The sequence below is a fragment of the Adiantum capillus-veneris genome, chromosome 6 (assembly GCF_014529385.1).
Source record: "Adiantum capillus-veneris isolate H3 chromosome 6, ASM1452938v2, whole genome shotgun sequence".
Classification (NCBI taxonomy): Eukaryota; Viridiplantae; Streptophyta; class Polypodiopsida; order Polypodiales; family Pteridaceae; genus Adiantum; species Adiantum capillus-veneris.
In genome coordinates, this window is record NC_140936.1 from 155,903,384 (window position 1) to 155,975,472 (window position 72,089).

The 72,089-nt window shown below is 42.4% G+C and overlaps 1 protein-coding gene and 2 pseudogenes across 2 annotated transcripts; 2 read left to right on the forward strand and 1 right to left on the reverse strand.

Moving 5' to 3' along the window:
* Window positions 1–24,027: 24,027 nt before the first annotated feature.
* On the reverse strand, window positions 24,028–25,146 carry LOC147456549 (uncharacterized). Of its 2 annotated transcripts, XM_086515501.1 has the most exons (3): window positions 24,875–24,949; window positions 24,759–24,795; window positions 24,028–24,623 (listed from the first exon to the last, which is right to left on the reverse strand). In XM_086515501.1, the coding sequence occupies exons 1-3, from the start codon at window positions 24,932–24,934 to the stop codon at window positions 24,346–24,348; spliced, it is 375 nt and encodes a 124-aa protein (XP_086371627.1). In that variant the 5' UTR covers window positions 24,935–24,949; the 3' UTR covers window positions 24,028–24,345. The 2 variants fall into 2 exon arrangements, 1 of the variants encoding a protein (XP_086371627.1); XR_015188520.1 differs by lacking the exons at window positions 24,759–24,795; window positions 24,875–24,949 and adding an exon at window positions 25,015–25,146 and having other exon boundaries at window positions 24,487–24,623.
* An 11,189-nt stretch (window positions 25,147–36,335) lies between these two features.
* LOC147456550 (sm-like protein LSM1A pseudogene) lies at window positions 36,336–42,234 on the forward strand (annotated as a pseudogene).
* Window positions 42,235–63,279: 21,045 nt separating this feature from the next.
* On the forward strand, window positions 63,280–65,861 carry LOC147456551 (pentatricopeptide repeat-containing protein At2g13600-like; annotated as a pseudogene).
* Window positions 65,862–72,089: the final 6,228 nt, after the last annotated feature.

The window sequence follows — 72,089 nt, forward strand, 5'->3', positions numbered from 1 at the left end:
AAAGCCCATTGCCAATGAGCCAAAGGTATTTGAGACATTCTTGACAGACCTCACCAAGGCAATCCAAGAGTCTCTTAAGGATAATCGACCCCCTCAAAATAGTCACATGTATCCAAGAAGGGAGCAACAATGGTGTTCCATTTGCTTAGGTCCACATAGCACTAGTGAGTGCCCTACGTTTAGAGTAAAATTTAATGGAACTTGCAACGCATGTGGTAGGTATGGTCACCAAGCTAAGGATTGTTTAATGATCAAACGTATGATGACAAATAGACCACATGTAGCCTGGACGGATGCACCTCGAGCTCCTGTATTGATGCCTACTCCACCTGTTGAGCAACTACCGCAACACATGGTCCCTAGATCTCAAAATGTTGTACAAGCTACACCGTTACCACCTCCTATGCTAGGACCGCAGCCCCCACATCCAAGAGTCGCCCCTATGAACCAAGTGGGTTGCGAGCCATCAAATGCTTATCCAGATAGCTGTGAGGAGGAAATAGACACTAGTATTGCCTACGGTCTTGATACATTGGAAGAATGTCCTATATACTACATGGAAGATTGTTGGGGACAAGTCAAGCCGGTTTATCAAGCTGCTGCTCTCGCATCCATAGGTCAAAATATCAACACCCAGGCTAGGAGGCCACCTCTTCAATGCTACGAGTGTGGTGGACCACATCGAGTAGCGGAGTGCCCTATTATGCTGCAAAAGAATGCTGCACAGATGCAAGTGAATCAAGGGAGCACGTCTACAATGCCAATACTCACATGTAATCGTTGTGGCATAGATCACTTGATTGCCCAATGCCCATATAACCCAAATGCGCCTAAAATCACACCCCTGAATTTAGTCGAAATTGCTAGTGTGACATCGCCAATACCACCCGTCGCACCCACTTATGCGATTACACGGTCCATGCTTCAAGGGCCAGGACATATCCTCGAAGAGAGAGATACCGCGTCAATTATCCAAGCAAAGAAAAAGAAGACACGAAGGAAGAAGTCGCAGAATACGGAAAATTCAAAGCCAAGTTCCAAAACAAACATAGGAACAGGAGATGACCCCGTGTATATGAATGACCTCGAGGATGATTCAGATTCAGTCGAGACAATGGAGACTAGAACCAATACCACAAAGGGAAAGACCGACAAAGAAAACCGTAACATGGAACCAAATGAAAACCGAATAAGAGAAAACCATAAAGAGCCTCTGAAAACACCACAAGTGTTTCCAAATCCAATCCACGACCCCCAAGATAAACCGCAGGGGCAAAAAGGGAAGAATCGTAAAAAGAAGATTGGGACGTACCCAAACCCTGTAGACGAGATTAAGCAGGTGAAACATCTAAGAGGTTTAGTGGAGGAGACTCAAAGGAAACTAGAACCAGAACCCATGCATATCAAAATTCATGACACAGTGTTTCCCACGCAAGTTCATCCACCCCACATGAACCATACACCGTTAGCCATATCTAGTATCATCCAAGAAGGGAGTGAGGACAGGACAGCAGAAAGTGAGCATACACCCTTCTTGTTGGAAAGGATGTTTAACGAAGGAATACCTGATCCCATTGAGGAATATGAGATTCCATCCTCACCAGTTCCTAGTCAAGGACCTACACCCTGCAAAACGCCAATGAATGTTGCCAAACTAGTGGACTTCATGTCTTCTGAGGTCCGAACCACGATCATAGCAAAGCTATATGGAGATCCTGAGTTATTCCTTGCACTTCGAGCATTCCTTAACGGAGAGCTACGAACGGGATTACCGCAGTTTGCGCAACCAAATAGGCCTGACTCGATTATGATTGATGAGGAAAATCATGTGCAATCACTTGACTTAGATGGACACGAGTCTGTGATCGAGGTACCCATTAACGAATTAGGGCAGTATTTTGAAGGCGACGAGTCTAATGCGACCCTACCCATCACTACCAAGGGATTAACTATAAAGGGAATTCTTGATGGTGGTGCGGGAGTTAGCATCGTTACAAAAGATTGTTGGGAATCCATGGGAAAACCCCGCCTCAGTGTTACTAACATTGTGGTAAAGATGGCAAATGGTACCATAGCCAAACCTATGGGGATGCTCAAGGATCTTAAGATCAAAGTTCTAGGACACAAGGTACGACATACGTTCATTGTAATGGATTTCTCTAAACACCTTATGTCATATGAAATGATTTTAGGACGACCATTCATGAGGGAAGCACAAATGGTTCACGATTGGTCTAAAAATCATGTCTATTTGCAATTCCAAGACTCTGTCCTTAGAGTGGATTTGGTGACTGGTAAGGTACACCCCTTAGGGAGTAAAACCATTATTGATCATCGCTCTGACACCACAGTTCACTCGGCCCCACTACAATATTGTTACACTTGTAAGAAGGATACAGACATTGGCCAAGATTCTCCTTACATGGATGTGTTACCGGGTATGACGGAATCAGACAATGTGGATTGGGTCCACCTAGCATCAACCATAGACACTTGGGGAAATAGGGGGACGACCTGGGTAACACCTGAGGGGGATGAAATGCCTATACCCTTAAATATGCTACAAGCAATGCATATCGCTTCCAACAAGACTCATCCTAATGTAACGAAGAAAACATACAAGTGGGTCCCTAAAGCTTCTTTAGTGACCATAGCTAGTGCTAAAAAACAGAAGCCTTGTAAGAAACGTACCACTCGCTCCAAGAAAAGTAAGAAAATGTTGCGATGGATCCCTAAACGACTATTGGAAGCCCAAGGCTACTATCAAGGAAATGATCAAATCTGGGTGCCAAAACGTAGATTGTACTCTTACCTATCACCTGACCCAAGTGAGCCCAATCCCGTAGCTCCAAAACGAATCAATGAGCGTGGAAAGAAAAAGATCACAGAATGCTACACACCCGCTCCCGAGCTAGTTTGGGTACCAAAGAAAGAACGATTTGTTCCACCTAGCTCAGGAAGGGGGGAGTCCCATGAAGATTCTAGCTCATCATGTAATACATCCATAGAGGTAAAAGCTTCTACACAACCTCCATCTATAGTAGTGGACCTCCATGAAGCTACAAAAGAATCCACACCTCCCAGTGTTCAAGAATCACCTGATGAACCACTTCAAGTTCAATCCTGGGAGAGTACCTTACCACCGTTGCAGCTTGACAAGGCACCTAGGGTAATAGAAAACTACTGGCAAAAATCCTCACCTATTACCAACTGGAACAATTGGTTTCAAAGGGTGACAAGCTCATTTCAAATGGTATGATCTACCCAAGGAAGGGGGGAGTGTTTGCTGACAATCATCATTCATTTGTTTCCCTCTCAACCTTTTTCCCTGACCTCTCAATCTCCGATCTTAGGGAATGTATATATATAGCCTTATACTCACAAAAAAAAACAAAAATAGTAAAGAGCAAGAGCGCCTAGCAATGAGAGAGCACCCTATCAGATCTTGCATATAAGTCCAAATTCACCGTGTCAATTCAAGCAACACACAAAAACAACTCTTATGTTTTAAAGGCCTAACCAAATCTATCTGTCTTGTCAGAAATGGCTACTTCACCAGAGGCATGCACTTCTATTTTTGATGAAAGGTACCCCTTGTCTTTTCAACAAGTGTTCTACGTATGCTACCCTATACTTTCTTGCGAATGGGATTTGATAGAGAGCCTTGCATGTGAGAGAAATTTTGAGGAGTTAGAATGGCTGATACGTCTATGGCTAACTAGTGATCCCTACCCAGTAGCGAATGTGTCTCCAATGGCACATGCTTATTCTTTTGCACAAGATGAGTATCCACGCATCACGAGGTTCTTGATTAGCATGCTTGCACAAGAGGATGATGAAGAGGAACTAATAGAGACCGAGGAAGACTATGGCCTCACGGACAACGATTTTATTTATCTAGATGATGAGGATAGAGGCCTAGCCTTAGGGTGGCCACCCGGTTTATATAATATCCTCTTTCCTTGATTCTAAAAGGGGTGACAGATAGGTAGGTTAGGGGTCTAGATTGTGTTTTGAGTTTGTTTTTTAGGAGTTTTAATTTTTCCCACTGATGTGCCTCCTGGAGGTATTCCTTTTGTTTCCTAGTGTGTACAGGAGCGTGTTGCTATTGATAGGATTTGGACCTTCATGGAACCTTTCTCTCGTTCACACTTCAAATCAAGCGCGACCATCAACACAAACAGGTGTTTCTTATCCATTAGCATTGCCCTTATCTTTTTTGCATCCATGTTTGTCTGCTTTGATTGTGATTGGTAGCATAATATTCAGCGCATTGGCTTAGTATCAAACATTTAATTCAATGTAATGTTTTGTCATAATCACTTGTTTAGGTGTAAAAATCAAGCAGTCCGACTAAGTTAGTTTGACCAAGCTAGGTATTAGAGATCTTCTCTTAATACCATGGGGAATGCCTTCCTAATAATCAATGGTTACTTAAGTTCTTAATCCGATTTAGGCAGCATTGTATGAAATGTACTAGGGCTTTCTAGTGGGCTTAACCCTATTGACCTTTAGCTTAAGTATTATAAAGGGAGTTTACTAATGTGATGAGCCTGGGGAATGTAACAGTGTTATATGACCTCCCAAAGTTACAAAATTAAAATGCTGAAAATGAACAAACAAAAAATCAAAGTGCCACAATGTAAAATTTTAAGCTGGAAGAGAAATCTCAGCTTGATTTGGTACTTCACTCACATGTATCGCCTATGGTACTAGAGCCCTAGAGGTTCCCAGTGTGGGCGCTTTTCCTTGAAAAGCAAAAAACCCAAGGCATACAAAATAAGCACACACATCATAATTGAATCAATGTGAAAAGACCTTGGGGGGTCAAAGAAAAAGTAATCAGTCAGGCGATGATTTCATGAGAAATTCCTTTTATGGTAGCTTAACTACAAGGTTTTCTAGATATAGCCTCTAGTCAGCCCTTGAACATGAATACTTGGCTCTCGCGATTAAACAACTTAATTGACCACAGAAAGTTAAGAAGCTTACCCATGGTATTAATATTCGATCTCTAGTGCTTTTCGACCGTCAAATTAGCGACCCCAGACTTGTTTAATTTTTTACCTTTACATCTGTTTATGCATTTGATTACATTGCAATTTAATGTTCATTGCTAACAAATTGTTTGAAATTCTTTTACCAATCAATGTGTCTACCTAAAACTGCATATGCTTTTTAAGAGAATGCAATTACTGTGCCAATGTTGTTTGATTTTGCAGTGACTGAAGAAGGCTAAGGACATTCATCTCAAATGCTCTTCCACCTCGACGACCCAGCTTCAACTCAATAGCTTCCGAGGACGGAATCTACATCAGGAAGGGGGGCATGTTAACCCTCACGGCACACGGACACCCATCACCTACGACGGACGTGTATTATGTATTTGGTAGAGTCAGGTACCGGGCTTGTCGGACCAATAGGGAAAGGTAGAGTGATCGCCGATGAGAGGCGCACTTTAACTTGGACATTCAAGGGATTAGTTGGTTAAGCATGGGCGCCCAAGTGTGAATGGGGTGAGCTCCTATAAAAGCCAACTAAACCTAATTTTTACTCATTCTCTCATTTGTGCAATTGAAGAGTGCTCTTGCTCCATCTCCATCTTCTTCTTCTTCACCTCCTTGTGTGTGTGTGAGAGAGAGAGAGAGAGAGGGAGAGTGTGTGTGCGATCGAGCATTACGAAGGCACGACGGCGGCGAAGCGGTTGAGCGCGGCACGACTGCAGCTTCTTCTTCATCGCGGCGAGGAATCCACCACGAAGGCGGGCGTAGAGCGGTGAGTGACACACCCTTTGTTTTCTTGAGCTTGCTAGTTTAGGCTTGTTGTGTGCTTGGAGCCGTTTGTGGCTCGCATACGGTGTATTGGCAAGTCCCTTGCTTCGACATGTTAACCCTCACGGCACACGGACACCCATCACCTACGACGGACGTGTATTATGTATTTGGTAGAGTCAGGTATCGGGCTTGTCGGACCAATAGGGAAAGGTAGAGTGATCGCCGATGAGAGGCGCACTTTAACTTGGACATTCAAGGGATTAGTTGGTTAAGCATGGGCGCCCAAGTGTGAATGGGGTGAGCTCCTATAAAAGCCAACTAAACCTAATTTTTACTCATTCTCTCATTTGTGCAATTGAAGAGTGCTCTTGCTCCATCTCCATCTTCTTCTTCTTCACCTCCTTGTGTGTGTGTGTGAGAGAGAGAGAGAGGGAGAGTGTGTGTGCGATCGAGCATTACGAAGGCACGACGGCGGCGAAGCGGTTGAGCGCGGCACGACTGCAGCTTCTTCTTCATCGCGGCGAGGAATCCACCACGAAGGCGGGCGTAGAGCGGTGAGTGACACACCCTTTGTTTTCTTGAGCTTGCTAGTTTAGGCTTGTTGTGTGCTTGGAGCCGTTTGTGGCTCGCATACGGTGTATTGGCAAGTCCCTTGCTTCGACAGTGCGGCAAGGAGCGCACATTTTTGGCGCCGCTGCACCTAAATCCCCACTTCTACAAATTTTCACTCCTTGCCGCACTAGCACCTAAATCCCCACTTCTACAAATTTTCATGACCATCGCAATCTGTCTCGTAGCTCTACTGTGGCACAATTGCCAGTTTTTGACAATTGGGCCCTTAGCGAAGCCAAAACAAAAAAATTGGCGATTCTGTCACCCTAGACCGACGAGACGTGATGGCCATAAAACTTTGCAAAGGCAAGAAAAGCACCTAAATCTTTGACGTTGAAAAGTTTCATGGACATCAAAATTCGTCTCGACGGTCTATGGTGGCACAATCGCCAGTTTTTGACCATTGGGCCCTTAACGAAGCCAAAACGAGAAAATTGGCGATTGTACCACCCTAGTTCGAAGAGATGGGAGCGGATGGCCATGAAACATTGCAGGGCTAGAAAAGTTTCTAAATTGTAGCCGCTGTAAAGTTTCATGGCCATCGAAATCCATCTCGACGGTCTACGGTGGCACAATCACCAGATTTTTACCATTGGGCCCTTAGCAAAGCCAAAACAAAAAAAATGGTGTTTTTTCCACCTTAGACCAAAGAGACGGGAGCGGATGGCCATGAAAACTTTGCAGAGGCAAGAAAAGCACCTAAATCCCCACCCTTGCAAAGTTTCATGGACAACACAATCCGTCTTGGCGGTCTACTGTGGCACAATCATCGCCAGTTTTTGACCATTTGGCCCTTACGGAAGCCAAAAAAAAAAAAAAGGTGATTGTGCCACCTGAGACCGACAAGACGGAAGTTGATAGCCATGAAACTTTGCAGGGGTGGGGAAAGCACCTAAATACCCACCTTGCAAAGTTTCATGGCCATCACAATCTGTTTCGAGGTGCTATGGTGGCACAATCACCAGTTGTTGACCATCGGGCCCTTAGCGAAGCCAAAACGAAAAATTTGGCAATTGTGCAAGCCTAGTCCGAAGAGACGAGAGCGGAGCGGATGGCCATCAAACTTTGCAGGGGCAAGAAAAACACCTAAATCCTCACCCCTACAAAGATTCATGGCCATCAAAATCTGTCTAGAAGGTCTACGGTTGGCACATTCGCCAGTTTTTGACAATTGGGCCCTTAGCGAAGACAAAACAAAAAAAAAATGTTTTTTATGCCACCATAGACCGACGTGACGGGAGCAAATGGCCATGAAACTTTCTAGAGGTTGGGAAAGAACCTAAATCTCCATCCCTGCAAACTTTCATGGCCATCGCAATCTATTTCGAGGGTCTAGACTGGCACAATCGCCAGTTTTTGACCATTGGGCCCTTGGCAAGTGATTGTGCCACCCTAGACCGACAAGACGGGAGCGGATGGCTATGAAACTTTGCAAGGGTAGGGAAAGCACACAAACCCCTACCTCTACAAAGTTTCATGGGCAATGCAATCCATCTCAACAGTCTACTGTGGCACAATCACCAGTTTTTGACGATTGGTGCCCTTAGCGAGGCCATAACGATAAAATTGGCGATTGTGCCACTCTAGACCAAAGAGACGGGATCGGATGGCCATGAAACTTTGTAGGAGTAGGGAAAGCAATTAAATCCTTTCCAATGCAAAGTTTCATCAGCAACGCAATCCGTCTCGACATTCTACTGCGGCACAATCGTGAGTTTCTGACCATTGGGCCCTTAGCGAAGCCAAAACGAAAAAATTGGCGATTGTGCCACCCTAGACCAACAAGATGTGAGCGGATGGCCATGAAACTTTGCAGGGGTGGGGAAAGCACCTAAATCCTTGCCCCTAAAACTTTCATGGCCATTGTAATCTGTTTCGACGTGCTATGATGGCACAATCGCCAATTTTTTACAATGGGCCCCATAGCAAAGCAAAAATGAAAAAATTGGCACAAGTGCCACACTAGACCGACAAAACGGGAGTGGATGGACATGAAACTTTGCAAGGGTGGGGAAAGCACCTAAATACCCGTTGTTGCAAAGTTTCATGGCCATCGAAATTCGTCTCAGCGGTTTACTGTGGCACAATACACAATTTTTGACGATTGGGCCCTTAGCAAAGCCAAAGGAAAAAAATTGGCGATTGTGCCATCCTAGACCGACGAGATGGGGGTGAATGGCCATGAAACTTTATAAACGCAAGGAAGGCACCTAAATCCCTACCCTTGCAAAGTTTCGTGGGTATCAAAATCCGTCTCGAAGGTCTACGGTGGCACAATCGCATGTTATTGACCATTGGGCCCTTAGCGAAGCCAAAACGTGAAAATTGGTGATTGTGTCACCCTAGTCCGAACAGATGGGAGCGGATGGCCATGAAACTTTGCACGGGCTGGAAAAGTTTCTAAATCCTTGCCCCTGCAATGTTTCATGGCCATTGAAATCCATCTCGACGGTCTACGGTGGCACAATCACCAGTTTTTGACCATTGGGCCCTTAACGAGGCCAAAACAAAAAAATTGGCGTTTGCACCACCCTAAACCAAAGAGACGGGAGCGAATGGCCATGAAACTTTGCAGAGGTAGGGAAAGCACCTACCTGTGAAAAGTTTTATACAACAAAACCCATCTCGACGGTCTACAGTGGCACAATCACTAGTTTTTTACCATTGGGTCCTTAGCGAAGCCAAACAAAAAAAATGGCGATTGTGCCATCCTAGACAGACAAAACGGGAGCAAATGGCCATGAAACTTTGCAAGGGTGGGAAAAGCACCTAAATCCCCACCCGCACAAAGTTTCATGGCCATCACAATCTGTTTCGAGGAGCTACGATGGAACAATCGCTAGTTGTTTACCATTGGGCCTTTAGCGAAGCCAAAACAAAAAAATTGGCACAAGTGTTATCCTAGATCGACGAGACATGAGTTGATGGCCATGACCCGTTGCAGGGGTGGGGAAAGCACCTAAATCCCCACCCTTGCAAATTTTAATGACCATTGCAATCCGTTTCATTGCTTTACTGTGGCACAATCGCCAGTTTTTGGCGATTGGACCCTTAGCGAAGCCAAAACGAAAAAATTGGCAATTGTGCCACCTTAGACCGACGAGACGGGAGCGTATGGCCATGAACCTTTGCAAGGGAAAAAAAACCACCTAAATCCATGCCCCTACAATGTTTCATGGCCATCGCAATCTGTTTCGACGGTCTAGGGTGGCACAATTGCCAGTTTTTGACAATTGGTTCCTTAGCGAAGCCAAAACAAAAAAAATGGCGATTGTGCCATCCTAAACCGACAAGATAGGAGTGGATGGCTATGAAACTTTGCAAGGGCAGGAAAAGCACACAAATCCCCAACCCCTGCAAAGTTTCATGAGCAACGCAATCCATCTCGATGGTCTACTATGGCACAATCGTCAGTTTTTGACAAGCGAGCCAAAACGAAAAATTGATGTTTGTGCCACCCTTGACCAAAGAGATGGGAGCGGATGGCCATGAAACTTTGCAAGGGTAGGTAAAGTATCTAAATTCATTCCCCTCCAAAGTTTCATGTGCAATGCCATCCGTCTCGACGGTCTACTGTGGCACAATCGCCAGTTTTTTACCATTGGACCCTTAACGAAGCCAAAACGAAAAATTGGCGATTATGCCACCCTAGACTGACAAGACGAGAGCGGATGGCCATGAAACTTTGTGGGGGTGTGGAAAGCACCTAAATCCCTGGCCTTGCAAAGCATCATGGCCATCACAAGATGTTTCGACAGAGATGGTGGCACAATCGCGAGTTTTGTACCATTGGGCCTTTAGCGAAGCCCAAACGAAAAAATTGGCACAAGTGCGACGAGACAGGAGCGGATGTCCATGAAACTTTACAAGGGTGGGAAAAGAACCTAAATTCCTACCCTTACAAAGTTTCATGGCCATCGCAATCCGTCTGGACGGTCTATTGTGGCACAATCGCTAGTTTTCGATGATTGGGCACTTAGCGAAGCCAAAAGGAAAAAATTGGCGATTGTGGCACCCTAGAGTGATGAGACGGGAGCAGATGGCCATGAAACTTTGGAGGGGCAGGGAAAGCACCTAGATCTCGGCCCTTGCAAAAAAATCCGTCTCAACAGTCTACGGTGGTACAATCGCCAATTGTTGTTGACCATTGGGTCCTTAGCAAAGCCAAAATGAAAAAATTGGTGATTGTGCCACCCTAGTCCGAAAAGACGGGAGCAGAGCGGATGGCCATGAAACCTTGCAAGGGCAGGAGAAGCACCAAGATCGCCACCCCTGCAAAGATTCATGGCCATCAAAATCCGTCTCAAAGGTCTACGGTTGGCACAATCGGCAGTTTTTGACAATTGGGTTAGCGAAGCCAAAATGAAAAAATTGGCTATTGTGTCACCCTAGACCGACGAGACGGGAGTGGATGGCCATGAAACATTGCAAGGGCAAGGACAACATTTAAATCCTCACCCCTGCAAAGTTTCATGGCCATTGCAATCTATTTCGACGGTCTAGGATGGAACAATTGCCAGTTTTAGACCATTGGGCCCTTAGCGAGTGATTGTTCACCCTAGACCGACAAGGCGGTAGCGTATGGCTATGAAACTTTGTAAGGGTAGGGAAAGCACACAAATACCTACCCCAACAAAGTTTTATGGGCAACGCAATCTGTCTCGACGGTCTACTGTGGCACAATCACCAGTTTTTGACGATTGGTGCCCTTAGCGAGGCCATAAGGAAAAAATTGGCGACTGTGCCACTCTAGACCAAAGAGACGGGATTGGATGGCCATCAAACCTTGTAGAGGTATGGAAAGCACCTAAATCCCTGCTCGTGCAAAGTTTCATCGGCAACACAATCCGTCTCGACGGTCTACTGTGGCACAATCGTTAGTTTTTTACGAGTGGGTCTTTAGTGAAGCCAAAACAAAAACATTGCCGATTGTGGCACCCTAGACCGACAAGATGTGAGCAGATGGCCATGAAACTTTGCAGAGGTAGGGAAAGCACCTAAATCCCCGCCCCTAAAAGTTTCATGGCCATTGCAATCTATTTCGACGGGCTACGGTGTCACAATCGCCAATTTTTTACCAAGGGGCCCTTAGCGAGGCAAAAACGAGAAAAGTGGCACAAGTGCCACCCTAGACTGACGAGACGGGAGCGGATGGCCATGAAACTTTGCAAGGGTGAAAAGAGCACCTAAATACTTGCCCTTGCAATTTTTCATCATAATTTGTTTCGACGGTTTACTGTGGCACAATCCCCAGTTTTTGACGATTGGGTCCTTAGCGAAGGCAAAACAAAAAAATTGATGATTGTGCCACTTTAGACCGACGAGACGGGAGCGGATAGCCATGAAACTTTGCAAAGGTAGGAAAAGCACCTAAATTCTTGTCCCTACAAAATTTCATGGGTATCAAAATCCGTCTCAGTGGTCTACGGTGGCACAATCGCCAGTTTTTTACCATTGGACCCTTAACGAAGCCAAAATGAAAAAATTGGCAATTGTGCCACCGTAATCAGAAGAGATGGGAGCGGATGGCCATGAAACTTTACATGGGTTGGAAAAGTTGTTAAATCCCTGCCCCTGCAAAGTCTCATGGCCATCGAAATCCATTTCGACGGTCTACGGTGGCACAATCGCCAGTTTTTGACCATTGGGCCCTTAGCGAAGCCAAATAAAAAAAATTGGCAATTATACCAACCTAGACCAAAGAAACGGGAGCGGATGGCCATAAAACTTTGTAGGGGCAGAAAAAGCACCTAAATCCCCACCCCTGCAAAGTTTCATGGGCAACACAATGCGTCTTGATGGTCTATTGTGGCACAATTTTAACCATTGGGCCCTTAGCGAAGCCAAAACAAAAAAATTGGTGAGTGTGCCACCCAAGACCAAGAAGACAGAAGCAGATGGCCATGAAACTTTACAGGGGTACAGAAAGCACCTAAATACCCACCCTTGCAAAGTTTCATGGCCATTGCAATCTGTTTCGACGGGCTACGGTGGCACAATCGCTAGTTTTTTTACCATTGGGCCCTTAGCTAAGCCAAAAACAAACAGAACGGTACAAAATAAAGTCGCAACAAAAGACGAAAACAACACTCTGGAAGCATAGAAAATTGGAGAATGAAATGCTTTTGGCTATCTCACTGACAACCCTCTTTACTTCTCAAGAATAGATCTAGCAAGTCCTCGACTTCTAGACTCTACCAAGCACTTAACCCTGTGTCTAGTTGCTTCACTGATAACGTGTAAATGGAATGGAAGACAAATCTCTGAAAAAGAACGCTCTAAATACGCACGAGGTCACTCACCATCTAAGGATCATATCTTCACAGCGACGCCAATGTTAGTAGCAGGTCGCCACGAGGATGTCTATAGCATAGCGATCTGGCACTAACATAATGTCAATACTCAGGAAAGTGACTCAGATGGTGCACGGAGACTCTTTGAGATCGTCAAGCTCAAGAAGTGAACCTTAAGAATCAACACAACAACTTTACAAGCAAACCAACACTCAAAGATCAGGGAAATCTGCCTATGTCCTTTCTCACAGCTCTAGGTCATCACGTCATTTCGGCACTCGAACGGACTCGAAATGCAACGAAACTTTGGGAGGAGGTCTAGGACACCTAGGGGCGCTATCCTACCAACTCTAGTTGCAATCCAACAAGGTACCAAAATCACGATCCATCATGAAAAAGGTCCTAAAAGCTGCAACAGATCAGCCTACAAAGGTCGCCCTACGGTCTAAGAACACTCTCCTATGGTCAAAACAACTGAAAACAGTGATTTTAAGCACTCAAATCTACAATTAAGGCTCATAGACACATAGTCGCGAACCACATCAAAACTGACAATGCTTACACTTAAATGAAAGAGCAAATAGAGACGAACACAATGCTAGTTTTAAAACTGAAAATGGATTACCCAATCAATAGTTGCGATGATTACAAGTTGGAGCTGCTTTGTAGCTTGAGCGTACGTACATTAGAGCTATTTCTTCTAAAAAAATAAGCCTTCTTTCACATTAAGGTTATTGACCTTTATACCTAGGGATTTCTAAATGGCTAGTGGCTGGCCCACATGGACTTTTACAAATGTCAGGGCAGCATTACAACTCATGGAATTGACCTGCTACTACTGTGGAATTAGGATATACACAGAGTATCACTACACTAGCTTGGAAAACTAATAGAGTACAAATGTGGTGTCCGACTACGTGTCCGGCCAGGTGGGCGTCTGTTCGATCTGTTTCTTAACACCTCTCTTGAAGCTATGTAGCGTCTGGAATGTATCAATCTCTTTCAACTTGAATAATATCTGTTTATAGTCCAAGGTGTACTAAGTTAGGGACTTCGTCTCCATTAAGCATGTGTCCCATAACTCCCAATTTCTCTTTCCTTCCTTGCTTGACAAGAACTCCTTTCAAATCATCGTTTTGAACTCCGCCCAAGTGGAAAACCAACTAGTCAAACTCATCCACCACTAGTACGCATTGCCAGTCAACAAGAAGCTAGCCTCTATGGGATTCACACAACTAGGTCGGTTTTGTAGTGCATGAATGTCCGACCACTTCGCTAGGAACATATATACGGAATCCTTGTGCCACTCTCTTTCCTCACCTCCAATGCTAGGCAATTTAAAATCTTTGAGTAGGGATGAGGTATCTCTACGGAGCTCTCCTACTACGAGGAAGAGGAGCTCCTACCAAAGTAGTTGTCAACACATCCATGTGTGAAGATGCTCTGTAACATCGTGACTACATCAGCCTAGACCTTCTTTAAGGTGGTCAATTTTACGTTAAAGTATTTAAACATCCTGCTAGAGAGCTCCATCTTTGTTAGGACATCGCCAAGGTTCTTTAGGTCATAGTCATCATCCCGCTAGTATTTAAACATCCCCCTAGAGAGCTTCATCTTTGTCAGGACATCGACAAGGTCATCTAGGTCATAGTCATCATCCTCGTCATCCATGAGGTCCTCATCGTCCCCTCGATGACATAAGTATCCATAAGGTCTAGCTCCTCGGCCAGAATTTCTTCTCCCTTTCTTTCTTTCTCATCTTCTCTTCTTCCTCCTCTTCTTCTCCTCTTCCTCCCTCCCTCCTTCAACAAGCTCCTCTCAGAGCGGCTTCTTCAACATGCTCTTAGCGGAACTGCTTCTTCGACAAGCTTCTATTGCTTGGAGCATCGGTGGGGTGGCGAGGAGAGAGAGAGAGAGAGAGAGAGAGAGAGAGAGAGAGAGAGAGAGAGAGAGAGAGAGAGTACATGTGTGTGTGTGTGTGAAGCTTTGTGTGTTTGTGTCTTCTTCCTCTCCAAGATCACCCTCTGCTTTCACCTTCTCCTCACTTGTCACAAAGATAAGATTACCTTATCTTAAAAAAACATTAAAAATTTCTTGACTAAGGTTCATCAAGCCTGCTTCACGCTCTCCGTGACGCCCAATCACCTCTGATACTACCATTAGAATGTTGTAATGCCACTACGGGCGTACCTGCTTAGGAAGGATAGGTAGTTAGCTCTCCACCCAGTCATTGAGAGAATGAGAAGTGCTCCTCATTCCTAGACTTTATGGTCTCCCCATCAACCCGATCCTCACGGCTCTATGGACGGATAGCACTACAAGAGGCTATTCATATTAGCGACGCTCACATAGCGACGCTCAAAAAAAAAAAATCCCGACGTCGCTATGAGCGTCGCAAATTTACAAGTAAATTTGCGATGCTCATAGCGACGCCGGCTGGGCTAAAAAAAATAACAGAGAGCACCCAAAAACTCAGATCTCAGATCTGAGTTTTTCGGCGCCCTCAAGCAAGGAGCAGGTAACACTCTCCCCCTCTCTCTCTCTCTCTCTCTCTCTCTCTCTTTCTTCTACACACACACACACACACACACACACACACACACACGAGGAGAGGAAGGAGAGCCAGGTATGCTCCTTCCCTCTCCTCACTCTCATGTTCCCTTCCCCTCTTTCTCTCTCCTTCTCTCTCTCTCTCTCTCTCTCTCTCTCTCTCACACACACACACACACACACACACACACACATAGTGTTTTTGAGAGAGAGAGAGAGAGAGAGAGAGAGAGAGAGAGAGAGAGAAAGAGTACAAACATAAACAAAAACGCACACACACATACATAAACAAAGAATGCACACACACATTGAGAGAGGAAAAGAGAGAGAGAGCATGCATAAACAAAAAACGCACACATTGAGAGAGGAAAAGAGAGAGAGAACATGCATATACAAAAAACGCACACATTGAGAGAGGAAAAGAGAGAGAAAACATGTATAAACAAAAAAAATGCACACACATTGAGAGAGAAAGAGAGAGAAACTAATTTAACGTCGTAGGAAACTAATTAAAATTAAAAGACCTAAAGATCTAGCCGACGAGGAGTTGAACTCAAGACCTATTATTCAAGAGGGAAATGGCATAACCAATCTATCATACTTGGCATGGGTGATAGAAAGGTTATACCATTTATCTCTTTTTATTGGCACACACATCCACACACGCGCACACACATAAGAAGAAGAGAGTTATAACGTCGTAGGAAACTATCCTAAAAGACGTTAAAGATTAGGTTAGATGTAGACTTACGTTAAATTAGATTTAGGTTTATTTAAGTTAAATTAAATTAGATTTATGTTTATTTTTAGTTAGATTTACGTTTATTTACGCTAGATTTAGATTTACGTTATATTAGATTAGATTTAGGTCTCCATAGACTTCGATGCCTGCATGAAGCGGGTGAAGAAAGCCCTCAATGGAATATAGGGTATTGCTGCCTTCACTCATGGTGGGCTCCGTCTATCCAAAAGTACTGGTGAAATGTCTTCAGAAGATAGGGAAGAAGGTGGATCTTCTGGGCGGCAAGAGTCACTACATCCCCGACAATGACCATCTAGACAACCTCTAGTCATTCAACACCAACTTCAAAGTTAGTAACAAGAGCAAGAACGGTCCAAAGGGCCAATTGCTGTCGTCAGATGTGGATGGAGATGAGGCAGCGTCACTGCCGGAAGTTAACTCTCACATCTTTAGTGATGAGAATGCCAACTCTTGCCGAGTTATGTGAAAAATTATGTGTTAAATCAGTTTTAAGGTTCTTATAATCCCTGTTAGTTTAGTTCTTTGTTTTTAATATAACATAATTTACGTTAGATTTAGATTTATGTTATATTAGATTAGACTTAGGTTTATTTAGGTTTACCCACACACACACACATACACACACAAGAAGAAGAGAGTTTTAACGTCGTAGGAAACTATACCAAAAGACGTTAAAGAGTAGGTTAGATGTAGACTTACGTTAAATTAGATTTAGGTTTATTTTTAGTTAGATTTACGTTTATTTAGATTTATACTTATTTACGTTAGATCGAGTCCACGCAAGAATTACTTACGGTTTAGGGTTTAGAGTTAGACGAACAGTGAAAAGATCTACTGTGAAAAGATGTTAAGATGCTGTGAAGTGCTACAGCTAGAGAAGAGGCAAAGGGGTTTTGTCCACTACATGCAGTATCATGTAGACGTGGGTCTGTAGATTTCTTGTACCCACAAATATAGGTATTGACCCATAAAGACGAGATTATAACCCGGTGGTTCTGATCTCCGTGCACCTCTAGACCGAGGTGTGCGGGGATTGGACATGACTAGAGAGAGAGAGAGAGAGAGAGAGAGAGAGAGAGAGAGAGAGAGAGAGAGAGAGAGAGAGAGAGAGAGAGAGATAAGACGAAGAATTCCAATAGAATATTAAATTTGTTGTCCAGGTTAAAAGATTTTTATCCTCATTATGAGTAGTGACGAGGATGTGGGACCGTCCAACCGAAACACCTATCTCTCAACGAGGGTCTTATGTCCTTGTAATCAATGCAAGCATGCTGTGTGACGGACAAGACATGTTTCTTTGCAGCACGTTCGCGAATTTGGCGAGTTCGATCCATCTATTATAGATCGAGTTGTTGCCAATTATAACTCGTCGGACTCTGACGCTGTGCGATGACGGATTGCCTCCAGGGATGAAGAGACTATCTCTATGGTACGAGTTACCATACTGGCCCCGACTCATGATCAATCACTTGCTCGATCCAATGCACATATTCAAGAATGTGGGTAATCTACTATGGGACCATCTGACCAGCAAGAAAGATACTTTGGGAGCCAGAGTTGACCTTAGAAATGTGGATCGTATGGAGCAATATTGGCCGCAAACAGCGTCTGATGGATCGATAAAACTCCCTAAAGCACCATGGATTTTCACAGGAGCCCAAGAACGCAAAGTAAAAGAGACCATTCGATCTTTGCGGACCCCCACTGGCGTAATGCACTCGCTCCGAACGTGTTCTACTAAAGAAGGAAAGCTTACCGGTTTGAAGTCACACGATTGGCATAAAATGTGTCAGGTACGTTCATAGTGGAGTTTAATATCATTGCATAAAATGTGGACTTTAATATCATTGCTGCACATACTTTACAGTTTATTTTACCGGTTGCCATTGAGGGATGTTTGTCTCTCGATATCCGTAACACAATCTACAAACTTGCAAAGCTGGTGCAATGGATCTCACAAAAGGAGATCAACGTAGACTCCATACCATTCGCCAAACTAAATGCTGCGGAGCTTGTGTGCATGTTTGAGAAACATTTTCCTACTACCATGCTAACCATTCAGGTGCATCTTCTTGTTCACATAGTTGATGAGGTGGAAATCGCTGGCACAGTTCATTCCAGATGGATGTTCTTCTTAGAACGTTTCATGAAAACGCTTAAGGGATATGTGCATCAAAAGGCACGTCCGGAGGGTAGCATGGCAGAAGGTTGGTTGGTCTCAGAGTCCCTAGTGTACATTGGAGAGTGGCTAGACGGATTTGATAAAGCTCGGGACACGCTATGGCGAACCATAGATGATGAGCGCATATCTGGGATTGTCATGTGCAATCTTGGTGTTGAGAAGAAGATGACGGAAGATCTAGAGGCTAAAATCAACCGATTTTGCATGCTTCACAATCCAGTGATGCAAAAGTGGATTTCACAATATCAGGATGCAAAGCAAGAGCGACAAAGGGCACGAATCGAGTGGAGACGGGGAAGACGACCACCGATGCACTATCCGACGGGTCTGGAGAGCCTACCAACATTCATGAGCTTAATATGGTTGCACAACCAATTGAAAAGCGCACAACAATGCGGTGACGAAGTGACTGAGGAAGAGTGGGAGTACTCTCGGGGTTGCGCGACCAAGGTAAGTTTGCAATGTACGACTAGCTAGTGACTTTATTTCTAAACGTTCGAACGGCCACTCATAATCTTTGTTCGTTGTAGTATAAGTCATACATAGCAGCATGGTGTAAAGGTCGACATTTTAGGGTGGAACGGATCGACAAAAAGTGTTTTACTCAAGATTGTGGAATCATGGCAAAATTTGAACAGTCTAGTCGACGACGTTCCTCTGATGCAGATCCTGTGGTGGATGAGAGAGAGATCTCTTAAGCCACAAATATTGTATTTGAACAATTTTGCTCCGTGTTGTAAAAGCTCTGGCTCTCTAAGTACCTTCCATGGTGTATAACGCTCTTTTCTACTCGCGCTCACATCTTTTGATTGAAAATTCTGAGTTTTCGACTTGCCTCTTCTATCACTCAATTCATTGCGTCATTGTATTTATATGCGTCATTGTATTTAATGGTCTTTGCGTCATTGTCTACTCTATTCATTCAATATTAAGTTTAAATATTCGTGTGTTTAATGCAGGTATGGATGATGAGGAGTTTCTTTCTTCTTTGTCACCGCAGCAGAGACAGTGGTACGTGGAGCGTCATCGCTCTGGCGCATCATCGCGCGTTCCTACTCCATCCGCATCTCCCTCTCTTTCGGAGCATTCGGCGCGCTCCGAAGCTTCGGTGTCGACGAGACGATCTTCACACTCGTCTAGACACCGGCGCTCTAGTGGTGGCGGTGGCGGTTGTTGTGGGGATTCCGCCGCCGATGCCTCCACACCGCCTCGTGTTCGACGAGGCTCTTTACCTTCCCCTTCTTTGCCCGCCCCCACACCAGCCACAGCATCGCCATCTACGCCAGGTTTTGCGCGGCTGACTGTTCCTAGCAGCTACACACCTCTACCTACTCCGCCAGGAGCCACCCCACTTGACACTCCTCGCTTCGGGGCCCAGACGCCGGTGGAGACACCTGACGTCCGTACCCCCATCGACACGCCGCTAGAGACCCCTGCCGGGACACCCAGGTTCACGCGTCACCGGCCAGAGGGCTTGCCTTACTCCGTCGACTTCAGCGGCGACATCATCATGGATGATGACGGCAAGAAGGTGATCTCGCGCATGGGTGGTCTTTGCTCTCAGCTGTTTAGACACTACATACTAAACAAATGGAGTGAAGTACCAAGTGATTTAAAAGCCAGAGTCATCAGCATACTTCATGATGAGTTTCCCGTTCCAACACGGGATCAGCGCTTCAATGAAGACCTGATGAAGATTCGAATGCGCGAATACTGCAAACACAAGTGTTCCGAAGTGCAAAAAGCAATCAAGCATGGGTGGAACAGGCCAGATTGGCTGGCCAAAGAAGATTGGAAGAATGCGAAGAAAGCAGCGCGCGAGAATCCCGACAAGTGGAAGCAACAAAAGGATGCAGCCAGAGCGCGAGTAGAGGCAGGGAGCTCGCACCACTTGGAGAGCGGTGGATGGGCATCATTTGAGGCCGATTTTGTAAGTGTTTTCGCATTGCTCTTTATGTTCGATAGTTTAGGGTTTATGAGTTTTTTAATTCTAACATAATGAAATCTTTGTATGTTTTGACAGTGGTCGATGACAGGACGTGATCCCACACCGTACGAGCGCGAGTACGCAGGCAAGAAGGGCTTAAACGCCCTGATGGACATTCTCAGTTCTCGCGGCGGCATGGTTAGTATTAGGGTTTACTCTTTTCTATTTTTTGTATTGTTTTATAAATGTCGTTATATGTTTATACTTACTGAAACTTGTCTTATTGTCTTTTTTTGCAGAATCCGACAGATACGCCGCTTGGATGTGATGAGACGTCTGACTAGACGACGTCAGTTTAGCCGTAGCTAGATAGCATTAGTTTAGGGTTTCTCATAGCTTATGTATCATGAGACGGATTTTATACGTCTTTTTGAACCATGTATATTATTACATTTGTCACCGCAGTTCATTTTGCCAATCAATTCTTTATGCCTATGATGTTGTACAATTGTCATTATTACATTTGCCAATCAATTCATTTTGCCTATGATGTGTACAATTGTCAATTTTGCAAACAATGCATCTTGTGGGTGACTATTTTGGGTCTATTATCTACCCTTGCACTTTTTTAAAAAAGTGAATCAAGTACAATATGGTTGATGGGTGGCAGGGCATTCAATTTTCTGTCACCAAAAAAATTTTCTCTCGTGCGTCGCTATAACCGTTGCTATTTATGGTTCTGTAGCGTCGCTATAGACTTCTGTGTAAACGTCGCTATAACCGTCGCTATGAGCGTCTCTATATAGCGATGCCTATAGCGACGCATATAGCGACTCTTATAGCGACGCATATAGCGACGCTTATAGCGACGCTCTCGTAGCGACGCTATTAGTGACGGTTTTAGCGACGCCGGGGGTTATAAAAACCCAGTGTATTTCCGTCGCTAACAGCGTCACAAGAGCACACAACCTCTTGTAGTGTGGCAATTGATCTCGTTAATGCTGTTATAGGATATCTGACAAAGGGAATTCACTAAGGCCCTTTCACCAATTGGATACCCATTATGATCTCAACGAGAATGAAAGGCTATTGGCCAATAGAGTGGTTGAAAGTATTTAACCACTCTGAGTAATGTTTTGGCACATATCTGTGAGGCAGAATTTGACTGGAAAGTATGGCAATAGTCCATAAATAGAAATTTTTATTTACCACAAACAAAGAGAATATACATCAAGCTTAGTACAAAGAAAATTGGTTTTTGTCGCTTATGAAATAGTGGAGACTACTAGGGTCTGAGACAAAGTGGGCAATACTTACAGGGACATCGAGGATTTTCCATGGCCTAGCACAATGAAGTTCTTCATCTGGATGATGCTATGGGGGGCACTCCAATAGGGATCAAAGCAAAAGTCATAGATATAGGCACAAACCTATGCGCATGATACAAAGCAACAATTGAAGACTCCCTCCATCTATTCAAGGATTGCCCAATCACTTTAGGCCTTGCGGGGAAAATTTGCAAATAGGTGCAAAAGAAGTGGAAGATCTGCTCTTACAAGAACGGTCTGATTATAGGAGGAAAGGTTTGCAATAACCAAGCCACTTTGTTTTGCACACAGATTATTCGATTTTGCTATCTCAAACAAGCTTGGAAATCAAGAAACCTTCGAGTGTAAACCCTACAACAACTAATTTGAAGAGATCTTGGAAGGGTTCTCTCTGTCGAAAAACACAAAGACTTCAATGAATGGAAAGCATTCACTTTTAAATATTAGAACAATTTCTAAGTATGTCGCTATAATCTTTTTTGACCTGCTTCATAAAAGAGAATCTGGCAAGATGCTCTTGCAACTCTAAGGAGAAAAAAAGGGCACGTGCAGAGAGAGAGAGAGAGAGAGAGAGAGAGGGCACAAAGCGAGATGGAATTCTGTGTTGAGCGGGATGAGACAGGCACTGATGCTTGCAACAACAGTACACAAAGACGGGGTAGGGATTGCGTGCTTCTCTGAAAGGGGTCTGCGGATGCAGGAGGACCTGTGTCCCTCGCGGTGGCTTGCAACGTGGGCCCCGTCTGTAGCGGGTAGTCTGAGCGTAGATGGTAAGTGAAGCATTGCTTTGATCAAAGGGCATGGCACACAAATGGTGAAGGTGCAGGGACTAGACTAGGGGGATGGGGGTTTGCGTGATGGCCACAGGAGGCAGTGTCGCACGGACTATGGTCAAGGGTAGGCAGGTGTGCAGGGCGCAGAGTGCAGAGCAGAGGGCCGTCTTGCTGGACATTGGGGTCATGCAGGTGATGGATGGACGAGAGAGATGGAGACGCTCGTAATCTCTGTGTCTCAGGGAGAAACCAGGTTGAACAAACTCTACAATAATAATGGCTAAGCAAAAGACATATCTCGATAGCCTTTTGTACCATTCTGCAAGTGTGAGGCTTAATGTACATTCTTTTCTACAATAATAAAACTTTACCACTTTATTATGGCACTAAGTGACACCTATATTTAATGCAAGGAGGGGTAATGGGATCAACGGTCGGGGCTAAGGGGCGGGATCTCAAGACGCACTAAACCTGGCCAACGGGAAAGACGAGCCACGTCGCCAAAAAAGCAAGGTGTATTAAACATGGTTAGCGAGAAAAACAAGGCACGACGAGATTTGAACCCGAAATGTGGCCATCCGAATTTAGGGTCACATAGACTAACCACCTCACTCGCGCATGCATTGTGTACCCACAGCCGCTTTTACAACATTATATTATAAGTTAAATGCATTACCCAAGCTCTCCAAGTTTAGTACGTGTTTAGGTTTAGTTTTTGATTTGATTTTTTGCGACTATAATTTCTCGGCTTTCGCGTGTGAGCTTCTCCTAGTGATCCCATTGTCTCCCCCTCTTAAATATGGGTGTTACTTAGTGGTGAGGGGTACTAATGGAAGGGTTGTGAAGAGGAGAGTTCAAAAGGGGAGCGAGGAAGTGCTAGGTAAAGGAAAACCCCCAATTTGAAAACCTTTAAGCCACTCACGGGCGCAATTTTCCTGTGTTGCTGCATTTTGGAAGTAGAAGGGTGCAATATGTAGGTATCATCAAGCTCGACCTGCAACAAAAGTCTTGACGCAAATAACCCCATTATGTTCTGGGGGGTCGCCCGTCTAAGCGATGGACCTGACCCCATTAACCCCATTACTGGCCCTGTCCCCCTAGGTACTAAGCGTTGAATTCCCCACTTTGATTGTGGAGTCTTCCCCAAAAGACCAAAATTTTACTTATTCAAGGGGAGGAAATGTGATGATGGTATTCGTAAGGAGACACACTTAGGCCCGAGCACATCTCTCACATAGGCTAACATGGGCTTGTTTAACAAGACTTGGTCTAGATTTTGCCACCTAAGGGGATTGTGAAGAGCGGGCAAGCCATTCTAAGACATTTGTGGAATTCTTCTAGGGGTTACCCCTTTGTGTCCGTCGTGTGTGCCACATCCCCCATATGTAGGGGTTTCTTGATCTCCATAGCTCAACATACACAAGAAGATTTAGAAATTTTCTCATGTAGGAAAACGGAGTCTTTCTCAGTGTTTTTCATACAATGCACAACATCATGAGCTTCTACTCAAGAGGCGCCGCATACCTAGCTAGGTACGATTGGGGGCAGGGGACCGTTGGCCCCACCGGGCGCTTCTGCTCAAGAGGCGCCGCATACCTAGCTAGGTATGTGACGCCTCTTGAGCAGAAGCTCATGATGTTGAGGTAAGTAACAATGTGGGAAATATTGTGAGAATTTGTCTAAAACTTCTTGTGAATTATGCCTATGCAACAAGCTGCCTTGTATTATCCCATGCCCTTTAGAGATTTCCTTTTAGAAGAAGAGAGGAATCCTACACTTGAAACTTACATGCCACAAGGTTGTGCAATATCACTGTAGAGACAAATTCATCAATATGGTGTGCGCGTGCTGCGGATCGTATATTAACAAACAAAAGGGTGCAATACAAATGACACAATTTTTTGCACTATCTGCAATTAGTGAGGAAGGGTAAGGGTGCTCTTGTAGATCAAGAGGTGACAACCATGTTGAATAAGTATGGAGGCAATGACATGAGAATGTCATATGCAGAGCTGTCTCTAGCAACTAGAAGAGAAGATACGATGTCGAGGTTGATGGCGGTTGGTTGATGGCAAAAGGATGTGTACCGCAAGTGGTTCAAAAGAGGATCAATGTGCCCCACCAAAAGCACCTAAATGATTAACTAGCCAGGGAGCTTGTAGCCAATTTTTATGGTAGAATCTTTCTGAGTGAAAATGGTGGAGCTGAGGGGGCCATGGCTGGAGAAAACGCCTGCAACGAGCTCGAGGCATTCCCGCACTTGCCAGCCAATGAGTGGCCGACGATGCACGTGTGTGTCACATGATGAATCCACCCGCGCCCAAACACCACCAGCAAGATGATGAGGAGAATTAGTAGACAGCACCCAAATTTGCAGCAGCTTGCTGGGAGACACATGGTGATGGAGATGCAAAGATAGACCTGCAAATTGCACACATGAATCATCAAATCACTTACTCATAATAAGACCCCACAATCTCTCTCTCTCTCTCTCTCTCACACACACACACACACACATTCTCTCTTTCTAACGCATTCCATCAAAATAGACATTACCACGTTGTGGATGGAAGAACGTATGCAGGCGCTCTTTCTGATTAAGGACGTAATAATAGTGTTGGGCGCACACACACCTTTATAAAAGAGAGAACGTCAAGTCGATCAGTCGCTACCAACTCCACCAATTCACGACTAAGTAAAATCTTCAAGCATAGGCTACACATGCTATCCATCGCTCTCCTACCAGCTTCTCTCATACACGCAGAGAGAGAGAGAGAGAGAGAGAGAGAGAGAGAGAGAGAGAGAGACCCACTTGGACAATGCTTGTTATGCTGTTCCTTTGAGAAGTGGATGACCCCTTACTGCGATAACTCTTTATTGCTGCATCGCGCGCGTACTCTGTGTGTGTGTGTGTGTGTGTGTGTGTGTGTGTGAGAGAGAGAGAGAGAGAGAGAGAGAGAGAGAGAGCACTCAGCAGCTAATGAAGTACGTGATGCTGTAGAGCCTAGACGGTAATCACTTCTCTCAATCTTCAACGGAACAAAGCCAGTCCACTTCTCAATTTTGTGTTTTACGTGGGAAAACGCGGTCAATTACTCCATCAAAACGGTCAGGTCTGGCCTTGGCAATTTGTAATATTCTCATTGCTACCATTTTTGGGACCTAATTTCAGACGCCTTCTCTATAGGAACATGGGGGTAATTTATAAGGTAAGGGCACCTCGGAAGCATAACGGACATGCTTATATGGAGGAATTTGATTGGTCGTGAGTGCCCCCCCCAAGAGGCATCCGTCGCAACGAAAGCACATACATATATTGCTCTACTAGTATGGCCAGCCGCCTTCGGCGGCCTCTCTCTCTCTCCCCCCTCTCTCTCCCTCTTTATAGCGTGTAAAGGGGCTTGTTTTTGTTTTCGACTTCAGTCTTCAACCTTCAGGTCGTAGATTGCGACATGTGCAAAGGGCTCCCCCTTTCGCCATATTATGTTAGTAGATTGCAACGGTTCATTTTATGCTCAATGAAATTCAAACTAACCATGTCATTAGCAATAGGGCATGAGAAAACGTGTTATCAAAGAGGGTGAAATCTATAAGATTTGTTCATTGGCCTAATGATAAACGTGAGGGGTTGTAAATGCGTCGGTTATTGGTTCTCAACCCCTACAACATATGAGTGTGGGCGTGTGGGTGGCAATCCCATAAAACTAGCCAATATGAAGCTAAAACAAAAATATGTTTAAGGGTTGGGTGTGAAACTAACCTAATTCATAAATCATACATTAGTAAATATAGATTCGTCCATACAAACCATTCTCATGTAGACACAAAGCTATAGCATATGTTAGCCTATTGAATGTTTTACAATTTGGCTTTACTTGAGAGGCGTTAGGTGAACGGCTCTCAACATCACGATGCCTTCTTGCCTCCCCTAGACATGTCCCTCTCCCTTATCCCTTACAAGTGATGTCTCTTCTTTTAAACCAGCAAAGATTCTTGTAACCAATCAATACTTAGATCAACAAAACTTCAAAGTAGCCAAGAACAAAACTTTAAAGTATCCATCTAGTAAGAATGGTTAGTCAAACAACTCTCTATTTTCACCTTGTACATAGATAGCGGCAAGCCATATACCTGGGAGCAAGGAGGGGAGACATATGGTGCAAAATCCCCCCTCCGGCCAATTATCTAATGGGATTCTTTAGTGTTCCTATTCACTTGTTGTGACCTCGTACAAAGACACTAAGTGCTTTAAAGGGTGACTACAGTCTACAGAGAGAACTTTCTTGTTTTCAACTTCTCTATAGGTTTCTCTATTGGGTGATGAGTAGCAAGGTTCGAGATCCTTCAATAATCATCCTCTTTCTCTCTCTAGCATAATGAATGGGGCATCCACACGCTCTTTCTCCCTCTCTTTCCTTGTGAAGGTATGTGTATTTAGGGCTTTTGGACGAGCTTGGTTTCTCCCTTCGTGCCATTGATAATGAAAATGTTCATGGCTTATAATGGGAAGATCAAAGTTTTGATACCTAGAATGTGAAGCAGGGATTTCATTAACGTAATTATGATCGGGTGATTACGTAGATAACTCTAGTATTTACACAAAAAAATCACGTGATCACATTAATTGTTAACGTGACTTTGATTTTGACCTGTAAAAACCTATAGAGCCAGTTAGCCCTCTGGGATTTTTCATTTTCCTGCGGGGCCCGCTAGGCCTTTTCATTTCCACGACGGGCCCGTCGGGTATATGTAGTAGCCTGGCGGGCCCGTTGGAAAAATAAAAAAGCCCGGCGGGAGTAATTATATATAGTAAATAGTGTGCTAACCCCGTTCTTTTAGCTAGGCAAATCCTTGGGAAGTGTATCCGAGTGTTGGGTATAGTCATCTTCTTGTGAATTGACCTAAGGTTACAGAGTCACGGGTCCTTTTTTTGGGCCGAATGTGATTCTTAATTCGGTAACCACTTCTAAAATATTCTAATTTGTTTACTGACATAAAGGTACGAAACCAACACAATTGAAAACATGGAGAATCATGCTCATTGCGAAGAAGCCATTGGTCCAAATGAGTGCTGTAATTGGTTTTAGAAGATGAGCATATGTAAATGATGAGTCGATAGTCAAGGGTCGGATGTCCTCTACTAGTATACCGCGCATATAAAGATCCTTGAAGTCTTGCATTTGAGTTGATTTACAATATAAGAGCTATAATCCTTGATTGGATTAAAATAGCTTTTATATATTGAATTGGTTGCATGGATGGGCTACAATCCTTCACTGGGTACAAGTAGTCCTCAATTGACTGATTATATTGAAGATTTATTTGCGTTAGTTCATGCATTGGTTTATACAGAGAGTGCATTATCTATTACGATAGATTATTAGTGCATGAAATGACCAATCATACATTTTATTGTTTTCGTTTGTTTTTTCGTAGCAAATGAAATTAGATGTGTCTTATTGTTTGCAAATCAAAGTGGACATATAAATAATCATTGTAATAATAATTGCATAGAGGGATTCATAGCATTGTTATAGTTATTATGCCATGCATAGACTACATTGCAATGTGTATGGTTGCTCACAATATAGGTGATCAATATGTGGATTGACTAGCGTGCATTGAAAATCTCATATTGTGCATCATGGTTACTTTCATATTCAATGGTTTTTAAATTATAATATATATTGAAAATAAGAAAAATGTTTCAAAAAATGAACATCTTGTTCTTTTTTCTTCAGTTTTAATTTAAAAGCAATGGAACAAAATGTGGACACAAGTGGTACGAAGAAGCCAAAGAACAAAAAAGCTCCTGGCAAAGAGTGGGATTATGCTCACAACATATGCGGCCGATATATGGAGCGCTAAAAACAGTTGTAAGAAATGTGAACATTCTCAGGCACCTACAGTTGCAAAGCGTTTGAGAGAAGGGCTCGCCAAAAAGGATGGCAAGAGACAACAGATATAGCTACGTGCCTTCGAGTCAAGAGTTCCCAGAGCCAAATAATAACTCCGCAGATCCTGTAGTGACGCTAACTAACCTTGGAGGACAACTTGCGCAAGGAGAGGAAATTCCATGCAGTGTTCCTTTTAAACATCACAATGAAGGTAGACTTTGTCAAATGCGTCAAAAATCATTACATCAAAGCTTTCGAGTGTAGTCTCTAGAAGAAGCATAAACAACACTCTCCAAAGCAATATTCTTTATTGTAAGTGCTTTGGTCATGGTAGAAAACAATCATTGGAAGGTTGCTTGGAAGAAAATCGGTGAGTTTGGTCCAGGATTTTCAGCTCCTTCTTATCACACGATAAGAAATGTTTTCTTGGACAAATGTTACATCGAAGTCAAAGAGCGTGTTGGCAAAATAATACTTGGAAATATTTCGCTTTCAGGATGTACGATTGTGAGTGATTGGCTGGTCAAATGTTCAGAGAAGACTGCTGATCAATGTAATGTTAGTTTGTCCAAGGGGAGAAACGTTTATAAAGGCGATAGTTCTGGTGCAATTAAAAGTGGGAAATACATTTTTGAGGTCTTGATTAATGTAATTAAAGAAATTGATGCTGAACATATCGTTCAAGTAGTCATGGACAACGCAAAGAATTGTAAAAACGCCAGTAAATTAATAAAGAAGTGCTTTGCACACATTTTTGCCAATGGTTGTAATACGCACAGCTTGAACTTGGTGCTGAAAGATTAGTACACTAACGAAGAAACCACATGGTTTGCCAAAATAATTGATACAGCACGTCAGGTTGTGAAATTTATCTTGAAACGACAAAGAGTGCTCGATTTGTATAGGATGCACATGTCAGTGATGCTGAGACTCGGTTCTGCACACACTTTTATACCTTGGAATCACTTCTCTGTAATAAATGTATTGTGATTGACACATTCAATTGCGCGGCCTTTGATGAATGGCAACTTGAGCAGAAAGAAAAAGTGAAAGATAAAATTACATATCTATGTGGCAATGTAAACAAGGTTGCTTGGTGGAGGAGTGTAATGGATGCATACCATGTAATGATGCCTTTATGTTTGCGATCCGCAATCTTGATCAAAGGGCGTCAAACTTGGGCAAAGTGTGGATGACATGGTGGTCAGTCCAATAGGTCTTGAAAATCCTAAAGAGCTGAAAGAGTCTGTAGTAGAGAAGGAGTGGCGATTGCTATTCTCTGGCAAACAACGAAAATTTTTGGCTAAGTATTTTCATGCAAGGTGGAAGAGCGCTCACAGTCCACTCCATAGCGTGGCTTACATGCTCGATCTAGAGTATTGGAATTTAGATCTGACGTCCAATACAGAGGTGGTAGGCGATTTCTATCACGTGGTCAACACGTTCTACTCCAACATTCAGGACCGAATTGATTGCATCAAAGAAATGAGTGCATTTAGATTAAAAGAAGGTCCTTTTGCGAATGATTTTATACAGGTAATGGCAAAAGAGCAACCTGCATGGAAGTGGTGGATGATGAATGGTGGAGAGCATTACTCTATCTTACGTCCCCTTGCAATGAAAGTACTCGCACAATATGCAGCAAATTCAAGTTCAGAGAGAAACTAGAGTATGTACAACTATGTTTCACAGCACTATTCGCAACAGACTATTAGCAGACAGAGCAGAAAAATTAGTGTATATGTATTGCAACGAAAAGATATTGAATCACATCGAAAGTGCTGACTATGAGGAGGAAATGCCAACCTGGTTGTATATTTGTCAAAACAAAGACGAGAAGAGTTCAATGTTGGTGTATCTCAATGCATTGTAGATGAAATAGAAGAGAATTTGATAATAGATGTGGAGGTTGAATTACAAGGAGAACCACAACACTTAAACTTAGAACCAGATAACAACTCAACTGATTCAATATAGCTTGAGAGTAGAATGAGTAAATGTCAAAAACCATTGTAAAAGACCTTGTATTCAAATGTGTTTTGAGTAATTACAATGATTCATATTTGCGATAGTACATAGGTTATCGATCTCAATTATGTTGCCCTAAAGCAACATCTTGCTCATCAAACAGATTTCTAATTGTGCTAGGGGTATCTGGACGTGCTTGCTTGAATTTATATTTTTTTACCATGCCAAACATAATATATATTCCTTGTGGAATATCTTGTGAACAGATTGTGCATCGACTACTGTTTTGCATCAAACGAATAAGACAAACTAAATGATAATAATGACCACATGTCAATGTATAGTATCCACTCCATCCATCAAAATTCTTGTAGAAAATTGGACATTGGAAAGATGAGGATGCATCTAAAGTAGATGAGGGCACCAACTCCAGATGCAAGACAAGGTGGCTGATGTGTGTCCCTTGTACAGGTGGTTGGATTCACTCACTGTGTCAGATTTTAAACGTCCCGACTTAAGCGGTGAATGCTTTTCTCCATCCGGACTTGTGAGGGTTGCGGTGTTTAGGTGGATATAGAAAACTGTGTTATTTCTGCATCTTTCTCTGCCAACTGTGTCGTGTAAATATCCTTCTCTCTTTTTAACTGTAGGTCGGCGCCTTCCACTATCAATGCCAGCTCATCTCGGGTGAAAGTGACACAACTCTCCCTTAAATCATGAGTGGCAATAGTTGTCTCCTTTGACGAGAAGTCTATTGGTCGCTTATGCACAAAGTGAACATATAACATTTTTGCGAAATATAGCGCACAATCTGCATTGTGCAGAGGATGGCTATAAACCTCCAGATAAATCCTCTCAGCGTTATCTTTGATCGCATCATGGTTGCACTTCGAAACCTTCCACCTTCCTTTCTTGATCTCTACGTCCTCACATGGCCATATTGTCTTGATCATGTCCTTTGTCACTTCTTTATTGATCTCTTTTCATTGCATATGGTTTGGATTTGCCCATTTTGAGAGTTGGCGAGCAGTACGCGCCGCTTGTTGTGCCGACATGCCGTGTGCCAGAGACTTCATGCGCTGAAATGCATTAACATTCGCTTGTTGTTGATCATCAGGTAGTGATTGGGTGTCAATATCTTGTTCTTGATCGTCCATTTTCTCTTAGAGCTGTAGTCAACAGATAGACAAATATTTAATATCATTGGCAAATATATATTGTCACTCATTGCCCTTCTTTGAGCAAAACAGCTCCAAGACAATTACCACAAGCATCACATTGCACCTCAAATGGCTTTGAGAGATCCGACAGTGTAAGCACAGGTTGAGAGATAAGCTTTTCAAAAGCATTGTTCTCCTTGGCAGACCATGTATACCTAACGTTTTTCTTTGTTAGTTCATGTTTGTGAGAACTTTTCTATGAAGCGTCTATTGTATACACACATCCCTATGCAGCTTCTTAGTTCATGAAGATTCCTTGGTTTAGGCCATCCTTTTATTACCTCTAACTTTGATGGATCCATTTGGATTCCATCTTGAGAGATAATGTGACCTAAATACTAAATCCCTTACAAGAAAAATTAACTTTTCTTTGGATTAACATAGAGTTTATTCTCTCTTAAAACTTGAAATATTACTTGGAGGTGTTGCTTGTGTTCGTCTAATGAATTAGAGTAGATGATGATATCATCAACAAAGAACACTCCAGTAAATGTTCGATGAGGCCTGAATAGCTTCTCCATCAAGCGGTTGAATGTGGCTGGTGCATTGGTCAAGCCAAAAGGCATGACAATGTATTTGTAAAGACCAAACGTAGTACAAAATGCGGTCTTTACAATGTCTTGATCAACTATCCTTATTTGATGATAGCCACTTTTTAGGTCAATCCTACTGAAGTAGGTGAACCCTTGTAGCTTATCAAATAGTTCTTCTACCCGTGGAACGGGAAACCTATTTTTGATAGTGATCCTATTTAGTGCTCTATAGTCGACACACATACGATATGTGCCGTCTTTCGTTTGCACTAATAACACTGGTGACCAAAATGGAGATGAGCTAGGCCTAGCCATGTTCTTCTCAACTAACTCATGCACTTGCCACATAATCTCCTCTTGTTGAGCTTGAGAAACTCTATAAGGAGGTTTATTAGGCGGTGAACTTCCTAGAAGAAGTTCAATTGCATGGTCATCATTGCCTCGTTTAGGAGGTAGTTCACAAGGGATGTCATCAATAAAGACATCTTGAAACCCCTTGAGAAAATTGGATAACTCTAATTCCTTGTGGTTGTTTATATTTTCTTTTGCTAAGCATTAGGTTCATTTTGAGAATCTTTAACAAAAATCATGTACACGTAAATAGAGCTCTTTGTTGACTTATTGAAAGCTTGAGTATATACAATGGGTATGGTGTTACCCATTTCCTTAACATCTATGTATATATCTTTTTCCCTAAACCTAAAGTAGATTCTCCTTTCAGGGAATTTAACATTGGCATCCCATGAGATCAAACCATGGTGCCCCTAGGATTACATCCTCGTGCTTGAGAGGAGATATAAAGAAGTCCTCTTTGTTCACATAGCTTTGGACATGGAGGCACAATTTCTCGAGTAAGGGAGTGATTGAAGCTTCTTGCCCCTTGAAAGCACCATCTGCCGGGTATGACATCTCCCATCTTGTAAGCTTGTATGCCTAGCTTGGTGGCCAACTCTATGGATATGAAATTGTGAGGGCTACTGAATGCTCATTGGACCCCTTGGGAGACTGTCCAATAGTCTTTTAGAGAGCTTAATTATTATTGGTTCTTTTATTAAGTGTTTTTTGAACTATTTAAACTAGATTTACTCTAGCCTAATTCTCATTGGTCCACCTCCATGGCCATCCAATAGGATTTGAGTACACCTTGTGGGCATCTGGGCTAGGGAGCTGATATGTGTCCCTCACCCTTGTGTAAAGGAGGCTTCTGAGTGTGTGTGTGTGTGTGTGTGTGTGTTTCTCTCTCATCCCCTACTTGCAAGGCTCACCCCTCCTTTGTAGGATTCATGAAGACTTTTGTACACACACACACACACACACACACACACACACACACACACACACACACACACACACGAAGCATCCAATTTTCCTAAGCTTATCCATTGGACAGAACCTTTGATTTTTGGAACCTTAGCATTTTGGAAGTGTTAATGGGTTGAACCTTAAGGTCTTTAAAGCCCATTGTTTCACCTTGCTCTTTTGCAGATGGACCCTCCTTTGGATCCAGCCCCTCCCCTCTCACACCTGTAGCTCTCTTTTGAAGCTCTACCTACATCCACCATCTCCATATCTCTCTCTATTACTCCCATATTACAATTTTATTCTAACCTTTCAAGAATGCATAAAAAATAAGTAACCTAATCATACTTAATCTTTGCAAAATGGGGGTTTTTTAATCAACAAAACCCTCATTATCTTTGTGGTGATTTCGAATTTGACTATGGCGGTGGCGTGAAAAGAAGAAGAAGGAGAACGGTGATCACTTTTGACAATCTACACAAGGGTGAGTCAAAAAGTTCTCAAGGATTCACCATCTCAAGGGTACATCCATCTCATTCACCCCTATTTTCTCATCCTTCAAGTCATTCTACCCATTGTAACTATATTACTAACATTTACTAGTGATTACTAACATTACCTGCTAACCCTTTCCTATAAATTACATTCACTCTATTCTACCTTGGAGTAGGAAACCTCACAAAAAAATCATTCACCTCTCTAGAATCTTCTCTATTTCACCTCAATAATTCTCTCCTCTTGAGCCCACATCCATGTGACTCAAGAGACAAGAGAGCCTCACTCTCATAAGAACATATAAAAAAATTCATAAACATGGTTTTCTATGTACATGTTGATCAGGAGTTAATCCTAATAAGGGATCTCCTCACCTATAAATAGAGCCCTTTTTCGTTTGTAAATGGCATGATCTCTACACTATTTCTCACACTACTTTGAGTGTACCATTCACTCTATCTTAGTTATAGGGAGAGAGAGTAAGCTGTCTATACACCAATACTTGTGGTGTATAAGCTTTTTTGAGCTAGTTGTAGCATTGCAAGGGAGTGAGTGATTCATAACTTCCAATCAAAGCTGTACCTACTCTTGTACATCAATTGAATCAATAAGTTGGGTGCTACTGTGGTTCAAAACTCTCTCGAGTCTCTCCAATTCACGCTTGACAACTTCATCTTGTTTGGTTTAAGGTGCTGCGTTTTCATTTTGAGATTCTTTTGTAGTATTTGTTTGTATGTGACTAAAGAGCTCTTGTGTTTGTTTTTGTTGCTTGGGAAAACATTATAAGAGGGTGGTATGGTGAGAGGGCTCCCATAACCCTAAGATAATGTGTGAATCTTAATTCTTGCACAAATCTCTCTCACTCTCTCTCTCTCTCTCTCTCTCTCTCTCTCTCTAGGTGTTTGGTGTGTGTTTTTGTAGCATTGATATTAGATTTAGTGTACCTTTCCTTCTCGCTTGTATTTCTCAAGTATTCTCCTATTCGGCGTCCTAGTTCGCTCTCTAACTAAGTGGTGTCTCTTCACGTGTTGTTTGTTGTGGGTTTGTTGTGGTTTCTCTTGTTTGCGGTTGCCCAACCTCAATTGAGTAGAACGGGAGCCTTGCGGGGTATTTAGAGGTCACCTTTTTTGTTTCCTACCCCGGACTACCTCAATTTTGGTGTCCCCCACTGAGGAGGGCGTGTGTATGTTGTTGTGAATACTTAGCTTTTACATTAATCAAGTAGCTTGCATGAATCACAAGACTTTGTAGGATTCTTTCATTCCCATTGCAAGGTAAAATATACACATAATTGTTAATACTAAGTTGCAATTTCAACATGTAATTATAGGATTTTAGGTCCTCTTAGGTTGGGCGAGATAAAGCTTCGATAAATCCTTTTATTTTGCCTCTCATTAGGTATGATATTAGCTTAGATGTCTATATTTTTGTGTTATTTTAAGCATTAGGACATGCATAGGCCATGGATAATGGCCCAAGAATAGAGGTTTTCTCTTTTCATTTTACTCCACACATTAGAATAAACATTGCAATTAGTAGAAAAATCCATTTTCAACAACGTATAATGTTCATGTTTGGTGCCCAAAGAGTAGGAGAAATTCTCGCATCACCAAACCCTATCATACTTCCTCTTATTGATTATCATAGATCATTTGATGTGCATATTTTTGTTGTAGAATAGATTGCAGTTTAGAAAACATGATTGTGTAAGTCTTTTTAAGAAAGAAAAACAAAAACGTATTGTCACTTTGATATTGATTCAATGGAGGCCCAAAGCAAAATGTCAGGATGTCCTCTCTTTTTTGAAGAGCCTGGCAAGGCTGCCGAGTTATTTCTAGCTAATTTCAAAATGGCGTGTCGCATCAAGAGAGTGATAGGAGATATTGAATGCTTAGAAATGTTTATAGTAGTCCTTAGAAAAGATGCTAGACTCCCTATCTCAGGATGTTAAAAAAAACTATAAGGAAGTTGATGATCATTTCAAGAGATATTTCTTTGACCCCCAAAACACTCAAAAGCTATGGCAAAACATCGTTTCTCACAAACAAAAAGACTTAGATGACTACTGCATGTATAAACAAGAGTTTCTACGTCTTTGGGCTGTATGGGTGAGAAATGTTGCTAACCTTGGTGATGGTGCAGAGTTCTTAAAGAAGGAAAGGTTCATAGTCGGTCTCTTTCCCACACTCAAGATAGTTGAGAGGGGTGCACTTGGTACCTTTGACTAGCTGAAACTAGGGATGTTAAGAAGTATAGGAAACTCAAGTGTCTAAGAGGTGAGTTCCAATAGAGGTTCCTAAACCTAAGGGAAAATTGCAAGCATCAATATCTAGAGAGATTCATGATGTAACAATGGAGGTAATTGAAAAGTTAAATGAATCCTTAAACAACTTGTCAATCCACCTTGCACAAGCTGTCAGTCCCAAGGGACAAACAAAGAAATCCGAGGAGAGAGAGTCACGACCTAGGAGACTTTTGCAATGTTGGAATTGCAGAGAGTCTGCACACGGGATGTATAATTGTCCTTGGCCCCATGAGAAGCCAAGGAGATCTAACTTGAATTACCCAGTGATGTATGCAGGTGAAGGAACTAGTCAACAACCACGGCTTTTACAAAGGACAAATGGAGAAAGACCACCTCTACGAGGAGTGGAAGGAGTTTCACCTTCGCTAGATCTAAATGTGCATAAGGTAGAGGTGACAAATTCAAATGATATTGACATGGAAGGAAATGGCATCAAGCGTGGCCATGAAAAAGGTAAGGAGAAAGAAGGAGTCACATCACAAAGTGACCATGGACTAGAGAAGAAGGAGAAGGAGACCAAAGAAGCCAAAAGGACTTGACATTGTATTAACCTCCAAGACTTTCCTCTTGGACATGGTATGGCTCCATACAACCAGTTGGAAGACATGAGATGTAAGGGTCTTAATATCTCATGGCCTCAGTTTCTTGCATTATGCCCACAAGTTAGGAGGGATTTAACAAAAGCAATTAGCACTAGGACAAAGGTAAAAGAGAGTGTGCTTGCTGTAAAACTTGCACAAGCTGAAATGAATGAGGATATTACAACTGTGATAGATTTTTACATCAAAGGAAGGTTGGTTAGGAAAGGTCTAGTGGATGGGGGTGCACAAATTTGCATCATGACATAAGGACTTATGCAAAGACTAGGCATGCACATCTGTGAGACACCTGAAATCAAAGTGAAAATGTCACGTAGGCATTTGTGAAAATGTCTTTCTGGAGGCCTTTGGCATTAAGAAGTCGGTGGATTTTTATGTTATGTCGACCAAGGGAAGTGGCTATCCATTTATCCTAGGAAGACCATGGCTAATGAAAATACGAGCTTTGTAGGATTTAGAAAGTGGAAAGTTCATTTGCAGGAATGAAAATCAGAAGAAGGTTGTCTTTGACATGAAGGAGCAACGTCAAGAGGAACTCCATGAAGAATCATCTCAAAGTGAGATGGAGGAAGAGTGTACTGATAGCACTTCAGAAGAAGAAGGTAGCGGTAGCACTAGGGAAGAGGAGTCTTTCATTGAGGTCATGGGAGTGAGGTTTAATCCAAACAATCAAAAGACCTCTTGTCAAGGTTTGGAGGAGGTAGGTTCCCAAGAGAACCAAAATGAGGAAAATGAAGGAATGTTAGAAGGTATGTTGTCTACAACACTATTTTCCCTCCTTTGGATCCCTGCTGTGGCCGATCTGCCAGCTTAACCATTATTCTAGCTTTTTCTCCCCTGGCACTTCCCCATATTAAATGATCAGTTTAACATGAGAAGATCATTTAGGATAATTAGATATTAGTTATTACGACATATTTTGTAAGGTCCAAGTTGGAAGTAGCACTTGTGAAGAGAAGTCAAAAGCCTCTTTAAATTCAAGTAGGGTCAACCCCATTATTATCTCTCCTATTATGAAAAAAAATCTAAATGCAAAGGCCTAGAACCTATGCAAACACACAAGCTAAATCAATTCCAATTAGTGAAGAAGGGTAATGGCCCATGGAATCAAGTCCAAGAACATGCATGCCCAATGCTTGGTAATTAAAAAGGATTAGAGGATTTATTAGAGAGGGGAAATTAATTAGCAACCAAGTGTGTTGTACATGATGTCTAGCTTAGAAAAGAAATATAGATACGGCTTACTCCATACCAATTTGATGATGGATCAGATACTAGTTGAAGGAGAAATTGTAGCTACGAAGGATTGCACAACGAACCATTCATGTTGAAAATGAACATAATGATTGCATTAGAGTACAAAATAGCTACATGAGAGGGCCAATATATAGGCATGTGTCATAGGGTCGTTTGTTGACCTCATTGATGATGTAGCCAGGGAAATTCGAAGCCTCCAAGTGGAGGCTCCACATAAGTGTGCGTGGCATGTGCCAGCATCTACCAAATGTAACAAAGCATACTCGTGACTAATAAGTTCAATGTAGATGTGTGTAAGAGATTTCTTCCATGAGGAATTATGTGTGAGCAAGCAATACCCCAACATTGTTTCCATCGTGGTGTTGAATGAACCCAACATGGCGGCCTAAAGTGATGAGACATTGTGGTAGTACCCATCTTGTCATTGATTGCTCAAAAAATCCACTTTGAATTGATAAGGGTATCTCATCTCCATCTTCATAATAAGAAGAGGATTTTATCCCTCTTACTCCACTAGTCAGAGCACAAGATCATAACATACAAACTCAAGAGATAGATAGAAGACCAAGTGTTGGATTTGAGAAGAATAAAAGGAAGAAAAGACAAAAGAAACCATTGAAATATTTAGAAGGATTAAGTGATGAGCAGAGCCAAGGAGCTCAACTCCCAACAAAAATGAGAATAGAAGAAGTTAAGAGCAAGTAATGGTGACAAAATCCTCAAGAGTTTCTCTTTACGAGAGAGCTCCAAGTCAGCGTATACAAAATCTCGAAGAGTTTCTCTTTAAGATGAACAAAGCCAAGGAGCTCAACTCTAAGGAAAGAATGAGAAAAGAAGAAAGTTAAGAGCAAGTACATGGTGACAAAATCATGAAGAGTTCCTCTTTAAGAGAGAGCTCCAAGCCAACGTATACAAAGTTGATGACCATTTAGTAGTAGCCAAGAGAGTTGATTAGTGGCCAAAAAGGAGTTTCCATCTAACTACAAGAATATCCTTGTGCTTTAGAACATACCACATGGTTTGATTTCTAGAGACCAAGGTGTTTAAGATGCCATGACACCATAAGAGGTTGGAAACAATCTCAAAAAGCAAGGAAGATACCACAACACTGAGGAGATAGTAGTTCCTCATTCGAATGGCAATAAGGAGATAGTAGCTCTTGATACAAATGATGAGCAAGCAATGAGACTATAAGAGCTAGAAAAAGCATGAATCTCCCAATTTTTTGAGTCTAAGGAGTTTGATGAAGAACTTGCTACCCAATTTTGGAAATATGTGTGGAAAAAGATGAATTACACAGTGTGCCTATAATAGTTATAAGGCTACGAGGATGGAGATTGGGATCAAGATCCCTCAAAAATACTACATAGATAACTCGTATGACATGAAGAATGATTCTGCTCCAACTAAAGGGATGATTGAGATTTAAAAAAATGTTATCTTGATACAAAACAATAGGAGCAACACAAAGATGGGGTGGGTGGAGCATTGTTTCCCAAACACACATATGAGAAAGAGAGCTCCAAAGACTCAAGAAAACTTATTCAAGAGGAGTGAGTAGACCTCCCTACCTTGTCAAAAATCAAGCATATATGTTCCACATGCAATCATACAATCACATAAAAGATGAAGCGCAATGGAAACAAGGTATGGGATTGCGCTTGAGCTTGATGAATCTGTATTGTTTGGGAAAAGTGTGTCTTGGATTACAATCTTGCCACTTTGAAATTTAGTAATTTTTCTTGAGAGGAAGGGGAGAAGGAAAAATCCTATCTAGGGATAGAGGAAAAGTATGCAAAGCTCAATTTTACAAAAGAGGAAGTTCCATAGAAAGGAAATTATGTATGGTCACAATAATGCTTTTTCTCATATTCCATAAATTGGGCTTAGTTGTGTTGCTTATGCTAGATGGGTACACATAAGAGTCCAACAATGCATGGACTAGTGAAGCTAACCACTTACCCATTATCAATTTCTTCTTACATAGTATCTCTAGGATACTAAGTCCTATGCTATTCAACACCCACAATACTTGCACTCATTGTGGCCTTTATCCTAGGCACATGCACCTCATTGTAGATGTCTAGGAGTACATCCAAGACCAACAAAGGGGAGATGATCTCTTACAGCTCAGTGTATACTTACAGGTACAGGATGAGGGAAAATTGCAGTGCAAAGGTTAACATTCTAGAAATGGGCAAACAAATCAATCTGTAGAGAGGTTAATAAGTGGTAGAGTTCTAAGTTACAAGCCAAATTTCACATCAAAGGATCAAGATAGAGGTAAAGGACCAGAAAATTGGTAAAAAGTGTCAAACTTGATAGGCATGCAAGCTTCAATCCATGTATTAAGGTGGGTAGGAGTGCTCAAATTGAGAGTTGGAGGGGAAGGGGTGATCAACAAGCAAAAGGGGAGCCAAATGTTAAGTCAAATATCAATTTGCAAATTATCCGTCCACGGATCAAAGGAAAAATTGTCAGTCCATGTAGTGAAAATTATTGATCCATGTCCTTAACAAGTTTTAGGGAGGATTTTGAGGGTTTAAGCCTCATGGTCACTATAGCACTTTCAGATAGATATATTGGAGAAGTCAAAGTGGACTTTGTGGTGCACTTGAGATCTCACCATTGGCTTACAACTACGTACTGGACATTGGCTATGATGAGGAGCCATGACTAGTGGTTGTGGTGTAGGAGGGAGAGGGTGGGATGATATCCCTTGAGGCGAGGTAGAGAAGGATGATGTTCTAGAATATTGGAGAAGTCAAAGTGGACTTTGTAGTGCACTTGAGCTCTCACCATTGCCTTACAACTACATTCTGGACATTGGCTATGATGAGTTAATCACAAAAATTCATAATTGTCAGAGGAGGATTTTTGGACAAAGAGAGGAAAGAAATGGTAACCCATGTCTGAACTAAGAAATGAGGGCATTCCATAAAGCAAAAAATGTAGACAATCCTAAATCTTGAATGACTTTAAGTTACCACCATGGAGACCATATTTCAAAAGGGCTGACAACTTGCCTACAAAGTTAATGGAGGACAACACAAGCACTCTCATAGATTTTCAAGGGTGCCAAAGAAAAATAGAGATCTCTAAAGAGAAGATAAGGGAAGATTTACACCCCAAGGAATCAACTATGGGAAACTTATCGAACCACATAAGTACAAGGGATGGGGATTCTTTTTGGAGGGGAACATAAGCGTATATGTTAGGTGTAGGCCCCTAAAAATTTTCCCTCATCCTTTAGTAAGAAAAAGGGGCGGGGTATACACCCTTTGTTTGAGAGAGAGAGAGAGAGAGAGAGAGAGAGAGAGAGAGAGAGAGATTTTATCATCATCCTCACAATTGAGAGCCCACGTTGTGGCTGGGAGACGAAAGTGTGTAGGTCTAAGTCATGGCTAAAAATGTGAGGGAAGCAAGTTTGGATGTGACCAAAAGCTGAGGGGGACGGGAATGGAGGGAGTTTTTTCTAGATTTTTGCTCAGTTGAGCAATTTTTAAAAAAATCTTGCTTCACTCCAAAATCAGTTTCTGGAGCAAACCTTTCGAAGAGAGCTCTCTCTCTCTCTCTCTCTCTCTCTCTCTCTCTCTCTCTCTCTCTCTCTCTCTCAATTTCAAGTTCACTCTAATTTTCATCGGTTAGAAAAACTGTATTTTTCTAGCCCTGTCTCCCCCCCCCCCCCCCCCCCCCCCTCTCTCTCTCTCTCTCTCTCTCTCTCTCACTAAGGCTTTGACCCTCCAAATCGTAGAACTAAGGCTTCATCATCCTCAATTTGGACTTGAATGTCTTCCACCTTGTACCTTGCGAATAATTCATGGTATTGCACCTTGTTGGTATGATGATTTTGGACATACTAAGGTACTTGAAAACAGAAGTGAGTGGGGCAAACAGACACAAATGCACTTCATCCTTATTATTCCCTCAATAATGTGTGGATGGAAGCTTCTTCAAAGTGAAGTAGAAACAATATCGACAACCCAAACTTAAGTATTTCCTACCGTGAACTAAAGTCGAAGTTGATCATGTGCATTGTGTTTGATCATGTAGTTTCGGTTGATAATGTATCGGTATAAAAAGTTTCTTGTCCAGACCCCTTCTTTGGTACTTCGCTTGCACACAACCTTGATAAGGAATTATTTGGTTATTTTACAAGATGGACAGAAGTTGATAGGCATTTTTAGGTCATTTGAACAATTTCAAATGTTGTCATTGAAGATGGAGGAGAGAGGATCATTGTTGGGGACCAATATTGTGATGTTTCTCTTGGTCTTTACATAATTCACGGATAGAATGTGGTGCTAATTAGTGGATTGGACTCAACTAGAGATGAATTGTTGCCACATATGCGGAGAGTAAGCCGTAAAATTATTGAGCAAGCCCTCAAAGCAAAGAAAAAACAACTGAACTCAAAGGCTCAATGACAAAACGAATGGAATTTCTAGATTTGGAGTGATCGCTCGACTGGTACTTGGACAAGATGGATTCTTTGAGGTTCGAAATAATGAGGAAATAATCTTTGTTGTTATACATCGGATCAATATTCATGAAGAATGTGCCCAATCAAATGGTGGTTTTAAAGACTTCAAGTTCACTTGTTTGAATAGTGGAAAGAGTGTTAGAATACAAGTGAAGGGGGGTGGAATTCGACTAGGTACTTTTTGTATGTGGGGAGGGGTGGGAGGGTAATACGAGAGAGAGAGAGAGAGAGAGAGAGAGAGAGAGAGAGAGAGAGAGAGAGAGATTGAATTATCGTCCACAGAGGTCAGATATGACCTATGGGAACGAACAAAAAAGCATTACAACAAATTCTGCAAAAATGTGTGGGGTTGTGGGATACATTTTAGTTGAGGATTGAGGGTCCATAAAAAACGGGGGGGGGGGGGGGGGGGGGGGGGGGGGGGGGGTGAGGATGAACAAAAACAAAAACCTATAAGGAGAGAGGTGAGGGGGAAGCCGGTTTGGGAGTTGGGAACTCTTCAATAATGGATTTACCTCCGCGATAGACTGACCATTTCCCTGTTGCACGCGTTTCTCGCATTTTTTGAGTTCTGCCTTCTTTTGCTTGAGTTGAGCGGGTGAGATCTTCCGCAAATCATATTTTGGTATCCTTAAGAAGCCTTGATTGTTCAAGGAGTTTGCTTCGGTCCGCCTTGGTTTTGAAGGTGAGGATGGCATGATTGGTACGATGCTCGTGTGCAAGAGAACTAATTGATGTTGGATCCCATTGGACCATGTGGATTACAGATTGGATGCGAGTAAAGGACTCGTGATTGAGGTCCCCTTCCCCTTTCCAATCTTTTGGAAGACCGCCAATGCAAACATTGAGGGCGATAACCTCTTGCTGTTGGTGTTCGTGTAGCGTGGGTGCCACTCGATCTTCGACCTTGCGAGAGATGATCTCTTGTACTTGGTTTTTAACCTCCTTTGTGAGGGTGACCTCTACTTTCTCCTTTGTCTTTGTGGAAATGAATTCCATTTGTTTCAGTTCCTCTTTGTAGTTTTCCACTGTGGCTAGATGAGTCTCGAGGACTGCAAGCCTCTGTGTCAGATCAGCATTCTCCTTACGGAGTATGTCGACTTCAGTTTGAAGGCGGGTGATCTTGTCCCCCTTCGAAGATGTGGCCACGACACCGGAAAAACTAAGCTTCCCGAGGGACGAATCCCGAGTAGCCATGAAATACAAGCTTGAAGAAAACACCCTTCTGGGGACTTATCAAAAACGCCAAATTTACCAGCAGTAGGGAAGATTCCAAAGGCTGTCGATTCCAGAGGCTTTCGTGCAGGCCTGCAGTTTGTTGTTGTCGGTGCAGGTCTGCAGAATCTATTGTTGTCCTGCAAGTCTGCAGAACGTCGTTCTTTGTTGGGCAATACTGGCGGGTTGTTGTAGCAGGTCACAGGTCGCCACAGATTTTGCTGGTTGCAGAGTAGCTTGAGGGGGTGGGGGCAGGGGCGGGGTCGTTCTCTATCATGAAGGTCATTGCTTGTCATAGCAGGTCACAAGGATGCCACGGGTGGCGCAGGTTGCAGGTTAGCTTGGAGGGGCCGAGCTATGGCTTTACACCTCCCCATAGGGCAGCCCCTCACCCAGGGAGACGCTGGGGGAGAGAGGACGACTGTGGCCTGTGTGTGCTAGGGTTAGGTTTAGGTTGCACTAGAAAGAGAAAGAGAGAGAGAGAGAGAGAGAGAGAGAGAGAGAGAGAGAGAGAGAGAGAGAGAGAGAGAGAGAGAGCTCTAAAAAGCTCGCTCTAAAAACTGATTTTGGAGCAAAGCAAGCTTTTTTTTTAATTGCTCAATTGAGGGCAAATCTGAAAAAGGCTCCCTCCAAAGCTTCCTCCAAAAGCTCCCTTGACCTCAACTCAAAGCTGAGCACTCTAGTAGTGTGTGTTACTCAAACTCTTGAACTTGTAGTGAGCATAATGTGCACAATCGATTTGACTCTTCTCCATTGCCCCAATGTCGTGTCTCACATCGAAGGGAGTGGGGGCTAAGTCGAATGGCTATGATAGTGCGTATCACTGACAAGGGGATAGGCTCAAGCATGTAAGGTTGTGTACAATTTCCTCTTTCAATGAAGAACATGGTTTTGTAGTTGGGGGCAATATAGGTGGCGTAATGTATGAAGCATGACCCACCGGATTCCTCCCGAGCTGTAATACATTGGAGTTGTAGAAAAGCTTTATTCACTTGGGAGTCTATTGAGACATCATGTAGCAAGTGTACCTCAAGGCCAAGGTACTTAAAGTGTGTCTCATTGTGTATCTCATTGTTGTACACAATGCATGAATTCTCCTTATCGTTAGTTTTCACAAGCATAACATTTCTTTTGGATTCGTTCACAATTGGTCCGCTATGCAAGCAAAAGTTCTCAAGGACAACCATAAGCTTTTGTTCATCCTCTAAAGTGTGTGCTAGAAGCACTACATCATTTGCATACAATAGCATGATTACCACATTGCAAACGGTGACCTCTTCAATGCCATCTTTTTGCATAAAGTCAAGTACCATTTGTTCCAATTGAACAATGCATAGACCAAAGAGAGTTGGTTATTAGGAATTAAGGAGTAGCTAAGTAGAGGTTAGTCTACTTAATAAAGAGAGATAATAGAGAAGAGAGAGCACACACAATATACGTGGTTCACCCACATGTGGGCTACCTCCACGGAAAATCAGCCACTCAATGGCTTTGCACTTCTAACTTAAAGTAATTACAAAGGGATTAGCAACCCCTAGTGGAACTCCCGCCTTGCTTCACTATCTTTCACCACCTCACACATACTCTATCACACCTTACAACCTTCACCACTTTTATCATCTTTGTGTGTAGAAGAGGCCTCCTTTGATAGGCCAAAATGGTCTTCCCTCTCTCATGAGAGACGATTGTGTGTAGCCGCCCTTGTGTAGACAAGTTCAAGTCTCTCATGCGCCCATGTGTAGCCACCCTTGGGTAGGCAGGTCCACCTAGAAATTGGCCACCTATTGTGAACGCCAGCCACACTGGCCATTGAATTGGGCCATTGGCCATGGACTTTTGACCATCAGTCATCAGCTAACTAGCCAAAAACCGACCGTTTTTAGATCATTATACGGCCATCATTCGGCCATAATATTTTGACAGGTGATTTTTCTCACGCATGATGGATTCTCATCATAATGGGGGCCTTACAATTGATTGCTTTCCATTCTAGATTTTCATCCTTGAATGTCGATTGAAGATGAGAAAAATATCACCTTCTCCTTGTTAACCACCTTTGTTAACATGTCTTTAGGATTCTCACTTGTGTGCACCATTCTAAGCTTTAGCTGTCCCACTTTCAAAAGAGTACGTATGAAGTGATATCTCACTTTGTCCTTGAGTAAATGGCTAAATTTTTTGCAAAATTTCTGCACAAAATGACAAAATAGCCTACGCAGTATTGCTTGTAGTGGAAACGGAGGCCGAAATGAGCCCAAATCAGAAATCTAAGTAGACCAAGCTCTTTGAGTCTACCTTGTCGACCTGTGAACGCTCACCAAAGCTCACTAAAATCGTAGAAAGTGAGCAGGTGTGTGTTGGAGCAAGCCTGGGAGGACGCAACCTGCTTTGATACCAATTGTTGGAATTAGGGTAAAACACACAACTTGGAGAAGATGAAGGAAGCTCAAGGCACACAACAGAGAGTGTATTACTTAGTGTGCAATGGAAAGATAGATAGACCTAGAATGCTGGGCGTATATACAATGCGCGGGGGACATACAACTTGGAGAAGATGAAGGAAGCTCAAGGCACACAACAGAGATTGTATTACTTAGTGTGCAATGGAAAGATAGATAGCCCTAGAATGCTGGGCGTATATACAATGCGCGGGGGAAAAAAATTGGGTCTCCTTGGCCCTCCAAGCTTGGAGGAGAATCCTTGAATACCCTTTGGATGGAAGTCGCCAAAAAAGTGAATAACAAATGGATCTCTAAGCTGGCTCATTTCTAGGACAACGACAACTTCTTTTGGAACGATGTGGACCAATTGGTGGTGCAACATGGTTTGAGTCTAAATGAAAGTCTATTGATCAATAGAGTCTCAGAAGTTCTATGCATTAGTCACTTGATTGAAAAGCATAGCATTGGACCAAAGATAGAATTTTTGTGCTTCCAAAAAATCATTGGTAACATATAACAAGCTTATTTACTAAGCAGATTGGTTCACATGGCTCATCCATTGTGGAAGGTTAATCAATCTGAAGAGAAGCAACTAAAGTCATAAACAACATTTGGGAGGTTCAATGGCCAAGATCAATGAAAATATTCATGCCATCGCTTATGCTTTAAAGTTGATCTTCTTACCAACGTTTCAATAAAAGATCCACGACCTTACAAACTTGAACACTCACTTGTTCCACTTTCTTGATGTTGCTAGCATGAGTAAGTTATACTCCTACTTGATGGAAATCACTTGTGTATTCATGTTTGATCTACTTGCAGGGTATCAACAATTGGGGTTTAACCCATTTGTACTATATGCTTCACTTGACCCCCTCATGATTAGGTAGGAACATGTTGCCTGCTTAGAACTAGTTAACCGTGGTTGTTTAAGTGATTTTGTGTTAAAGTTTTTTTTAGCTCTTCCCTATTTCGCAATATACTTATAAGTGACATGATGGTGCCTTTGCAACTATCAACTATCTATCCAAGGTATTGAATATAGTTGTCTTTGCTTATTCTTGGCATTTTCCTCATGATGGGTAATGTTGTAAAGCTATATAGTAGTTAAAATATATGGTATCGGTGTATCTCCTTTTTCTTTATATGGTCTATTCAATTCAAGGTTGTGTGGGATTCCGTACAGGAGCTTACATAATACACTAGTAAATGGCTGGCTTAAGTGCTCGTTGGGAATCTTGCTTTTGAAAACACTTTTGTGGATTCAAGTTGTTATGTTGTTGAGGGGTTGATTGCTAGATAAATATAGTGCACTATTGATTTTCATGTGTTGTGTTCCTTTGTGTTTTCCTCCTCATTTTGTGAATCTTTACTAACATTTTACTCCTTTCCATCCTACATGCCCTAGCTTTCATCAATATCACTAACGATTCGGATTTTGGTTGTGGTAGAGGGAAAGAATCTTCCATACCCATGCTAATATTGGAAAATGTTATAGAACTTATACATCCGCATCCGCATCTCTCTTTCTCTCTCTCAAACTTTCTATCCATCTCTCTCTCTCTCTCTCTCTCTCTCACACACACACACACACACACACACACACACACACAACCATTTTTGACCTAGTAGACAACATTTCACTCTTTTGATAATAAATTCTTCATCAAACTCTGAGTTGGGTTATCCATAGCCTCACTTGAAGAGCACAATGCCCTCTATGCATTGATGTAAAAACAAAAAAATTGAGAGTTATGGAAGGCTTTTGTACATCAACATTTCTAAAGATAGGTTTTAAAAAGTTGACTCTCATCTCTCAATTTACATACAATGTCTTCCAGCAGCCGCAGGAGTTCTTCTTCTCAATAAGGTCCACAACCATTGTAGAAAATGATCCAAAGTCTCCTAAGTGTGGAGATAACAACACAACCACTCAACCATTGACATCTGAAACCATGATGATGGCATACTTGATATTGTTGCAAGAGACCATAAACAAGCAAGGTGAAGACTTACAGGCACTTGCAATGGAGAATGGCATGCTAAGGGTTCTTGTGGTTTAGAATGAGAATCTCAAGAGGACACTTGAGATGCAAACAACACGTTTGATGCAACTTGAAGAGGAAGTCAAGGAATGTAAATGCTCTCTTGTGGACTTGAATGCTTTGAAGGAGTACATGAGCAAAGTGGAGCATGACCATGCATTGAAAGAGGAGAAATTTGACACAATGAGCCAGGATGTATGCAACATGAAAAATTTTAGTGTTGTGTTCTACATAACAGGTCCCTTACGGTCTTCTACGATTTCTGCTATATAGCACGTGTTGTCCCCACTTTCCTTCTCCTCTTTTCGGGCAGTTTTCACATCAACATTTACCATGGCTGACAACAACACAGATGTGTTCAAGATCTTTGTTACTGATAGATTGGATGGGGACAATTACCCTATGTGGGCTTATATGATGCAACATGTTCTTGTGTCGAAGGGCGTTTGGAACATTGTGTAGGGCATTGATGTACGTCCTATTTCTAAGGATACAAGTGATGTTGAGGATCTTGCATGTCTTGCTGCAAGGATTTCTACTGCTAGAGTTGTTTTGCCTACGATAGAACAAGCTCCTTAGGATGTAAAAGATGCACAAACTCATGCATTGATTGCATTGTCTATGAAGCGCATTATTACTCCTCACATTCGTTCAACAAAATTTGCAAAATAGGTTTGGGATATTCTTACTGGTCTTTATGCAAGTCAGAATGAGACAAAAATTATATTGCTGCATAAAGAGCTAGAGTCTAAGATTATGCATGAGGAATATGAAATGGACACTTTCCTTGTTGGGGTCAAGGATATTTGAGAAACTTATTTATGCAAGAGAAGTCATTTCAGAAAGTTCCCTTGTGCAAACTACTCTTGATGCCTTGCCAAATTCTTACCAGACTTTTGCTAGTACTTGGAGATTTATGACCCAAGAAAATCCTAAAGTTGTCAACTTTGATGCATTATGCACATTGCTATTGCAAGAGTCGCTTTCTAGAAAAACAAGACTAGACAACATGCAGTTGAATGTGCCTTTATTGCTGCTCAAAGAAAAGGTGGTAACAACAATGCAACCACTTCTTATGGTTCTTCTACAAGTGGAAAATCACCTGTTCCTAATGCTTTTGTTGGCAGCAATTCGTCTAGAAGTTATGGTGATAAGGGCAAAAAGAAGATGCGTTGCCATTATTGTAAAGCTAATGATCACTTGATCAAGCAGTTTCCTAAGTTGAAGACCAAAGGGGCTAAGAAGAAAGAGCCCGGTTCCACTACTAATGCTAGTTCCACTACAAATGCAGCTATTATTGAGTCTTCTGTGAAAGGAGACTGTGATGCTGATGCTGATGTTGATGTAGAATGGGCTTTTAGTGTAGAGTGCACTTATAATCCTAATGTCCATGACGCATGCATGTCAATTACTGCAGATTCACATGTGTGGTATTTTTATAGTGGTGCTACAAAGCACGTTACCTCACATCGTGATTTGTTCACCTCTCTTGAGTCTGTCCCTCATGGGAATTCAGTTGTGCCAACAATGCATCTTATCCGGTTCAGGCCGTTGAAAAGATTGTGCTTACTGCTGCAAATGGTAGTTCTTTCACACTTGTTGATGCACTTTATGTACCTAGGATCAAGAAGAATCTTTTGTCTTTATCTTCACTTGCTAGACTTGGTCTTGTAGTTGAATTTGTGCATGACATGTGTACGGTACATGATCTTAGTTTCGGTGATGAAAGTGTTGCATCTGGCATTTTATGCCCTCAGCTGTATAAGCTCACTTTGTATGACAAGTGTGGATAGAATTTTGCAAATACAATTGTAGATTCTAAGGCTATATCAGATGCAAAACTTTGACATGCACGTTTTAGACATCTGAATTTTGCCAATTTGCTGCGTTTGTAGAAACCTAATATGGTTGCTTCTTTGCCGCCTCTTGAAGCACCTGTCAAACATGTTTGTGAAGGCTGTATTTTGGGTAAGATGCAACGTTCAAACTTTCCAAAGGATGGTTTAGTTAGGGCCACATGTAGGTTGCAGCTTGTGCATAGTGATGTTTGTGGGCCCATGCAAACTCCATCCTTGGGCAATTACCTTTATTCGTGACTTTCACTGATGATTACTCCAGGGATGCATGGGTTTTTTCTCTTAAAGTGAAGTCCAAAGTATTTATGTGCTCCAAACGATTTTTGGCTATGGCTAAAAATGTCTCGAAATGTACTAAGGACACTCTCCATTCCGATCAGGGGGGGGAGTATATGTCTCATGAATTTAATGCATTTCTGGCTAGTTGTAGGATAAAACACCAATGTAAAATGCCTTAAATGCCTAAGCAAAATGGTGTTGTTGAGAGGAAAAACAGATCACTTACGGAAATGGCACGATGTATGGTCAAAAGTCAAGCTTTGCCACGTTTGTTTTGGCTTGAGGCCATCATGTGTGCCACTTATGTACTTAACAAGTGTCCTACAAAGGTTTGCAGTCTATTACTCTATATGAAGCATGGCATGATAGAAAGCCTTCTATTGAGCACATGCGTGTTTTTGGTTGTTTGGCATATACTTTGCTGTCACAAATACAACGCAAAAAATTGGATGATAAGGCTGTCAAATGTGTTTTTTGTTGGTTATAGTGCTGAAAGAAAAGATTACAGGTTGTTTCATCTGCAAACAAAGTGTACCTTGGTCTCACAAGATGTTTTGTTTGTGGAAGATTCTATTCAGCCCCCCTTGTTGTCATGTACTAGAGACAATAATGTCATCTCACAGGACATTTATGACACTTTGTTGCTTCTTTTCAGTGGTGGAAGTTCAACTGTAAATTCCAATGAGGCAAATGTACAGGCTATGGGGGTTTCTGAAAATGTTACAAATCAGTCTATTATTGATGCAGATGTACATGCTGTACTTGATGAGGAAAGGGCTGAGAATGAGCAGGCTAGGGGTATGCCTAAATGGCTGGTGCATACTTTGTGTGACAGTAAATTGGATGTACCTTTGTCTAGTTGTACTTGTTCAGGTTCTCCCCATGCATCTTATGCATCAGATTGTTATGCTCTACCTGTGTCTAACTTACATGATGTTGAGGAACCTCTGATCTTTTGATGAAGCACACAATTCCAAAAAATGGATGGTTGTCATGCAATCATAATATGATGCACTTATACAAAATGACACATGGACTTTATTTGATTTGCCTCCTAGCAAAAAGGCCATTGGTATACAAAGTGGTTTTACAAGTTGAAACGCAAGCCGGATGGTGAGATTTATCGCCATAAGGCTCGACTTGTTGCAAAAGGTTATGCACAGCAAAAAGGCATAGATTATGAAGAGACTTTTTCTCCCACATGTTGTATGCCTATTATGCATTTTCTCTGTGCATTGGCAGCTCCTTTTGGTTGGGATGTACATCAATCCGACATTGTTACTACTTTCTTGAATGTGACATATTTGAGGAAGTTTATGTAACGCAACCTCACGGTTTTTGTCAAGAAAGGACAAGAGGATAAAGTGTGCAGATGTAAGAAAGCTTTGTATGGGTTGAAACAATCTCCTCATGCTTGTTATGAGAAGGCTGACACTCATTTGGTCAAACAAGGCTTTTGTAACAGTCCAACAAAAATCACATTGTATGTAAAGCGTGAGAGTGATGTACTTCTCATTGTGGTTCTTTATGTGGATGATTTGTTGATCACTGGACCAAATGACATATTGCTGAATTTAAGGCTGATTTTAATGCTACTTTCAACATGAAAGATTTGGGGCTGTTGCATCATTACTTGGATATATAGTTTAAGCAGTGTGATGGTGGTATTTCCTTGTGTCAGAAAAGTTACATAGAGACATTGCTATGTAGGTTTGGACTTGAGGATTGCAAACCTATTTCCAATCCCATGGAAAGAGGTTTGAAACTGAGTCTTCATGATGCTAGTGATCCTGCTGATGTCAGTCTTTACCAACTTGTTGTTGGTTGCCTCATTTATGTATGCAACACGAGGCCGGATATTCAGTTTGCAGTCTCACAAGTCATCAGATTTATGCATAGCCCAGGGTCTAAGCATTGGCAGGCTATCAAGAGGATTTTTTGCTACTTGAGTAACACTTTACATCTTGGCTTGTTTTATCCCAAGGGGGGATCATTGTCGCCAGCCTTACATGCTTTTTTGGACTCAGATTGGGCTGGTTGTTTTGACATGCGAGTGTCCACAAGTGGTTTCTGTTTCATGCTTGGCAGTTCTATACTATGGTTGAGCAAGAAGAAACCTATTGTGGCCACTTCTAATTGTGAGGCTGAGTACATGGTAGTCTTCACAGCTACAATTGAGTGTGTATGGATCAAACACCTTATGGTGATTTGGGTGTTGGACAGGACACTGCCAACACTATATACATTGGCAGTCAAGGCGCATTGGCAGTTACGAGGAACCCAGTTTTTCATGCTTGCACAAAGCACATTGAGGTGTATTACCACTATGTCAGGGAGAGGCTTTCAACAAGAGAGATAAGCTTGGCTTATGTGCCAACACAGGACAACCTTGCAGATCTTTTCACAAAGGCATTGTCTCATGAGAATATTGAAGCTTTCCAAAAAGCTTTGGGCTTACTCTCCTTTGTGGACTAATCATGTCCTCAGGGCGGCATGGCACTTCCCTTTACTCAATGTGCCAGCTCTTGTTCACCACATCACTCCAAGGGGGATATGCTACCATATACATGTGGTAGTGATGTGTGTGAACACACTTAGAACCGTCGGGGCATTTTCCCCCTCACTAGGAAGTTTTTCCCCCCGCGCATTGTATATATGTCCATCATTCTAGGGCTATCTATCTTTCCATTGCACACTAAGTAATACACTCTCTGTTGTGTGCCTTGAGCTTCGTTCATCTTCTCTAAGATTAAGTCTTTTCAGGCAACCCTAATTCCAACACCAAGGATACTAGTCTAAGATGGATAATTTGAAGCATCTAAAGGTATCCCTCCATTCCAATGATGATGCTGCTTTGTTGGACTTTCTAAGTATCTCCCTGGTGTGGCCTCCCAAATTTAGAAATCTTTAGCTTGGACCCAAAACTTTGTTGTGCACTTTAGCCTCCTTTCATGGGCCTCGTTGTGAGAAAAGTTCTACTTTGCCAATCATATTCCAAGCCATGACCACCCAATCGTGCCTTTGATTTGTTGAGGAGACAACTAGCTTTGCACACATGGCTTGTTCATGTAGCACATGGTCCACGATCCTGCTGCCACCTTGTTCCTTGGGTCTTGCTACCCATTCCCACTTCCCCACTGCCATAAAGTTGTGTCTTTTGTATTAGTTTCCCATAGAAACCATGTGATGGACTTTGAAAAATCCTTCCAATTGCATTTGGCCATTTTCAAACCGAGCTAGACAAAGGATATGTATGGAATCATGGAGTTAATCATAGTCACTCTATTGTGGAAGGGGAGAAGTGTGAACTCCCACCTTCTCATCTTACAGTTAATTTTGTCCAAGATCCAATCGAGTCTTTACTATAACAAGGGTGATCCATCCGTGCAAGTACTACTTATTGGGTGACCTAGTGGATCCTGTTTTTAAAAAAAAATTCATTCCCACCTAAGATTCCATTTATCCTAAGGTTTGTTTTCATCCCCCCCTCCCCTCCCTTCTTGCGTTACCCTAAGATGCCTTTCATCCCCATTTGGAGCCAATTTGTTGTCTCATAATCTTGCTTCCCTATCCAGCCCTATCTCTACGTAAGTCCCAAATTGCACACAACCTTCCACCTGCCTTGTCCAACCCCTACTCAACACTGCTGCTCAAGAAAGGGCATCCAATCGTGCAATAGAGATGCCATAGAGGAGCCATGGTGAGGAAGTTGGATCTCAAAATATGCAGATGCAAGGTAGTTGGGGGCGGTGTTTTTGTCTGGCTAGCACATGACAAAAGATAGAGATTGCATGCCGTTTTGATTTTCTAATCATTCCTTCCTTATGCAATATGCTGATTAATGTTGACTAGAGTTCGATGCCGGCCATCAATTTTGCTCTAAAACCTTTAAAGTCAATTTCTTATTGCTTCCTTATGCAATACACTGGCTCATGCTGATTAGAGTTCAATGCCGACCATCATTTTTCTCTAAAACCTTTGAATTCAATTTCTTATTTACGAAGTATCTCCAAAGATACCAAAGGAAATTCATTTCTAAAATTGTGCTTGCATATTGGGGGGTCCTATTGGCATACCTTCATGTTTATTCATTTCTCTTGTAGATTCCAAGAGATTCCTCTTCCCCCCTACCAGCTTGAGGCTCTATGTGAGGCCTAACACTCTTTATAAAATCATCAATATTGGTTTCAAACTCTACCTGCTCAACTTCATGATTTGATAGTCATTGCCCTAGACTAGCAACGCAAGCCCGCACAATGCACATGACCTTAATTTCATTCTTTCAAAAAAACAGCTTGTGGGTCAGTTTTACCATCGCCTGCACTTCTCCTCCACCACCTCTCATCCCCCCTTCTAACAGATATATGCTACCTCACCCAACACCTAGAAACCCTTGTCCCAATGACAAGCAACCATGTAGTGCAAGTTTGCAGGCTCCTCTCACTTCAATGGGCAAACATAAAAATGAATGCATCATCAGAGATTCCTGTAAATTTTGTATTTTAAAAAAATCCTCACTTACTACCTCAAGGCTTGTTTCCATTCCCTCCCTATTGTGCCAGCTTGAGCCGCCTTTCATCCCCGTCTATAGCCAATTCATTGCCTCAATATCTTTCTTTTCCATAGAGACCTATCCGGCCTCATCTCTATGACAGCCCCAAATTGCGCCCATGAGCCTCTACCCATAACCTCCCACCTGCCTCATCCACTACCGGTCAAGAAAGGCTATCCAACCTTGCAGTAGAGATGGCATAGGGGAGCCATGGTGAGGAACCTCGAACTCAAAATAGGCAAATGTAGGGTAGTTGGGGTGGTGTTGTTTGGCTAGCACATGATAGAGGACAAAGATTACATGGCGTTTTGATTTTCTACTCATTTCTTTCTCATGCAATGCACTGGCTCATGTAGACTGGAGTTCGGTAGTGATCATCAATTTTGCTCTAAAGCCTTTGGATTCAATTTCTTATTTACGGAGGATTTCCAATCATAGGAAATGCAATTCCAAAATTGTGCCGCCATAAACTTAAGAGAAAAAAAGAAGCTGAGGTCTCCTCTCTCTTGTTATGCGGCCCTACCTACCTCTTATCATGTCATTTTGCTGCCTCCCCTACTATCGATGACTTGTGGCATGTTGTTGCCAGCTTCACGCATATTGCTCACCCCCCCCCCCCCCCCCCCCCCCCCCCCCCCCCCAAAACCTTGTTCCCCTTTCTTCTTTCTCTCCGTTTAGATTCCCATTTTTTGGAATCTCTTGGGAATTTTTCAAAATCATAGGTACATACTGTTAAAATCATAGGTACATAGTGTTAAAATCCAAGTTTGTTTTATTATCTAGGTACACACTAGTGGTTTCAGATCGGCCTACAAGTCGGTCTAGCCCCCACCACTTCCTTCGACTGTGAATTGTGGACATAAAGGGACCGTCCACCCGCACGTCCAAAATCATGGTCATAAAGGGACAAAAATGGTCACTTCATAACAAGACAAAGCCGTGTTCTCGCTAGAATCGACATACCTCTTGATGCCTCACAACGTCCTTTGATAGGTTGGCATTTACAAACTGTAGCCATGGAAAGTAGGTTGGGATATTTTGGAATCTTTTAGAGTGAGCTAACTCCTTGCAAAGAGAGAGAAGAAGAACCAAACCTAGAGTCCTTACAACAAGAGACTTTTAACATCCTAGGAAAAAGGGGGGGGGGGGGAGAGAGAGAGAGAGAGAGAGAGAGAGAGAGAGAGAGAGAGAGAGAGAGAGAGAGAGAGAGAGAGAGAGAGAGAGAGAGATCCTCATTGAATAGCACAAATTGTGTGTTTTTTGCAGAATGAATCACTCCTTCGAAGGAGCTCTTTTTTCATACTTAAGTGCTTAGATTCTCCTAATTTCTGATTCAAGACCAATTGTAGGCGACCCATAGAGATAGATCTCTAAAAATGACAAAAATTCCCTACACATTAAAGATATTAACATGGCCAAGCCTGTTTGATGATTTTAGGACAACTTGCGAGACATTGCCTCAAAATTCCTAGCCAAGTGCTCAAGATTGACAACCCTAGAGTCCCAAAAATGCAAGATGGTTTGAAGCTACTGGTTCATTTGTCAATCCTAGAGATAAGGAGTTCCCTGCACGATAAAGGTGGGGAGGAATTAGAATAAGATACATGTGACGAACGCAACATGGATGGCTAGAGAGAGAGAGAGAGAGAGAGAGAGAGAGAGAGAGAGAGAGAGAGAGAGAGAGAGAGAGAGAGAGAGTTCTATTGTCATCCTCAAAGGTCAAATATGACCTACGGGACCAAATGAACATGTCATGTGGTGTGAGTGGAGGTCATAAGTGACTCACGATGCTAAAAAATGACTGAAATGAGCGTTGCAATAGAGAGTCCACATCGTGGTTGGGAGAGGAAGGTATATAGAGAGAGCTCATGGTTGAATATATAGGGAAAAGAGGACCTAATGTGGTCAAAAGCTGAGCACTCAAGTAGTGTGTGGTACTCACTCTCTCGCACTTAACGAGGGCATAAGGTGCAAAGTCCATGAGACTCCTCGCCAGTGCCCCAACGTCCTGTCTTGCAGCGTAGAGAATGGGAGCTAAGATGAATGGAGGCAATGGTGCGGATCGCACTCAATGGGATGGGCTCAAGGATGTAGGGATGGGTTTGGTTACCACGTTCGGAGAAGAAGAGAGATTTGTAGTTTGGGGCAATGTGTGTGGTGTAATGATTGAAGCGAGAACCTCCAAATTTCTCCCAAGCCATGATACATTGGCGTTGTAAGAAGGCCTCATTAACTTGGGAGTCCATCGACGCATCCTTGACCAAGTGACATGCATCCCATCTTCCAAACCATTTCTTGATGTCAAGCATCCACCCTGAACTTAGTATTTTGCTCTTGTATGTCTTTTGGACCTTTTGACTTGCTTCATATGCGATTCTAGGAAGTCGATACAAAGGGCTACGTTGTGTCTTAAGCATGTACCCCACTACCCTTTGCATGCCCAAGACCTCAATGGGAAGCGATCCAGACTCAAGAAGTAAGAGCATATAGGGTGTTTGTGTCTTGACTTGGAAAAAGTTGGTGAGAAAACGCTTTTGGACATTCTCAAACTCTTTTCAAGTAGACTTTCCGATGCTACCAACCCACACCTCCACTCCATCAGAAGCACCGGTGTCACCAATGTGTCAAAGAGGTACTTTTTGAGAGCCCAACACTTGATCTCTCTAGCATTGCACATGTTCTCAAATGAATAAAAAGCCCTCTTTCCGGCTTCCAAGCGATGCATTGCGCAATTCTTTCATCTATGATTTGATGGAACCTCAAGGCCAAGGTACTTGAAGCTATCTAACACTTCAAGTTGCTCATTGTTGTATACAATGCATGGATTTTCATCATTGAGGGTCTTTACAAGCATAACGCTGGTTTTGGATCCATTCACACATCAGCCCGCTATGTAGGCAAAAGTGTTTCAAGACACTCATAAGCTTTTGTGCATCTTCTAAGGTATGTGCAACGAGTACTACATCATCGGCATAAAGCAAAAGCATGATCACCGCATTTCCGATCTTAACCTCTTCTATGCCTTCTTGCTGCATAAAATCAAGAACCATGCATTCCAATTCATCAATGAGCAAAGCATTCCTTCACACAAGAGAAAATTACTTCTTTGAAAACTTTTCACTTGCATTCTAATGTTGGGCTCTCTTGATGCTCTGTCATGCTTAACATTTGGTCCACCATATTAGCATATATAAGTGCTCGTTTGAAGTTTAGATGTAGGTACGAATGATTCACATCATGATTGGAGGCTACATGCTCGGGTGTTTACCACACTTGAGGTCAATACATAGCATCCTATGATCCGATTCCGGATTCCATTCACCAAGTGTAAAGCTTTGTATGCATTCTAGAGTGGCTTCCAAAACAACATATAGTCAATCACGGTATCACCATTGTGCTTTCTACATGTAAAGTCATTGGTGCCTTGCCATAAAGATACACCATTTGAAATGAGCATTCCAATACTATTGCACATATGTAGAAGTGACTTTTCATAGTGATCTAATTGTTTTGCATCATTACAACTTCGATTATCATGTATGAGTCACCACTCTTCTTCAGACATGTGGCATGTTGACTTGTTGTGTGTCGTGTTGTAACGTATTCGTGCGAGCATTCATGTCTCCAAAGACAATGACTTCACCCTAGTCCTTGTAATGAGCAATGTCTTCCTCTAGTTCAACAAAGGACTGATCTCTATCCATATCCAAGCGAGCATAAAAGTTGGAGTCATAGTGAGGAATGTAGCAACCAACCACAAACATGACTTGACCATTGGGTGGGCTGACTTTCAACCATAAGTAGCGTTTATACTTATCTTCTTTGACAATGGAAACATCTTTCAAACCCTTTTTGATCATACATGCTACGCCTCCTTGGCCTCTACGTTGCTTTGCATTTTTGGTACACATCAAAGAATGCACATCATATTTGTCAAATCCAAGAATTTGTTGCGCATCATGCTCCCATGTTTCGACAAGAAGTATCACATCGGAGTCATTGGTAAGCTCATCAATGCCAATTTTTGCATTCCATGGATAGCCATTACAATTCCAAAAGCTTATTCGCAAGCGTGAGTTGGTCTCATAGATCACGTGTCCCTATTTGTTGGGTGGACTTGCATCCTCCTCAAGTGACTTTTCTTCTTGAGATGAGACGTTGACCTTCTTGGTTCTTTCCTCATATGCTTTGCAACGTACATTTTGTTGCATAAGAGTGCGATCCTCATATACATTACAACCCGTTCCTTTGAGGTAGACCCAACTATTGTCAAGGATGATCTTTCTCTTATCAGCCATGGTACATACAATAGGTCTTTCTCTCGAGCGAGGGGCTCCTTGTTTTTCAACTCAATGTGCACCATAAGCCATGATTCCAGGCTTGCCAAAGTATGTAGCAAAAAACTCTTCAATAGCAACCGCAAGAAATTGGGGTGCTTCCATGCTTTCCTCCTTGATTCCACGAATGACGATGTTCTTCGAGCGTCTTTGCCGTTCTTGCAATTCTTGAGTGTCCACATTCTCTACATTCTTTGCTTGGACAAACGGCTTGCGTGATAAGAGATGCAGAAACCACATTATCCTTACATATATCAGCCCATGATTTGGGTACATTTCTCATCTCACATACATCATGTCGTATTGTGTCTATCATTTCTTCTTTCAATACATGATCACTCTCAACTTTGCTCAAGCGCCCTTTCAATACATTCATGTCCACAAGAGAGCGCTTACATTCTTGAACTTCATTCTCAAGATGTGCCAAGCGTGTTGTTTGCATTTCAAGAACCTTATTGAGGTGCTCATTCTCCACAACAAGAACTCTTAAAGTACCATTCTCCATTGCAAGTGCACACAACTCTTCACCTTGCTTGTTGACGGTTTCTTGTAATGAGATCAAGTAAGCCATGACATTGCTTCCATTGTTGTAGACGATGTGGTTGGATTAGCATCCAAATTCCTTGGAGATTTTGCATCATTCTCCATGGCGAGTGTGGATTTTTCACCCTTGCGAGTTTTGTCTGACATTGCCTTCAAGTCGGCAACAAAAACGCAAAGTTTTGACAGTTTTTTTCAATTCTGAGATGCTGTTACAGCAAAGCCTTCAATTGCTCAAAAAAATTATGTATTTACATCAATGCGTAGAGGGCTTTGTGCTCTTCGATTGAGGCTATAGATCACCTAAATTGGAGTTCAAATGAGAAGTTATGATCAAAAGCGTAAACTGCTGTCTACTAGGTCAAAAAACGATAGAGAGAGAGAGAGAGAGAGAGAGAGAGAGAGAGAGAGAGAGAGAGAGAGAGAGAGAGAGAGAGAGAGAGAGAGAGAGAGAGAGAGAGATTAATTGGCTCTGATTATGCATTGAAGAGGATGCTAGTTCTTTTTGTGAATGAAGAACACCTAAAATTCATAGAGTTCCCTTCTCATATATAGTGACCAAGCACTCTTGTAGGTGAATGGGCCCAAGCAGAGAGGGTAAACTCTACCTTACCAAGCTCTTGGAAGCACCACCATATCGCATCTAGCGAGTTTTTCTTGGAAACTATGGAATCTATTATTGATAAGTAGAATACTAAGTAAATCTCTCTCTCTCTCTCTCTCTCTCTCTCTCTCTCTCTCTCTAGCGTATACCTTCGACTGCTCTCACATTGTCTTTTCTTGATTATGAGTGGCTCTCATGCTTGGTATGGATAATTGTTCAAATCTCCTAGATACTAATTTGTTTAGTCACCTAGCTCCCACGGGTGTTGGCACGTATCCACACACACACTCCAAGCTTCCCTCCTAGCCCATGCATAGAGACGTCTTGCAACTACATGTGTGTGTGTGTGTGGGGGGGGGAGAGAGAGAGAGAGAGAGAGAGAGAGAGAGAGAGAGAGAGAGAGAGAGAGAGAGAGAGAGAGAGAGAGAGAGAGAGAGATGCCCTTGGCCCCTTTCATTATTCAGGCTCTCCTATTGAGGCTTAGGAGAATGAGACCAGAGTAGGCATAGAGTCGCCTTGGGGAGGATGCTCAAAGGCAAGAGCGTAGGGCAAGGTTTCTCTCATCTAATTGGTCGGAAGACTTGAGGGTGGCAACATAAGAAGAGCAGTTGCAAAGCGGAATGAAATTAGGTTGATACGTAGCCTCTCATTTACATCAACAATGTACACATCCTCTGTTGCATCTTTGATTGTCTTAAGCTTGCTCGATCAATACTACCCTGAATTAGTACACCTCTGAGGAAGCTAGCTATTGTGCATGCCGCTCGGCAATGGTGTGCCTATTCATGAATAGCTAATTTGAGCAGTGAACGGGACTCGAGCATAAATGCTCTCAAGATTCAATATGCCTAACAACATAGATACCTTGCATAAATATCTTGCTTGTACACCTTTAAAATGCAGATTTCATTTGGAGAGAATCCATTGTTTCATATTTGCAAAAAATAGACCATCTTACATAATTCCACATGGCTTCAAAATGAAAACATAGGTGAATTCACAGAGGAAGAAACCAGGAAATTGCATACATCGAAAAGAGCCCAAAGTATGTCTTTTTAGGTAAATGGTCATCACAAACAACATCACTACTTTGCATGAATGGCTCCACTCCCTTCAAGATGCAAGGGCCATGCATAGGGTGATCACACCCAAAGGAAGGGGATCACTCGCATCCATAAGACAATATGGATCTTTTCTCTACCCATGTTGCACATGTATTGCAATCAATGTAGTCTAAGAGATGATGTAAGGAGCCATATAAAGTACTCTGCCCATGTTGCACATGTATCAATCAATGTATTTTACGAGATGATGTAAGGATCCATATAAAGTACTCGCCAAGTTGGGCAATAGATGGTCTATTCAATTCAAAATGGCGTATCCTCCAAGCCGCATCTCAAACCTTGCTTTACATTTTCTGGAAGCCGAGTTTTACAAGTGTTGCTAAAAACAAACTTTGCTTAGAATTCCTTGAAAACAACATAAGGGTTAATTACTTCTTGTAGCGATACATTAACAACTTAGCTATGTAGACGTACGATTGCTAGCTCCTCGAGCACCATTGAAGGACCTGAAGTGCTAAAAGAGAGAACCCAAAAAATATACCTTCATATCCTATCACAATAGCAGATTTCTCATGCCGATGGTCTAAATCCTTCTTCGCTGCCTTTGCAACCTATGGCATCCCTCAACTTGCCTCAATATCTTTGACACCTTCTACTCTTGCTCAAAGAGTATAACCCATCAAGCTTTACATTTTGATCAACGCAGAGCTCTAGATGTGCATCAAAGAAGTGGAGGTTTTGTTATGTTTTTACTAACTTCAAAAGAGAAAGAAAGTGACCAAATGTTTACAACTTTGAGGCTACACGCTATCAACATGCTCAAGGTGATAGTGGATGGACGATAGCCCCAACTCTACAATGTTGTAATGACTTGGCTCCTAAATTAAGAAGGGATGTTCTTGAAGATGGTCTCGACTATTAATTAGAGTCAATTAAGAGTGACAACATAAGAAAGTGGTAATAATGTTGGATGGATGCTAGAGGTGCTTTTGGATAGTGGGCTACTGCAAAAATATGCCCGAGGCTTGCTCTTGCCCACTCAACTGCAAATCTTTGGCCCATCTTTGGCAGAGTTTAGAAAGGATCGGTTGGTGCCCTGACATCACACATGTTGACCTTGTGCTAGGCTCCTAAGGTACCCCACGTCCTACCATAGCATTGGTTAGGTGGCACCCCATTACACATGTTAGCAGTCCGTGAACACTATAGTTTGCCGTGCACGCCATTGCCCTACAATCTTAGGCCAATGTCCCTTGTGGATGCCATTGAAAAACCGTTGAAATGACTAAAAATTCAAGGGTGATGTTCACCCACATTCTTCCTTGCATGAAGTAAGCTCTGTTCGAGAGAGAGAGAGAGAGAAAGAGAGAGAGAGAGAGAGAGAGAGAGAGAAGAAGAAGAAGAAGAAGAAGAAGAAGAAGAAGAAGAAGAATTTTAATGTCGTAGGTGACTCATGAGAACAAACCTAGAGAGCTCAAATATCCCAACGACTATCTCACACCTTGACCTCTCACTCATTCTTGAGCCCTCAAAGAAAGATTCTTCTCAATATTGAGATATTGGCATATTAGCCATTAATGCAACAACGCCCCCACAATGCAATGGCATGCATGGCCTTATCCTTCTTCCTTCTGCTGTTGATGGCACCTGATCGACATCTCCAACACATGTGTATGTTGCCAAATGCTCTTCTCCATGCTCTCGTATTGTTAAGGTGTAGCGGAAAGCAGAATGCTCCTCCCTATCATGGTATATGTCGCAAGTTGGGTTCACTTACTCCCTCTGGGCGATTGGGCCCACTACTCACTTTGCCATTATACTATAGTATAGATAGTATAGGTGACCATATGAGTCATGTCCTTGGACAATAGTAGGAAGGCCTACCATAAATTCCGTAGGAATGCTTGCCAATTTACCATTGAGAATCTCAAGTTTATGCAAGAGTCCACCTACTATGATGCTCCTTGCTTTGTTAACTTGACAATTCAAGACATAATGTTGAATAACCAGGGGAGGGAAAAATAGAATAATCTTCCTACTCGGGAAGCAGGTCTTGCGTCCAAAACTTTATCACTCTGAGGTCTCTTGTGACGACACCGATGCTACTGCGAGCAAGGGACAGTGGATCCATGGAAGAAGCCGCTGTACACACGACATTCTTCTCTTGTACCCTTACTTCCGTTTCCAGGCAGCACGGCGTGTACGACATTAGCTCGTACGACTTCGGATATGCAACGTACGCTCTCAGGGAAATCTTTCTACAAAGCGAAATATTCCACAGCTTGTGCTGCTTTGAGCATGGTGGCACCTTGCACAGGGAGGGCAATGGCAACATTATGTTCCTTATCAAGTGCATGCATCGATCTCCCTACAGATTCCAAAGCTTTATTTGAACAAACTGAATGTCCCTCTAGTGATGATGATGACATACATAACGGGTCGTGTAGAGATATCCATGATGGCCTCAACGCGCTTTTTGAACCCGATCACAATTATCTTGTTGAAGGATTACGAAAATGCACCTCTCTAGCCCATATTAAAGGCTACCATCACTGCATCATAATGGTGCAGCTGGAGCAAGGTACGCACTTAGCGAATTTGTTGCTTTCCATGTATGCCAGATACGGTGCCTTGCAAGACTCAAGAGAAGTGTTTGAACGGATGCTGAATCGAAGTGTGGTTTCATGGACAGCCAGCATCACAGCCCTGGTCAGGCATGGCCTTTGTGCAAACGCACTTCTCTTATATACGTATGCAAGAAGAGGGTACACCACCAAACAATGTTACCCTTATCGCCCTTCTTGGTTCGTTCACAAGTAGGAATTCTTTGATAGAGGGCAAAAAAATTCATGCATGTGTTGAGAAAGATCAGCTTTCTGATGTCATCCTTAGCTCGTCTTTGGTAATCATGTATGGGAGATGTGGAGCTGTTGAGGACGCACGCATAATATTTGACCAACTTCCGAATGCAAACCTTGTTACTTGGAATGCCATGATTACAGTTTATGTTGATCATGAGCATGGCAAGGAAGCCCTTGGCCTTTTTCAGCAAATGCAGTTAGCGGGAGTAGATCCAAACGAGTGTACCTACATCAACAGCCTCAAGGCTTGTGGGTTTCTTGAAGATGTTGCACAAGGCAAAGCAATTCATTCGTGTGTTGTCAAAGAAGGATGGATCACAGATCTTGTGGTATGTAATTCCCTTGTTAATATGTATGGCAAGTGTGGAGCTGTAGATGAAGCTCTCTGTGTTTTTAAGAAGATGCCAAAACACGATGTCATTACATGGAATGGTATCTTGAGTATGTATGCCCAACGAGGACGTGGAGCAGAAGGGCTTGAATTATTCAGGAACATGCAACAGCAAGGTGTGAGGCCTGAGATGGTCACTTTCATCAGTGTTATCGGCACATGTGCCAGTATAACAGCTCTTAACGAAGGGAAATGTATACATACATGTTTACTACATGAGGGGTTGGAGTCTGATTTGCAGGTTGGGAATGCCCTCATTCACATGTATGGTCGATGTGGGGCACTAGGTTCAGCACTGGCTCTCTTTGATAGAGTTCGTCCTCACAACGTAGTATCTTGGACAGCAATTATTGCAGCTTTTGCACAGCAGGGACATGCAAAGGCAGCTCTTCAGTTGTTTCACGAAATGCAGAAAAAATGTGTAAAGCCAGATGAAGTGACCTACATTACAGTGCTAAATGCATGCAGCCATGCAGGCTTGGTGGAGGAGGGCCGCTCATGCTTTGTGTCCATGGAGAATGTTTACGGTTTGACCCCAAACATTGAACACTATGTGTGCATGATCGACCTGTTTGGCAGAGCAGGGTTATTGTCTGAAGCAGAGGAGTTCATCTGTAAGCTTCCGCGCTGGCACGATGGACGCCTTTGGGCTGCTCTATTGAGTAGCTGCACCATCCACAGTGATACCTTTCGAGGGAAATATGCAGCAGAACAAATGATTAGTTTTGGTCCTGAAGAGACAGCACCATATGTTTTACTTGGGAACCTTTACGCTGCAAACGAAATGAAGAAAGATCCAGAAACAGTGAGGAGGATGCTGGACAAGATGGTGGCTGTGTGCAGGGGACTTGATGGCTAGTGTGTTGTAATGTTTGAGAAGTGCAACCAACTTTCCATCAAGAGGGCGAAAAGCTCTGAGAAGTGCAACCAACCAACTTTCCATCAAGCGGGTGAAAAGCTTAGTAGTCAACCTCCTCTATGCACAATTACTATGAAAGCCCATCTTCTGCATTTTTCCAGATAGAGTAGCAAGGAGGTTAAAGCTGTTACGTGATACAAGTTCTGTCCGTGTCCTATCTGTATGAACATCAGTGGCCCGTTGGGAATTGATTGTTGAGCATTGTGTCCGCTCTAGTAAGACAGCTTCTTTAACCGCTCTGTCGGTAGTTTTTACATAGTGCATTTGTTCAATGAACTGCCTCACCTCTTATTTGTTTCCAAGAATGTCATCTTGTGATCTGCTTCCCCAATACGTACAATAAAACACGAAGCCTTGATAGGCAAAGATTGGTTGAGCTTGTGGCCTGGATATTTGATAGAAACTAGGGGGTTCTAACAAAAGAGCCATTTTGTCAAAAGATTCCAAAATGTAACCAAGACTAGTGATCTAAGGATGATTCGCATATTTTTACAAGCAATCCTCTGTTCAAAATGGTTCCATCATCCATGTAGCACCATTTCCTCTACGGCAGCGAATGTCGTAGGGGACAAGGTGACAGCAGCTTCAGAGGGGTGCAAGACCATTGGCAGGTCAAGTTTTGAAATCTTCCCTCAGAGAATCTCACCAACACAAGATGATTAAATGTGATGCTCAATTTGAAGGGTCGCTGCAAACTTGCAAAGTACTGTCTCTCTTTCACCTTGGCTCTGTCTTTCCTCCAATGAAGCCTGCATGGACCCGGTTTCTTGGCACCACTGTGATCCTTCAATTCATTCCACCTCCTTGTGGCAAGGCCGAAGTAGACTACAAGTGTGAGCAGTGTGCATGAGCAGAATCGACTTTATTTGAGTGTCTCGAGCGCTCAGATTTGAAGTTCTGTTTGTGGGCTATGGTGATGAGAGTCCGTGATGGTAAAAACTTGCTGTGTAATGCCAAAAGTGCAAAAAGTTTTTGGCGAGCTTCTTGTTTAAGATATCATCTCTGGTGTTGGGTTAAAGGTTTAAATAACCTTTTTTTGTACATTTTTATGCTATGAACTTGGACACATTTTTTAAAGGTTACTTAAAATAAAAGTGTGCGCTCTCTCTCCCTCTTCGTTCTGCTAGCACTTCCCTTCTGCAGCACAGTGTCTCCGCTTTAAGCCTCAAGGTCTGCACATCTTCGCGTGCTCTTATCACTTGCACACACCACCGCGCGCTCATCAACTGGTATCAGAGCTAGATTAGGGTTTTAGAAGCTTTGCGCAGGTGGTTGGACAGCAAGCAAAAGTCTTCCTTCGTCTCAAATTTTCGCTTTCATCGTGAAGTCCCTTGCTTTCGGTGTCACCTAGGGTGATTAGAATTCCCAAAACAGTCCAAAACAGGTTGAAATTAGGTCAAAACAAGTAAAAATCAGAAAATTACATGCCAAAACAGCAAAACGTAGGTGTTCTAAATCAATTCCCGTGAATGCCCCTTGCTTTTCCCACTCAAAACAAGTCCATTTGATGCAAATTGATACGCCAAAACAGTAAATTTGCAAAAAATTCAAAATTGGACTGTTTTTATGTACACAAATTGAGGTTATGTATGCTTTTTGTGGGTTTATGCAAGTACGCATTGAGGATACTTGTAAATTGTTGAAATTTTCAGCCCATTGTATGCAACATGTTGTACATTGTGATCATTGAAAATTTTCAGATTTTGTGTAGACACTTTCTGTTGCATTTTTATCCGTGCAAATGGCTTCTACTTCCTTGTTGTTTGATGCCAAGAGCTTGATGGAAGTCAAACGATTTGACGGTACAGGTTTCGACCTATGGCAGGACAGGATGCAGGGGATTTTTTTCCTCAAGGATTGTGAGGATGCCCTTTTGGCTGTAAAGCCTGAGGATATGCCGGATGAGGATTGGGCCAGGCTCAACAAGAGGGCAAAGGCCTATATCAAAATGGCTGTGACTGATGACATTCTGGTGGATATAAAGGGCTTGGACATTGCACATGCAATTTAGCATAAGTTGAAGGCCACTTATGAGAATGCCACCCCTGTGAATCAAGTGCATTTGATGCGCAAACTGGTGAACATGATGCTTGACGAAGCCAAGTCGGCTTCTGAGGACTTAAGTGCTTTCATCAGTGTTATGAGTCAGTTACAGGATACTGGGCTTCAATCTTTTGATGACAAGTTGAAAGCCATATTTTTGTTGATGACTTTGCCAGACTCTTGAGAAACGCTTGTGGTTTCTTTGAGTAATAGCTTCAACCTCACATATGATGGAGTGCGAGGCTCCATCTTCAATGAGGAAATTAGACGCAAGTCTAGTGGTGGGGAAGGTAGCAGTTCTGCTTACAATACGAGAGGCAGAAGCCAGAAGCCAAATACAGGTACCAAAACTCAAAACAGGAGCAAAACCAAGTCTAGGGATAAGGATGTGACTTGTTACCAGTGTGGTAGAAAAGGCCATAAGAAGCCAGATTGCAGGTACTTCAAGAAAGAGCAGGAAAGAAAGAAGGAATCACAGGAGAAGAAGAAGACAGAGGATAAGAAAGGGGAAAAATCAGCAAGTACCTCCTCCAAGGATTCAGAGACTGTCAATGTATCCTCTAGTGTGGTTATCACAGAGTGTGGTTATCACAGAGTTATCCGACAGTGAGGAGATCTTGGTTGCAGCTTCATGTCCCTCAGATTTTGTTGTAGCAAATGCAGAAGACATGCTTATCTCACGTAGAGATGTCATTGATGCATTGCTAAGTGCAAATGATGGCCTTCCACAGTCTTAGATAGTAGATTCGGGTGCCTCATTTCATGTGACTCCATCTGTGGAGTGTTTTGCTTCTTATCATGTAAGCAAGTATGACAAGGTTTACCTTGGGGATAACTATGCTTGTGACATTGAAGGAATGGGCACTGTGCGTTTGGCATTAAACAATGGCCAAGAGTTTATGCTTAAAGATGTAAGGTATGTACCAGGCATCAAGAAGTGTCTATTGTCTGTTGGCCAGATGGATGCACAGGGTTATACAACCATTTTTGCTGGGGGTTCATGGAAGTTGCTTAAGAGATCAATGCTCATTGTCAAAGGATGCAAGAGTGGTACATTGTACTATTTACATGGCAAAGCTTTGCCTGGCAAGTTTCTTGCAGTGGCCGAAGTTGCTTCTCATTTGGAGTTGTGGCACAAAAGACTTGGCCATATGAGCCAGAAGGGACTTGATGTGCTCTCCTCTTTGAAGAGGGTTGATGTAAAGGGCACCAAGTTAGATTTTTGTAATGACTGTTTGTATGGTAAACAAAAGAAGTCTTCTTATTATTCTGGTATCTCGCGCAAAGCTAATACTCTTGATTTAATTCACTCCGATGTATGTTCAATGCCTATTAAGTCTTTTGGTGGTGCATCATACTTTGTTGCATTCATTGATGATTGCACTAGGAAAAGCTGGGCATATTTGTTAAAGAATAAGAGTGAGACATTTAATGCATTTAAGAGGTTTCATGCTTTTGTGACCACACAAAAGGGTAGTAAGCTTAAATGTCTGAAATCTGACAATGGGGGGGAGTACACGTCTGTTGAATTTCAGCGTTATTGCGAAGAATATGGGATTAAAAGAGAGTTGACAGCCCCTTATAATCAATCTTCTTATGGTGTGGTTGAGAGGTATAACCGTACTTTATGTGAGAGAGTGCGTTGCATGTTGTCCACGGCTAATCTCCCTCATGGGTTTTGGGGAGAGGCTTTGAAAACTGCAGTTCATGTATGCAATCGCTCTCCTAACAGTACGCTTTGGTCTGACAAACCTGCCTCTTATGATCATTTGAGAGTGTTTGGCTGCGAAGCTTTTGTCCATGTTCGTAATGACTTGAGGACAAAGCTAGATGCAAAGTCCATCCAAGGACTCTTCCTAAGTTATGGGGAAGAGGGTGACATGGGCTACAGGATATGGTTGCCTCAATTTAAGAGGGTAGTACGCAACCGAGATGTAGTGTTCAATGAGGCTAAATTGCTGAAAAATGCTACATCTTTTGAAATTGACAAGAAATCGATCAAATTTCAGTCTCTCTTGCCACCTATTGATGTTGAAAAAGAGCCTCAGGATGCATTACCGCAAGCTGAAATTGATAATCAGCCGGTTAACCTTGAGCCAGAAGAGGTAGGACATGATTTAGATGCTCCAAATGAAGATGGACAACCACCTGTCATGGCTGAAAATGATTTTTAGCAGCATGAGCATGCTGAAAATGAGTTGCCTCTTGATGTAGAACCTGTGTCTGAGAATGTAGATCATTGGGTACGCAGGTCTACTCGTGTCAGAAGGTTGATACAGCGCTTTGACCCCTCTTTGCATCATGTTGTGTTGACAGATGAGGGAGAGCCTCTTACATATAAAGAGGAAAAATCATGTGAGTTAAGCAGTAAGTGGGAGCTTGCAATGCAAGAGGAAATCAAATCTTTGCATGCAAACAATACTTGGGATCTTGTGTCATTGCCTAAAGGAAGAAAGGCTCTTTCTAACAAATGGGTTTACAAGGTCAAATGTGTTAATGGAAAGCCCAAGTATAAAGCAGGGTTAGTTGCCAAAGGGTATGCACAGAAAGAGAGGATTGACTTTCAAGAGATCTTTTCTCCTGTTATAAAGCTTACGACATTGCGTGTCCTTTTTGCTCTCGCTGCAGTGCTTGACTTAGAATTGAATCAAATGGATGTAAAAACATCTTTTCTTCATGGTGACATTGATGAAGATATCTACATGAAGCAACCTGAGGGTTTTGTAGTTCCTGATAGAAAGGAACTTGTTTGCAAACTAAGAAGGGCACTGTATGGTTTGAGGCAGTCATCACCTCAGTGGTACAAAAAGTTTGATACTTTTATGTTGTCTCAAGGCTTTAAACGCAGCCATTCAGACCATTGTTTGTATACAAAGAAGGATAATGATGGAAGTCCTATAATCCTTGTGCTATATGTAGATGATATGTTGATTGTTGGGAAGCATAAGTCTACCATTGATGTTCTTAAACGTCGCTGAATTCAACTTTTGCAATGAAGGATTTAGGTGATGCTGAGCACATCTTGGGCATGAGAATCAAGAGAGATAGTAAGCTGAAATTGCTCTTCTTATCTCAAGAAAAGTACATTGCTAAAGTACTTGACAGGTTTAACATGGCTGAAGCTAAGTCACTTGAGTACCTTTACCTCCACACACAAAACTTAGCAAAACCGATTGCCCAAAGGATTACGTGGCAATGAATGCTATGAAGGGAATCCCTTATGCATCAACTTGTGGTTCTCTTATGTATGCTATGGTTGCCACTCGTCCTGACATTCCCCATGCGGTGGGAGTTGTTAGTAGATACATGTCCAATCCCGGCAAAGCACATTGGGAAGCTGTGAAATGCATTCTGAGATACTTGTCAGGTACACAATCTAGGTGTATATGCTATGGAAAAAGTGACATGAAGTTGCAGGGCTATTGTGATGCAGATATGGAAGGTGACTTGGATATCAGGAAGTCCACTAGTGGCTATGTGTTTGCTATTGCTGGTGGTGCTGTCTCTTGGTGTTCACGACTGCAAAAAATTGTGGCATTGAGCACTACTAAGACTGAATATATTTCAGCCACTGAGGCTTCTAAAGAGGCCATATGGTTGGGCAGACTTGTCAAAGAGCTTGGTATGCCTGCTAGTACTCCTGTCTTGGGATGTGATAGCCAAAGTGTTGTCTATTTGGCCAAGAATGCCATGTTTCATGCACGGACAAAGCACATTGATGTGTGATACCACTTCATACGAGACACGTTGTTGGGTTAAAGGCCTAAATAACCTCTTTTTGTACATTTTTATACTTTGTCCAGGTTCATATAATATGAACCTGTACACATTTTTTAAAGGTCACTTATAATAAAAATGAAAAAACTCAGAACTCACTTATTGAGTTTTCCCCAAAAACGTGAGCTCTCTCTCTCTTCCTCTTCATTCTGCTAGCGCTTCCCTTCTGCAGCACAATGCCTCCGCTTCAAGCCTCAAGGCCTGCACATCTTCGCGTGCTCTATCACTTGCACACACCGCCGCGCGCTCATCATCTGGGAACTGCATTGAATGCAGGATATGCTTGACACGGGTACGGCCAAGAAGTTCCGGGCGGTTTTCAGCAAATGTGAAGCAAGGGGATTCTGACTATTCGCATATGCGTAAGTATCATCAAAATATGGAATCGAGAGCGGTGCACACAAACTATGGGGAAAACAACAATCATATGGAAATTACGTAGTATGAGAGTTTGAAAATAAAAGATGCATAGAAAAATGGAAATGGAACAAAAATGGGTCGAAAATATATACATAGATCCACCATAGGCATGATTTTGGCTTGGGCAAGACAACAAAACTTGCCTTGATTTTACGAGAAGATTGAATGATAGCATCATATTCATGGCTCAAAAGCAACTATTGTCCCATTTTCTACATAGCTCGTCAGCAACTATTGACGGGCATCTTGGAGCGCATTCATGCACAAACATATCTCATTCTTTCCCTTTCAATAGCTATTTTTTCTTAAGATGTGAATTACATGAGTCATGAAGATCGCAGCTATTAGCTAGTCATGAAGTATGTAACTCGAAGTGCAAGATTAGGAGCCACCATACAAAAGGATGTTGAACTGCAATCAAGACCAAAAACTTAGTTCACCATATATGAAACGTCTTCATACTTTCTTTGTGCACGGTCCTCATGCA

Excerpts from the sequence above, each read along its gene's own strand:
- LOC147456549 (XM_086515501.1), bottom strand. The coding sequence starts at position 24,934 with ATGGATAGCATGTGTAGCCTATGCTTGAAGATTTTACTTAGTCGTGAA. Across the intron at positions 24,796-24,874 it reads GTCGTGAATTGGTGGAGTTG|AAAGAGCGCCTGCATACGTT; the intron begins GTAGCGACTGAT and ends GTCCTTAATCAG. Across the intron at positions 24,624-24,758 it reads GTTCTTCCATCCACAACGTG|GTCTATCTTTGCATCTCCAT; the intron begins GTAATGTCTATT and ends TGCAATTTGCAG.